Genomic DNA, 72,089 nt, shown 5'->3' on the forward strand with positions numbered 1-72,089 from the left:
GAGTACGAGGCCGGACGGCATCGCAACTCGCAGCGCGGCCGTCGGAGCTCTTCAAGCCGTCGGGATTCCATCGGCGGATCCCTCGACTCCGGGGTTTTTTTACCCCTGCTCCCTAGGGTTTCCGTCGGCGAGGGCGGCGGCAATGGCGGCAGGTGCACCGGGCTCCAGCAGGGAGATGGAGCTCCCGCCGGGGTTTGCGTCGACCCCGATGCACCCACCGATGACATGGGGCAAGCCGCGGCGGCCTGCTCCGAATGGCGTGCCGCGCTTCGCGCCGCCGCCATTCAGCCGCCCACGTGCTCGTCGGCAGCCGACAGCTACATCGGCGGCCCGCTTCCTGACCGCGGCTACGGCGACGTACCAGCCGACGTGTTCTCCTGCTCTGCCTCCGCCTCCACCTGGATTTGGGGTGTGACGTCCTCGAGGACATGCCGGCGCTAGTGCGCGGCCTCCTCCTCAGTCGGGGCCGTTGTCACACCATCCCATCGTAAGCACTTCAATCCCTCTCTTCCTGATAGATGATAATGTAGATGTGTTCAATGAAATTGTAGCAGCTCCGACTGATGTGCATGTAGATAGGATTCATGTCAGTGTGCGCTGCATGTGAAGTGATTTCATGGACATGACAATGCCAAGTCCATGATGGAGCTTGAGCTTGTCATGGAAATGCCATGCTCAAGCTCCATCATGTCCATGCAGAGCTTCACATTGGCAAGCTCCATCATGGACTTGACATTGCAAATGTGAAGCAATGTCATGGACATGACATTGGCAAGTCCACGATGGAGCATGCCAATGCCAATGTGAAGCACTGTCATGGACATGACATTGGCATGTCCATGATGGAGCATGCCAATGCCAATAACATTGTCAAGTCCATGGCAGTTCTTCACATTGGCATGGACTTCATCCCTCTCTCTGGTGCTCACAATGCAAGTATAGCTAAGTCTTTACATTATCATTGTATTTGCAGAAATGGCCTTTCTTGGATACCTTCCGGGAGGGGCCCATACTGGAAGCAAGGGACATTGCCGTCCGGGTGCAGCTTCGTGACCCAGTGGAGGGCCGAGCGATCGGCTTCATCAACGAATGGAGCGAGTTCTCCCGCAGGCTTGCCCTCCGCGTCGACGACACAATCGTTTCACCCCTATGAATGACGGCTTCAAGGTCGACGTCTTCAAGAAGGAGACTTCGTGCTCTAGCATGTTTAGCTGTAGGAGGCATCGCGAAGGCCTTTATGTTGATCCTCGCCGTTAAGGTGCTGATCCTTGATCTCGTCTCTGCTGTTGTCTCTGTTAGTACTTGTGCTAGCCTCTAACACTTGCTTTTGGCCTGTAGAGGCTGTTGAACATTGGTTTTGTACCTGGGTAGTCTGCCCCCAGGTTTAAGTAGACGTCTTACCACTCTGACGCTAGGATTAGGTACTAAGAACCATGTTCGTTGTATATAACTGTGTTCTATGCTTATGCCTATGTTTGAGCTCTTGTATGTGATTGTAAGGTCACCATATTTGAACGTGGTGAGGAGAAGCACAGTCTGGGTGCGCAAAATGGCAACCAAATATATGTAATATGGCTAAACAGAGATGGAACACCTTATCCAATCATCCAAACAACATGCATTTCTGTTCGGATCGATGCAACACAGCCTGTCAAACACTGGATCAAATGTGCTCAGCCTACCAAAGGCGCCCTTGATACTTTGGTTGCTGTTTCCTCGGCACCATAATGCCGCAAGCAACAGTCGCACGTACGCGCAGCTAGCTAGCTGAGTTAGCACGCACGCCTCCCAGCTCAGTTTGCAGCCAAGCACTAGCTAGCAGAAGCAACGCATCATCTAGCTTGCATGCGTACAAGCGCACGAGCTTGGCTGGCCGAGTGAAATTCTAGCAGCTGATGGCACCTGGAAGCACAAACCAACGACATGCCCCAAGAGTTTCAAGGTATACTGTGCCTCAATTGTCATATTTTTCATGAAATTCTAGCAGCTGATGGCACCTGGAAGCACAAAGCTTAGATTGGTTAAAGTTAAAGTTTCAAAAGGTTGTGAATGTAAAAGTTTGGGGTGGAACCGTACCCTTGATCGAGGGTCGGGCTACGTGTTATAGGAGCATCGGAAGAGCCCCGAGCGTGACTTTACAGGAGTCTTGAAACCGTACAATGTACGTACAGGGAAACGTATAGAGAGAGGATACGGAGGAGCTGTTTTATACACCAGAGCCAAGCCATGGGGAGTTTCGGTGTGCAATTGAACTATTTTAAAAGTAAGATAAAGAGTACTCTGAATCAAAGATAACTAACTTAGTTGCAAGATTTCTCAATCAAACAGATTTGACAAATTAAAGTAAACACTAGTAGTACCAAACTTGATAAAAAACAGTTAGTCCGAAACATTATAAAATGAAATAAACATTGGAGAGAAGCATAGCAAATTCCAATCATGCCTCCTCTGGAAAACCCTCGATGCTCAGTTTGGTGTGGAACTCCATCCTTCCTAGCGTCGCCCCGCAGCTTGTTGTCGCCCTCCAGAAGATCATCGCCGGCCAGCGGCCGCGTGCAGCTCGTCGCCGGCCTCCCCGCAGCACGTTGCCGCCTCACCATGATATGGAGCACCTCACAAGTCACAATTGTCCACTTGGTAGCTCCGCTAACTGACGAAGAAACTGAACTTAAACATACAACTAACAGAGTAGCAGAATTAACTGATAAATACAAAGCATGCCATTCTAGTGCACTGTGCACTATGGATTTACAGTATTATGCGGCTGGGATAGGAGTATATACAATGCAGTACTGATGCATGTTCCTAGACAGGTTTTGAACATGTGTAAATGACACCCTAAAAATGCAGTACACTCTAAAAATACATGCAAAGGTACAAAAGGATTAATGCACAGAGTTATGGTTCTAGCCTGATAGAGCAAATCACTTAAGACATGTTGACAAAGCTGAGCATGGTCTTGCACTTGACGATGTACAATCTAAGTACCACAGTGGTTACAAACAACAGGGGAGTCCCCATAGGCGGAAGCAGTACCATGTGTGATGGATTCAGATAGATTTCCTTGTCACTGGCAACCACTCTTGTTATATAGACATTATACTACAACTTTAGGAACTGTCTCATCAAGCAATTTATTTGAATCAACCAGAGAATGCATATTGGAAAGCAGGTGGTAACAACGAGGGTACTAATTCCAAATATACTTAACTTTACTTATTAAGCACAAATCACTGCATTAAGAAGCAAGCACATACCTTGGAATCGGCTTCTGTCACCAAGTAGCCATCATAAGGGCAGGCTTGCGTTGTTGCTGCTACATAAGTCAAGCAAGGTTTGCAGTAGAAATGTGTGCACCTTTGCAGAGCCTCGTTGAAGTATATGAGTGTCCGGCAAACAGGGCAAAAATATTCACTAGGAAGAGATTGTATATTCAGATTACATTCATTATCGAACCCCATTGTATGGTCGCACTAACTTCTGTCCAATAGGGGTTCTGATACTTGCACATATGCTAATTTCATAAACTCGTGCCTTCAAAATGTTTGAAGAGCTAAAACCAAGAATGTAACGAGAATACAATATGTCAATTACTCAAACTAATAAAAGGGAGCTCGGGCGGGGGTAGGAAGTACATCAGCAGGGTTGGCGCACGGGTGGCACATGCCGTGTGGGAGGGCGCCGCCAGCGCAAAGTCCGTCAAGGACAGGGCGCAGAAGCAGTCGGCCTCGTCCATGGCGAGGACGACCGGGATGCCGGCCGTGGCGCAGACAGTGGAGTCGGGGATGGGGACGGGGAGAACGAGATCCTCCACGGCGATGGTGAGGAAGGCGGCCGAGAAGGTGGGGAAGACGGCCGAGGAGTCGCTGTGCAACGTCGTGTTCCTCTCCATCTGGGACGGTGATGCCGGAGTTGGGTAATGCATAGGGCGACGGAGCCGCGGAGGCGGCGGCGGAACCTCTCGCAGCAACGCTGAGGAGGAAACGAGGAATTCCCACGCGGTGTGGACAGCAGATCGTGGGGCTGAACCAGTCTACTGAGCTGGGCCCGTCTATTGGGCCGGTCCGCCTACTTTTTCTTTACTGATGTGCGAAAATTCTCCCAGGTATATAACATACCTCTCAAGTTTTGGATTATGGTATGATACTATTTGAACCATCTGATGGACAAAAATTAAGGGTTGGCATTCATTTAAGGGTACCACAAAAGAGCCCTATTATGGAGCTACAGGACATGGTGGCGCTTTTTAAGGAGCGTCGGTGTTAGCGCTTTCTCTCACTAGTATTTAATAAAACTATTGAAAGTCATATTGGGAGCCCGGTGGAGATGCTCTACTGTAATAACTTGTGATTTAGTTGAGAATTCAGAAACGGAAGATCGTATGCGTGCTCATAATGTGGGCGTCATGGATTTTTGTGTTGGCTGCTCCTGGGCCCGGCATGGCAAACTAGAGCTCTCCGCCTATTCATCAGCTCCACTCCTTCCCCGTAAACGGCGAGAAGTATTTTCTCGTTTTCCTCGATTTTGACCCAGTTTGGTTTCCATAATAATTCTTGGATCTACGTGATGTGATTCTTCAGGGAAAGTTAAAATCCGCAATTAAACAAGAAAACACGTGTGGCTATCAAGCACATTTCACGTTCTACGCATCTTTAAATGGTGAGATATAAGAGGTTGCCTCTCAAAAGAATAAATAATAAAAGCGGTTGCGTCATTCGTTCGATAGACTATTATATATGCGAGAAAAAAAAGACTAGTTTACCTGTTAGAAAGGATATTTTTTTGGCACTACGCTAAGATTGAGGTGATCCAACAATATGGACATATAGCTGTTTCTTTTTCCTAAATGGAGTACACTTTTTTTTATGTAGACGCTCTCGAATACGTATATACACTCACTCCTATGAACGCACACACACTCCATCCTACTCCTATGAGCACCTTCGAAAGACTGAGTTCAAAAAATTTATTCGATAGGTCTTGAAATTTAACGAAGTCATTTGTGTTGGTGCCTTGGTCTCGCAACACTAAGCATCCCAACAACAATAAGCATCTACTGACTTATGTAGGCCCCTTCTCCAAAGAGATCACGGCGGATGAGCCGAGCTAGACATCGAACTGTCATCTCGCTCCTTACCTTGTTCACAATATTGGCCACGGACGAACCAGCTTTCTCGAAGACCACATCATTTTTGGTGCTTCTAAATACACCAAAGATCAAGGATGACCATCGTCCAAATATCCCTGGCAGGACATGCTCCAGTTGGTCCACCATTCAATCAAGCCCATGCACGCGCTTGGCATCCACTCCAAGATTCCCCGCTACAAGCGCTCATTTCCCCCCTCCTCGCTCTCAGTTAGCTACAGTACTTGTCCTCCTCCTTCTCTCCCACCGGGCCACTCTTTCCTCCTCTCCGCCGGAATAGTCGGCCGGAGATGGAGAGGAGAAGGCGCCGGAGTAGATAGTAGTAGTACTAGGTTTATGTTATGGTCCTTAGTGGTGTATGGCGTTCATGCCGGGAGAGAGGTGTGATGACCCACAAGTATAGGGGATCGCAACAGTCTTCGAGGGAAGTAAAACCCAATTTATTGATTCGACACAAGGGGAGACAAAGAACACTTGGAAGCCTTAACAGCGGAGTTGTCAATTCATTGCACTGGAAACGGACTTGCTCGCAAGAGTTTATCGATAATGTGAGTTTTATAACGCAAGAGTTGTAGTGAAATAACGACAGAGTAACAAAGACAGCAGTAGTGATTTTAGTAAACAGCAGGATTTAAATACTGTAGGCACGGGGACGGATGACGGGCGTTGCATGGATGAGAGAAACTCATGTAACAATCATAGCAGGGCATTTGCAGATAATAATAAAACGGTGTCCAAGTACAAAGCAATCAATAGGCATGTGTTCCATATATAGTCGTGCGTGCTCGCAATGAGAAACTTGCACAACATCTTTTGTCCTACCGGCGGTGGCGGCCAGGGCCTCAAGGGAAACTCTGGATATTAAGGTACTCCTTTTAATAGAGTACCGAGCAAAGCATTAACACTCCGTGAACACATGTGATCCTCACATCGCTACCATTCCCCTCCGGTTGTCCCGATTCTGTCACTTCGGGGCCATTGGTTGGGACGACGACATGTGTATACAACTTATAGGTAAGACCATAAACAATGAATATCATGATGAAACAATAACATGTTCAGATCTGAGATCATGGCACTCGGGCCCTAGTGACAAGCATTAAGCATAACAAGTTGCAACAATATCATCAAAGTACCAATTACGGACACTAGGCACTATGCCCTAACAATCTAATGCTATTACATGACCAATCTCATCCAATCCCTACCATCCCCTTCAGCCTACAGCGGGGGAATTACTCACACATGGATGGGGGCCACCGGGCTGGTGGATGGTGAGGCGTCGGGGGTGATGGAGGTGAGGGTCTCCTCCAATTCCCCGTCCGGCGGAGTGCCGTAACGGAGACTTCGGCTCCGCGACGGAGTTTCGCGATGTGGCGGCGTTCTGGAGGGTTTCTGGCGACTTCGACTTCTCCCCGTGCGTTTTTAGGTCGAAGCGAATAAGTAGTCCGAAGGAGGGCGTCGGAGGCCGGCCGAGGGGGCCACACCACAGGGCCGCGCCGCCCTATGGTGTGGGGCCCTCGGGCCTCCACCTCAATTGTCCTTCTGGCTCCGTTAGTTTCCTGGGAAAATAGGGCCTTCTGCATAAATTCCGAGGATTTTCCCGAAAGTTGGATTTCTGCACAAAAAACGAGACACCAGAGCAGTTCTGCTGAAAACAGCGTTAGTCCGTGTTAGTTGCATCCAAAATACACAAATTAGAGGCAAAACAATAGCAAAAGTGTTCGGGAAAGTAGATACGTTTTGGACGTATCAACTCCCCCCAAGCTTAGCTCATTGCTTGTCCTCAAGCAATTCAGTTAACAACTGAGCGATAAAAGAACTTTAACGAACACATTTGCTCATATGATGTATATATTCTCATGCTATGGCTAATACTTAAGCAATTCATAATGGGATACATGCAAATAAGATCATCTAACAGCCATGTCAATCATGGAGAGGTACCAACAATTAATAATAAGCATCATGAATCATGTATATAAGCAGGATTGCAATGTTCATAAGAGAGTATGATAAAGTGGTATCTCGCTTGCCTGTATTTGATTGGCAAAACATAAATGCTCAGGCACCTCTGAGGTTCACAGAAAGACTAGAAATAGAGATTGTCAAAGATAAAAGCATCAAAGTTATACCACAGTCAATAATATTTTGAGGCAAGCATATTATACTAAGAATGACAGTTGTGCTCTCAAGATAGTGCTCAAAGAAATAATGGAGACACAACATAAAAGTAAAAGATTGACCCTTCGCAGAGGGAAGCAGGGATAAACATGCGCTAGAGCTTTTTATTTTTAAAGCAGGAGTAAAATTATTTTGAGAGGTGTTTGTTGTTGTCAACGAATGGTAATGGGTACACTAACTACCTCGCCAACCAGACTTTCAAGAGCGGCCCCCATGAATTATTGCATATTTTATTTGGCACTCCTTCCAACCTTTCTTTCACAAACTATGGCTAACCGAATCCTCGGGTGCCTGCCAACAATCTCATACCATGAAGGAGTCCCAACCTTTGCTTACACAAGCCATGGCTAACCGAATCCTTCGGGTGCCGTCCATCAATCACAAACCATGGAGGAGTGTCTATTTAAGTTAATTAATTTGGGACTGGGAATCCCATTGCCAGCTCTTTTTGCAAAATTATTGGATAAGCGGATGTGCCACTAGTCCATATGAGAGTCCGTCAAAAGTAAATGACAAGGTTGAAAGCTAAACACCACATACTTCCTCATGAGCTATGAAACATAAACACAAATTGAGAAGCATTTTGAAGGTTTTAAAGGTAGCGCATGAGAATTTACTTGGAATGGTTTGAAATGCCATGCATAGGTATTTATGGTGGACACTTTGGAACAACTTGGTTTTCAGGTGTTTGGAAGCACGAGCAGCATTCCCGCTCAGTACAAGTGAAGGCTAGCAATAGACTGGGGAGCGACAAATCAAGAGAGCAGTAACTGTCATAATCATGCTTGCGGCAAAATAAATTAACAGAGGCATAAAAGTGATACAAGAACTCTGAAGCAATATAGATCATCGAGGCTTAATTGACTTTTTGTTCAGTCATATGCATGCGTGAGCATGTGCCAAGTCGATATGAATGAATTATTCAGAGGAGGATACCACAATGCCATACTTACTTATGAATAAAACAATGCAAGCAAACATCCATGACATGCTACTCATATTAATAAATTGGTGCTAAACATGAGAGATCATGAACTACTAGACTTTCTCAAATAACATATACCTCACATGAACCAACTAAGCATGCTCACATGGATGAGTATATGTACAAAAATGAAAACAAATAGAGTTCATACCAGCCTCTCACCACAATCCAATTGTTGTAGATCGTCATTATTGCCTTTTCACTTGTGTAGCTTGGATAATATGAAATGAAAACCACGCTCCAGCCACCGAAGACCATTGAACTCATAAAGAACTTTACAAACCAAAGAAGAACAGCAAATGTTTTTGGTGTTTTCGAATTTGAGAATAAGAACAAGAGGAAACAACAAACAAAGCAAAATCTTTTTGGGTTTTCTTATGGCAAACTAGCAATAGCGAATAAAGTGAAACAAATGCAAGAAACCAAAGCAAACAAATGGTGAAGAGAAACAACAGAAATATTTTTGATCTTTTTGTGTTTTGGGAAGGAAACAAAGCAAAAACAAGAAATAGAAAACTAAAAGAAACACATAACAGCAGGATGACAGAAATCTGCCAAAACCTGACAGCAGTACAGAAATCGATTTTTACAAAAATCTTACGTTGCTCAGATCGAAAAGTGTTCAACTAATGAAAGTTAGATAACAACCTGGGGAACCTGCACAAAAATTGGAAGCTCAAAATGACGCTCTGGCTATTTTTGAGAATTTTTACGGTAACGTTCCAGAATCTGTTTTCAGGCAGCACTTCCCCAAATATCATCTTCCTCTCATTAGAAAACCACTCAAACGAACAAGACAAGTATGTACAAGTATCCAGCAACCATAATATGCAAAGAATGAGTGATGCCGGTATACCTCCCCCCAAGCTTAGGCTTTTGGCCTAAGTGGAGATCAATCCCATCGGGGCCATGAGGTGGTATCTCCGTAGTACGACGAAGATGGATCATATTCCGGGTATGTGCTAGAGGAAGCACCCGGATACGTGACGGTGTAGTCGTAAGAGGGCTCGACGTCCTCGGAGTCATGCTGCTGGTGGAAGTCTTTTATCTTCAAATGCTCATCCACTTCCTCCTTAGTGCACGACCATGATTGCCTGTCAATACTTAACAAACCTAGTTGGGGAAGAGGAATTTCTTTCTCATCCCCGTCAGAAAACAACATTCTATACACCATATTATCTAAAGTAGAGTCAGTAGTAACAAAATGATGGCTCTTCATAGCAGTAATGTCGAGTCTCCTAGGGGCCAATGGCACATCATTAGGATCAATAGGAAGATTAAGATATGTTAAAACACGCAGTGCAATAGTTCCTCCAAAAATAGGCCCCCTGGTAGTCAGGCGGCGAGCAATAAGAGCACCAAGGTGATAGGATGTCTGACCAGTAAGTGCAATATTCAAGAAAGCAAGATGGTAACTAGAAATGTTGCTAGTGTTCTCCCTACCAAGAATGCTAGTAGCAATGTAGTAGGCAAAGTACTTAATGGCGGGGAGTTGGATGTTCCTTATCTTGCGCCGCTGAATGGTGCGACAATCATCATCGGTGATCCCTCGGTAGAGCTCCAACAAGTCCCGGGGGTTGTCATCAATCCTACTTGTTGTACCTACAGGGGCAATATCCAATGCACGACAAAAATCCTTCAATTGCATAGTAACAGTATTACCATAGATCCTGAATGCAACCGTCGGCTCATATTGCTTGTTGTTGAACTGGAAACTCTCGACGAAGATCTTGGTGAGCATATAGTATTGCTCCCTTTCATCTTCCATATAGGTGGTTAACCCTGCCCTGTTGACAAGGGTTAAGAAATCCTCCAATATCCCTGCATTCGTTAGAAAATCATAGCATGGAAAAGTAGAAGCATTAGGAGGCCCGTTGTCCTCTTCAGTCGCGAAGCTAGGCGCGAGGATGTCTTCATTGTATGATCGCCTAATCCGGGTGGCGGCCCTAGAAGGCCTCCCGGTGCTGGTTGTCCCTTTCTTGAACAACTCTCCAAAGTTGAACTTCTTCATAGCTTCTCTGAAATTTTTAACAAGTGATATAAAATTTGGTTTGATGACATATAAACAAGGGAAACTACCATATGAACTTGCTAGAGTACTAATCATGCATCAAAACTAATTTCTACCACTTAGAACAAGCATGCAAGCTCACTAAACATGTTACCTACAGCAGCAAAATATTCAAGATATACTCAACCAAACAAAATTCTACTTGGATGGGTGGAGGAGTCACATACCAAGGAGCAAATGTGCCAAATTTCAGACAGAAATCTGGGCTGAGCAAAGAGATCGAGAAATATGGAGCTCTGGAGCAAAAACGCGAGTGAGAGGAACTTGGTACGAGTTTTTTCGGGAGAGAGAAGGTGCTGGGAGAAAGAGATGACAAAGTGGGGCAAAGGGGGGCCCACACCACATGGTGGCGCGGCCACCTCCTTGGCCGCGCCGGCCTGTGGTTTGGCGCCCTCTGGTGCCCCACAGGTCATCCTCTGGTGCTCCCAGGTTCCTCGTCGAAAAATAGGACCAACGGTATAATTTTTGTGAATTTTTGAAAACTTTGAAAAATGAACATTTCTGGGTATTTAGTTTATTATTACTGGCCAGGAAATTTTTTGAAATCTTCAAATAACTAAGGAACTTTGCAAATTAAAAAGTGCTACAGCAACTAGAGTAAGTGGAGGAAGAAAAAGATGTTGTTTACCTCCTCTATGCATATAAAAGGTATTTGTTAACAAGGTTGATCAAGTCTTGCCACCAAATAAATTTTACATAGCATAAAAAGAAATAAACCTCAAATCAATCATGTTACCTTGAATTGTATTGATATGGATCCAATCACGAGAGTTTGATATTCTTCTTTAGGCTCATATATAGGACAATCAATAGTTCCCACTTTAATACTTCTCACATTAGTAATAGTATTGACTCCACATACTTTATCAATCTTCTTGGGGAAATAGACGGTATGCTCCTTATCATCAACATTAAAAGTAACCTTTCCTTTATTGCAATCAATAACAGCCCCTGCGGTGTTAAGAAAAGGTCTCCCAAGAATAATAGACATATTATCATCTTCAGGCATTTCCAACACAACAAAATCAGTTAATATCAAGCAGTTAGTAGTAACTTGAACAGGAACATTCTCACATATACCAACAGGAATAGCAGTAGATTTATCAGCCATTTGCAAAGATATATCAGTAGGTATCAACTTATCTAAGTAAAGTCTCTTATAAAGAGAAAAAGACATAACACTAACACCGGCTCCCAAGTCACATAGAGCAGTTTTAACATAATTATTCTTAATAGAACAAGGAATAGTAGGTATACCTGGGTCGCCCAACTTCTTTGGTATTTTGCCATTGAAAGAGTAATTAGCAAGCATAGTGGAAATTTCCTCATTGGGTATTTTCCTTTTGTTAGTAACAATATCTTTCATATACTTTGAATAAGGAGGCAATTTAATAGCATCAGTCAAAGGGATTTGCAAGAATAAAGGTTTCATCCAATCGCAAAATTTATTATAGTGTTCTTCTTCCTTTGATTTTAGTTTCTTAGCAGGAAAAGGCATTTGCTTTTGCACCCAAGGTTCTCTTTCATTACCATGTTTCTCAGCAATAAAATCTTCTTTAGTATACTTTTTATTTTTAGCATGCTTTTCAGGTTCTTCTTCTACCTCTTCTTTATCAGGAGTATCATTCTTATCATTATCTTTATCATGTTCATTGCCACTTTCAGTTTCAGCATCAGAAATAGAAATACTATTAGGATCATTAACAGGTTCAGAGGATTCTACAACATTTTTATGTTTCTTCTTCTTTTTCTTCCTAGAATGAGCACTAGGTTCAATGCGTTGAGAATCTTGTTCAATTCTTTTGGGATGCCCTTCAGGATATAGAGGATCCTGGGTAGAGACACCACCTCTAGTTGTTACTTCATAAGCATGTTTCTCTTTAGAATTATTCCCTAACAAGTCATTTTGCACTTTAGTGAGTTGATCAATTTGAGTTTGAATCATATGAAAATGTTTAACAAGCATCTTAACATCATTGGAGGTTCTCTCTACAATACCATGCAATTCATTAATAGCTCGAGAATTTTCCATTAAATGATTCTCTACTCTCATATTAAAATTTTCTTGCTTAACAATATAATTATCAAACTCATCTAAGCATTGTGCAGGAGGCTTCGAATACGGAATATCTTCCCTAGTAAAGCGTTGAAGGGAGTTTACCTCAATCATGGATGAAGGGGGAATTATCTCACATATATCTTCTATAGGAGGTAGATTCTTCACATCTTGATTTAATACCTTTCTCCTTGAGAGACTTCTTGGCTTCCCTCATATCTTCATCATTCAATTTAATTAAACCCCTCTTCTTCAATATTGGTGTTGGAGTTGGTTCAGGCGTAGTCCAATCATCATGATTCCGGCTTATTTTAGCCAATAATTCTTCAGCGTCATCCGGAGTTCTTTTCCTGAAAACACAACCAGCACAACTATGCAGGTATGCCCTAGACTCAATGGTTAGTCCACTATAAAATATATCAAGTAAATCATGCTTTTCCAAATCATGCTCAGGCCGAGCTCTAATAAGAGAACAAAATCTCGACCAAGCCTCAGGCAATTTCTCTTCATCTCCCTGGTCAAAATTATAGATTCTCTGCAAAGCAATATGTTGAGCACTAGCAGGAAAGTATTTGCGGAAGAAAGTATCAAGCAATTCTTTTGGACTTTTAATAGAATTAGGTGGCAAATTATTATACCAAGTTTTAGCGTCATCCTTTAATGAGAATGGAAAGATTTTAGCAACAAAGTAAGTACGCATCTTGACATCATCAGAAAATAAGCTACTAAGAGTAGATAACTAAGTCATGTGTTCAACAGCACTCTCTTTTTCGGTACCACAAAAAGGTGTTTTCTCAACAATAGCTATATGAGATAGGTCAAGAGAAAAATCATAATCTTTATCCCTAATGTTTATAGGAGATGTGGCAAATTTAGGATCAGGAGACAGTTTATATCTAACAGCATGTTCTGCAAGCAACTTTTTAATTTTTCTTGCATCAGTAGTAGCATTGCATTTTTCAATAAAATCATCATTAAGCTCCACATAATCTTCCTCAGGATCATCACTAAAATAATCAAGTTCAGGTGAACTAACAGGCGTAGTAGCATTAGGAGTTTCAGTATTTTCAATTTGTCTAGACCTAGCAATTGTAGCATCTAGAAAGGATCCCAATGAACCACTATCATCAAGCACAGCAGAAACATTATCAATATTATGAGAGTTTTCAGATTCAGCAGAAGTACCCGCATGTGAAGCATGCGGCGGTGAAACAAGTTTATCAATCACAGATGGCGAATCAAGAGCAGCAGAGGTACTCAGAATTGTACCTTTTCTTGTAGTGGATGGTAATATGGCGATCTTAGTATCGCGAGGTTTACCCATGATGAAGAATTTGCAGCGAACAATATTAATCCAAGTGAACTTCCAAATAAAGCTATGCTCCCCAAGCAACGGCGCGAGAAAATAGTCTTGATGACCCACAAGTATAGGGGATCGCAACAGTCTTCGAGGGAAGTAAAACCCAATTTATTGATTCGACACAAGGGGAGACAAAGAACACTTGGAAGCCTTAACGGCGGAGTTGTCAATTCAGCTGCACTGGAAACAGACTTGCTCGCAAGAGTTTATCGATAATAACAGTTTTATAGCAACGAGTGATAGTGAAATAATGCAGCAGAGTAACAAAGACAGCAGTAGTGATTTTAGTAAACAGCAGGATTTAAATACTGTAGGCACGGGGACGGATGACGGGCGTTGCATGGATGAGAGAAACTCATGTAACAATCATAGCAGGGCATTTGCAGATAATAATAAAACGGTGTCCAAGTACAAAGCAATCAATAGGCATGTGTTCCATATATAGTCGTGCGTGCTCGCAATGAGAAACTTGCACAACATCTTTTGTCCTACCAGCCGGTGGCAGCCGGGCCTCAAGGGAAACTCTTTGGATATTAAGGTACTCCTTTTAATAGAGTACCGGAGCAAAGCATTAACACTCCGTGAACACATGTGATCCTCACATCGCTACCATTCCCTCCGGTTGTCCCGATTTCTGTCACTTCGGGGCCATTGGTTCCGGACAGCGACATGTGTATACAACTTATAGGTAAGACCATAAACAATGAATATTATGATGAAACAATAACATGTTCAGATCTGAGATCATGGCACTCGGGCCCTAGTGACAAGCATTAAGCATAACAAGTTGCAACAATATCATCAAAGTACCAATTACGGACACTAGGCACTATGCCCTAACAATCTAATGCTATTACATGACCAATCTCATCCAATCCCTACCATCCCCTTCAGCCTACAGCGGGGGAATTACTCACACATGGATGGGGGAAACATTGCTGGTTGATGGAGAGGCGTCGGTGGTGATGGCGGTGATGATCTCCTCCAATTCCCCGTCCGGCGGAGTGCCGGAAACGGAGACTTCGGCTCCCGCGACGGAGTTTCGCGATGTGGCGGCGTTACGGAGGGTTTACGGCGACTCGACTTCTCCCCGTGCGTTTTTAGGTCGAGGCGAATAAGTAGTCCGAAGGAGGGCGTCGGAGGCCGGCCGAGGGGCCACACCACGGGGGCCGCGCGGCCCCCCCTGGGCCGCGCCGCCCTATGGTGTGGGGCCCTCGGGCCTCCACCTCAATTGTCCTTCTGGCTCCGTTAGTTTCCTGGGAAAATAGGGCCTTCTGCATAAATTCCGAGGATTTTCCCGAAAGTTGGATTTCTGCACAAAAACGAGACACCAGAGCAGTTCTGCTGAAAACAGCGTTAGTCCGTGTTAGTTGCATCCAAAATACACAAATTAGAGGCAAAACAATAGCAAAAGTGTTCGGGAAAGTAGATACATTTTGGACGTATCAAGGTGGCGGATCCCAGCGGCCGGATCTGGCAACGTATCATCTTCTCCTCTGCCTCATGGAGCTCCGGCGGTCGGAGCCAGAGGTGTGGCGAGGGAGGGAGGTGGAGATCTCCGTAAATAAGGCTGTTTCGGGTGGATTAGGTGGCCGTCGATGCAGCGGTGGCTCCCTCCTCTTCGTTCATCGTGGTGGTGCAAGAGAAGAGGTTCGGCTGCTTGATGTTCGTGGCTGGTCGCCGCGTCCACAGCAGGGGAGTATGATGGCTTCTAGTCGGAGGACTTCCACGGCGCCGCTGTCGCCGTATCTCATGGCCGAAAGGCGGCCGCTCCACCCCTGGAGGTCTACCACGGCGCCGATGTTGTCGTACTCTTTTGCCGTAGGGAGGCCCCTCCAACCTGGTGCGACGATGCTCGTTTGTCCTCAGGCCTTCTTCAACCTCCAATCAGTTTCAAAGCGAAGGCTCAACAGCTTCGTCGGAGTTAGCTCCCGCCTCCATGCCCCAAGTGGTTCTGTCCCTGGTGGCGTGGAGGTTGGCTCCGGTGAGCTCTACGGTGGTGGATCTGGAGCTAGACTTGATGGCGTTTTCTCTTTTCAGTCAAAGGTCCTTAGTGCAAAATGTATGGGTCGGTTTGTAATTTCTCCTTTCTACAGGACCCTTTATGTATTTTGCACCTCCATGGCTGATAATGGAATGAAGCTCTAGGTCCTTCGGGACCTCTCCTATTCAAAAAAAAAATCCCCGCTGCATCAAGATGAAGTGCCACACCTCTCTCACCACGACGCAGTGTAGCAGTCTCCTGCTCCTCGTCACAAAACGTGCATGCTGCCGGGTGCGGGAGACCTAGTCAGGCAAGCATGTCCGCTGCCTAGCCACAAGCCACGCAAAGAACTTTCTTGTCATCCCTCTCTCAACAATCAGAGGCACCGAACATAAATCCGCGCACGGATGCCATTGATGGGGGCGACGAGGACTGTGGCGGCGGCCTCGGGAGGTGAGGGCAGCATCGCCCCTGATAGCGCGGACGTTCGCCGGTGACGTAGGCCACCTCCCTTGATGTCACGAGGTGTCAATGGGGGTAGTGGATGGTGCTCACATCTCGGTGGTCATCCCGTCAACCTCCGGGAAAGAACTGAAGACGACGATCTATGTCTCGTGTTGTTCCCACCCCACTAGCCTTGGATCTTGGCGTCAAACTGGGGAATTCTACAAATTGTGGCCAAGTTCAAGCATGTTTCCAAAGCGCTAGCTATCACCACATGTGTATCACATTAGCAGGTACTTAAATACGGTAGCGCACAAGTGTGGGCAACAAGCTATTAGACCGTCTCAGTCTGAACTTATCTTTAGTTGTATCAATTCAGCTCATTCAAACGTGCCTTTTCCGTCAAAATTAGCTCTACAATCGTCTCACTTTCTAGGCATTGTAATACACGCTGTAATGTGTTCAGGATCTGAACAAATTTGGGCCTCTTTGTTCAAAAAAGAAAAGAAAAATTACTATACAAAATCCATAATAAAAATTATTATGCGGAGTGCTTAGAGCATCTCCACTCGTCTCCCCACAGAGCCCCCCACGGCCACTTTTTTTCATCCGGACGGCGAAAAACGGCTCAGTCAGGCCCCCGGTTCCTCGTTTTGGTCCGGATTTGAGCCTATTTTCGTCCGGACTCCCCATGCCATCCTCGGTTTCCCGGGGGTCTCCCGGGGACTCCGGATGAAGCTAAACCAACCGCCCACGCCCACGTGTCTCCTCTTTCGTCCGGATTCCCCGAGCCATCCTCTTTTTTCCCCGAGAAACGCCGCTTGGGGAGCACACGACTGGAAATATACTCCTCCCCACGCCAAATCTTCCTCCAATCCGGACGAAAATTTCGCCGGATTTGGGCGTGGGGAGCGCCAACGAGTGGGGATGCTCTTAGTAGCGTTCAGTGTCTCAGTCAAGTGAGTTTTTATAAGGTTTGATCAGCCGAGGAAAGTGCAATTGCAGTTCATACAAAAGTGCACCTTTTTAGCAGAAATGTCATAAAAGTGTAACTTAAGCAATTTTATGTGGACGGCTGAGACTTAAGAATTTATTAGAGACATAACAAATCCATATTTTTTACCAGAAATCTTCAGATGGACAAGGAGCTAGCGGGATATTACTAGCATCAAGTTCGACACCTTACCTGGTTAAAGTTAAATCGAGTTCTGATACACAAGTAGACCAATGAAAACATGCTTTATTATTTTGGTTTATGTCTATCATTGGGAAACTTCAGAAAAGAATCTAAAACTAGGAAATAAGCTCGGGAGTGGAAATATCTACCGCGCGCGGTGGGAATGGCTTTTTCACCTCGGCCCCGCACCGGGTAAATCGGCCGTTACGGCCGGTGGGGTCCAGCCCGCCACGCTGGCACTTTTTCCCTTTGTCTTCTTCCCTTCCCCTCCTCCGCCTCCCCTGCCGTGTCCAGACTTCTTTTCCCCCCACGGCCCCACCGAGCCCGACGCGCAGATTTTGCAGCTGTTCTCGGGCGAAGTCGAAATCCAGGCCGCTACAGTTACCTAGGGATTCGAGCCTTCCGTTGACCAGGCAAGGGACGTACGCATGTATAGCTCTGTATCTCGTGTATAGTACAGTTTTGCGCAGTACTGTATTGGAGCGAAAGATTCTATTTGGTGGGCCCATCCTCCTCTCCGTGTACGCCTCGCTCCCCCTCCCCCCACCCCCACACCCCTCCGAGCCCACTCCTATCTTCCCTTTCTTCTCCACACGACTGTAGCCGCGCCGACGCCATTACCGGAATCATCCAAAGTTTCAAGCGTCGCGCGTCTCCTCTGTCCAGGTATGTAGATCCCAGTTAATTCGCGAGATCTTGAATTGTCTCCAAGATCTACATCGCTATGTCGCCGTGGTCTGGATTCAAAGGAGATGAAGGCAATCCAGATTCGTCTCTGCAAATCGATGATCTCGCCGGAGATTCTGAGCTTGGATACGAGGTAATCTTCACACAGCTGCTCCATAAGTACCAGCCCGTTGCTAAAAACATTCTCGTCAGTTTAATTTATTTCATCAATTCCGTTTCCCCACCAGAGCTACGCCGACCACGACGCCTTCTTGGACCTGCCTCGATAGATCCTTGATCCGTGCTTCGCCGGGCCGGATCTCAACATTCATCAAAGGTACCGTCATGGAGAGGCCCCTCAGAGGAAGGTAGCGCTCGACATGACTGCTACAGGGAGAAGATCTCTTGGATGCCCTCGGCAGGTTAGCAAAATGTTGCCTTTACCATATAAGTAGATGGTTACTTTTTTTATCGCTAATGATGTGCGTGGAGTTCATCATTGCTAATTCGTTCTTAGCTATTAGATAATAGTGAACTGGAATTTGAGATTCCCTTCATGGGTGAAGGACACTTGATATTAACTAATAAACCTATACCATTATGGGGCTGTTAGCAGTAAAAGGGATTTTTTTGTTCGGTGTCAACATGGACCAATCAACAATGGTAGTTATCCTCCTCCTAACCTTAGGTGTCTGAAGGGGATCAGAGGACACAAAGATCTATCTAACTTTAACACCAATGCAGATGCCACACATCCGTACGTAATCACGGTTGATTCGGTGCGGTTAGGTGTTTGCGAAGCTGCTCATGTATACCATTAATTTTAATGACCCTCCGTGATGTAAAAAAAAATAACACAATAAAACAGCTTTCTTCTGAAAGTTTGCTGAAGCATTGATTTGTTTAGATGATCTATGTTTGGTATATATGTCGATATCCAATACAGCAGACGCACAAGCCGATCACCATTTCGGATGGATTGCATCAGAATTGTTTGCTTGCTTACTAACACAATATGGGTCGATGAACCTTGGAATCCTGTTTTAACTAGGTCCTTGATTCACTTGTGGAGTTTGGTTGGTTTACACTCCAGAGAGCACGTCAGGTGAATCGGAGTCTCCCATTAATTGATCAAGCATACACAGCGCTTTGGACTGAGAAAAACAACCTCCAGGTCGCATTTGAACAAATGGAGCACAAGTTGAAGACAAGAGAGTTCAAGCTTAAAGAAATGATCTGGAACAACAGCGAGAAAGCCTCTCGCAGCTTGAACATCTATGCCAACTTGTGCATATCTGCCGTCAGTGTAGCTGTTACTATGTTTGCTCTACTTGTGGTTGTGTTCCTGAAATAGGCCGTGAGATATATTGTATCCTTTAGATTTCGCAAACCCGCATGCAAGCCTGCATCCTTCCTTTACTTATTTCCCGGTGAACATGTTATCAGCTTCATAACTTAAGTGTCTGTTGGAGCTTCGGGTGTTACGCTATTTTTCCGTCTCTGTTAAACCGATACCTGTAATACACTAACTCCTGCAAAAGTTTTTTTATGCACCATGGTTCCATCTATGATCCACTGTAACCTGAATTGACTTTTGTAAACAATTATGATGTACTCATGCTTGACGGATGCAGTACTCTATGCAGCTACACTCCGGTACCACATACATTGCTGTGTCAATACTCTATGTAGCAACTTATGGGACTGTATAGAGGTTCTTTGAGATGTCGAATTTAAGAACTGGTCAGTGTCCAGAGTGATACAACAATGTGGTGGACACAGTGGTTCGCAAAATGAATCATAGAAAATGCAGCCTTTGTCTCATAGAACGGATGTGCTGTTACGGGAGAAAATAGTAATATGTGTGGTAAAATGTTCTGTTCTTTGATGTACTCATTCAGGAAGGTTGCAGTACCCTGTGTAGCAGCTTCCCGCATGATAGATGTTACTGATCTTTTTTATGTTTACAATTTTAGAGGATTTGGTTCTGACGATGTATTTTAATCTGGGTCGTATGGAGCATCGTAAGAATGTAGATCACAGTGGAAATTTCAATATAACCATAGGAAAAATACTAGCCTCTGGCCTACGGAACGCATTTCCCGCACGATGTCTGAACGTTTCATGCAAATTCATGTCTGAACGTTTCATGCAAATTCATGTCTGAACGTTTCATGCAAATTACCCTGTAGCAACTTCCCGCACTATAGATGCTACTGTTATGTTTTTTTATATAGAATTATAGAGGATACTGTTTGACGATGTATTTTAATGTGGGCCGTATGGAGCATCGTAAGAATGTGGCTCACAAGGGCAATCTCAAAATAACCATAGAAAATACTAGCCTTCTATAACCGTACCCATATCGACAGTTTGTGGCCTGTATAAAGGATGCGGTTCCTCACCAAATACTATGCGGTCCTTAACACGCCATTCACATTGTACGCTAAGGTAACCATAAAGTACTTGAGATATGGAAAAGTGCTTTTAGCATACGAGCTCCAATGCTCTCGCTCAGTTAAAAAAAATTAAAAATGTTTTAACAAGTTATAAAAAATCGTGAAAATAATTCTGTAGATTACCAATGATACATCCCACAATCATGGAAAATCCCAATCCGAAATTGTTTTTATTTTGATCTGGACAAAAATGACAAATTCTGATATCAACAATTTTGTCATTTCTGTGTAGCTTAAAATATTAAGTATTTGAAATTGATTTTTTGTCCGTTTGTGGGATACATCCTTCACTATGTGTGGATTTTTTTTCCAGAATTTTTTACAACTCAAAACTATTGTTTTTAATTTTTTAAAAAATGAGATCACTGGTGCCCATGTGCACCAAATCTCTGTCCTTGAGATATCCTTTATGGTATTTGTGGCCAAAAAAGTTCGTAATCCTGTAGGAAAATAAAACACCTACATAGAACCTTGTTGCAACTAAAAGAGGAGACAAGACACACAAAAAATTTATGAATTACACTTTCACACACATTTTAACCTCGATCATACCGATATGGGTTATCATAAAGTCCTTATGATATACTCTGACCACCGGTTTTGAGTCACGATAGCCAAGTCCAGCATGAAATTTTCCTTAATTCTCATTGTAAGAAATAGCCTTCGGGTGTGACATAGCCGTGTCCACGATTCGGGAAAATTCAGAGTGATACTACAATTAAGAGTGATACATGTGGTACACATCATACTATAATTAAGAATATCCATATGGTACACGTCATACTACAATTTGCAAAAGAAACAATGCGCTTAGGTAAGTCCAGCATGAAAGTACCCGAAGTGATACACCATGGTCGTGCCATAACCTGTGTGGTGTCCTCTCATGGCCACCGCGAAAATTAGAAAGATCATCGCCATCAAGAACAATGGAAAATGAAAGATCAAGAATTGTAGGAAATATTGTAGATTTGTTGCAAATCTTGTACACCAATGTCTATAGGGAATCTAAGAAAAAACAAATTGCCCGGAGCATGCAATCCTTGGAAAATATTCCATATGGTACATTCTTGTATCTAGTACAGTCCTCTTTATCGTAGGGGTCGTTTATAGTCACCCGTTATCGGCAATTATTTGTGTTATTTGAATGAATAGTTTACGATCAGTTACTCTAAGGTACGATGATATGCTATCTATAGTTAAGTTTGAGTTCCACGGATACCCTATTAATGACTCACACACATGTATTTGACAAATTTCCTTAACTGTTTAGATTGTTAATATGTCCACTCGAAGAGAAGCTCTAGCTGATAGGTATTTCAACATGACAAATCATGTTGAGGGTCTTAGAGCATCTCCAACAGCGCGCTATATAGGCCGCGCTGCAAAAAAAGGCCGGTATACCGCTCGCGGGAGGAAAGAAGGCGCGGTAAACGGCGCGGCGTTTTGCACAATCCAGCATCTTGATCCCCTCTGTCCGGCTGGCCGTTGCCAATTCGGGTCTGCTCTTGTGGATGATGATGCAGTCCAAGGAAGCATCCGCGACAAGTTTGATGGAGCACCGCTGGGTCGATGGCCAGAGTGGAGTGGACGACGCAACCATCACTAGCGACGCTGGAGGCTAGAGGATCTCACGGCGCCTCTGGCATACGACCCAGTGGTCGTTGCAACCCAGTTCTAGGGATCCAATTGTTCTTCCAGGCATCAATACTGTGGCCATTTCCTACTCTCCAAATAAGGCCATTTTCAGCAGATCCCTTCCGTGAAGAATGGTCTGCCATGATAACGATCCCCCACCAGGGCAGCCAACACGGAAAATGTCCGAGCACTTGAAACAACGGGCTTTGAGCACCTTTGCACACAGCGAATTTGGCACAGTAAGCAGCCTCCACGCCAGCTTCGCCAAGAGTGCATGGTTAAAAACCTCAAAGTTTCGGAAGCCCATGCCTCCCGACTTTTTAGGTTGGCACATTTTGTCCCACGAGATCCAATGAACTCGTCGAGAGCCATCGGCATCGCCCCACCAGAAATCCGAGGCTATTGAGCTTAACTTCTTGCATTGCCGTTTATTAAACTTGAAGCAACTCATTGGGTGGGTAAGGGTAGCCTGTAGTACTAGTTCACAACTATTTCCTTGCCTTTCTTTGACAGCCCCTGACCCTTCCACCAGATACCTTCGCCCCCGATCTCTCTGTAATGTATTGGAAACACCCGTCTTTTGACTTGCCCACCACTGTTGGTAGGCCTAGGTACCTTTCACTTAGGGCTTCTGCCGCGTAAGCTAGGATTGATGTAGTAACATTATCGTGCACCACTATAAGGATATGGTACCCCGTAAATGTGCAACACTCGGTCCTTAAAAAACTCTCCATGGGGTACCTTCATATCTACCATACAGAGGTTTGCGGTCGAGACATTGATATGCGGTCATTATCACGCCATTCATACCGTACGCTAGGTCAATCGTAATGTGCTTTATGGAACACGAGGAGGAGACGAGCCAACCTACAAAGAAAGTTTACGAATTACACATCCGGACATCAACATTACTTGCATTCGCTGATACTCGACCATGCCCGCAGCCGCCAACATCACCCCGGACATCATAGACGGAGGCATAATATAATGTGTAGCACAACTACCCGCTGGTATTCATGAGATACCATGCGTCTCGCTTACCGGCATGGCCTTTGTTGCAACGGCGGCTCACCACCCTTGTGACACCCTGATATCACCGGGGTTGTGTCATCGAATCATGAGGTACCTTCATGTCTACTATACAAAGGTTTAGGGTCGAGACATTGATATGCGGTCCTCGCCACGCCATTCATACCATACGCTAAGTCAATTGTAAGGTGCTTTGCGAAACACGATGAAGATACGAGCCAAACTACAAGAAAAGATACCATGCGTCTCGCTTACCGGCATGGCCTTTGTTGCAACGGTGGATCACCACCCTTGTGACACCCCTGATGTCACCGGGGTTGTGTCGTCGAATTATTATGCATGCATACTTGGGATTTTTTTTATTCCATTAAAAAAGTAAAGAAAATCGGATCCCTTGGGGCACATAGATACCTTCGCGGGGTCCATAGACCCGCCTACGATTTGAGTCCGCATATGAAACCAACTATACGGTACCTACTCATACCATATGCAGTGCTTTCTATATTAGCCGTACGGTACGTACTCATACCATATGCAAGCGGGCTCGGATAACCTGCAATTCCAAAACCATAGTTGGAATGTGTAATAAGAGGGCCGTAGCATACATTGATGAAGTTGATGAGAAGAAACAGAGCATAAACTTGCCTGGTAAGGATAAGTAAGCAGAATAGCAGATAATTTTGAACCAGCCCCAAGTGCCGCATAATCAACAGAATTCTGTTGACAATGAAGGCAAATACATATCAGATATATTAACTAACTATCTAGCTGATAGTGAATGTACTTTAAAGCAGACATATATGGACCAGAATGCTCCAAAATATCAACTGCCCTACATAAGTCCAGGTCCAATCCCTCTATAAAGTGCTAGTCATCCCTCCTCTTTCAGAATAGTTCTCAAAGCATCTGGCTTCACAGAAAACAAATAAGCAAGGTCACAGAAAATTTGAACTAAGCATAGACCAAAAGAAATCTGAGCATGGAGAAGAATGCACAAAAACAATTCGTAGCAGGATAAAATAGTTATGAATGGTTCTTTTTTACACTAACAAATGTAAATAAGCATGATTTTAGCAGCTTCAGACAGAACCAATAATAGCACAAGCCACTCATTTGCAACAGAAAACAAAGTCACAACTCTACTATGCTAGGCATTGCTATATGATGCTCAGAAGATAGAGGTATGGTACTATAATAACCATATATTACCAGAAAATCCAGAGTAAGGTGCAGTATGTCCAGGTGTCTGTAGTTGCATTCGTGTTTTCACCAGCCATATGGGATTTGTAAACAGGCAAACCTGTACAAAGAAATGAAAAATACCTTTGTCATGAATAAGCAATATTTTAGGGAAAGGCAATTGAGGTGAACAAATGACACTAACACATGTTTGTAGTCAGAAAAAAACTGCTAGGTTAGGAATGCTAGCAAAGGCCTAACTACATGTTAACAATCTTTGTTGAACTCGTCTCAGTCTGACAAAATCACAAAACGATACATGATTAGGAGTTATTGTACGAACCAAAGCACCTGCTTCTGCAGCTGAGACAAGATGGTCGAATGGACGGAGCTGAACATCCTTCCCCTGAGAGTATAATGATACATACCTCAACCGACTACCATTGGTACCCCGTAATTGTGCAACACTAGGTCCTTAAGAAAACCTCCATGAGGTACCTTCGACCAGGGCGCAAAGAAGACCACCGCCGTGCGTGTAAAGGTGGGGGAGTCGCTAAGGCCCTGCCCAAGCTGTCGGCGGCGTTCACCAAAGAAAAGGAGGCAGGGCAGTTCCAGATCGAAGCGAGGCGTCATGCAGTACAAGGGTCGCTGCGAGAAGTGCCCCGTCGCTGTCATCTGCCCGCTCAAGTTGCAGCTCATCGACCCGAACGTCGCTGCCACCGCCTTCCAATAGACTAAGTACACCATCCTCCTCTCCCAAGAAGGGAGAAGATGGGGACTAAAAATGGCTATGTGGTCCTTATCACACCAGCCATACCGAACGCTAGGTCCTTATATCAAATACATGCGGCATTAATCGATAAGATATAGTCCTCTCGACCGAGGTCATTTAAGGAAATTTAGAAGATATTGGCATGATGTCCTCAAATAAAAAAACATGCATTGTACATTGTTGTGTCTCATAAAGGAGAAAATTCATAACAAAAATTCATTAAGAATTACATAATAGCATCTATTTTATCCCTGCTAAAACTCCGGGTGTGATACCGTCGTATTATGGTGTGACCTAGTATAGGCATGCAGTTCTTAACAAAAAAAACATATCGTACACTAGGTAATATCATAAAGTCCTTATGTATCCTCTATGCATCGGCCTGTCTCCGATAATTGAGAGGATCAATTATCATGCGGCCCTCAATAAAAGAAAAAAAGAATTACGCACATGGTAAATTGTTGCATCTCATATAGGTGACAAGTAAAGACACAAACTTTTTAAGAATTGCACCGGTGAAACCCTTATAGCGCTACTCATACCTCCTGGTGTGATATTGCCATCTTGTCGATTTGATCTTGTATAGTCCATGCGGTCCTTATCAAAATCTTCATATCGTTCATAGTGTAAATATCATAGAGTCCTTGATGTGTCGTCAAATAGAAGCAACATTAATCGAGAAGATATTGGAATTGGCCCCTCAAATAAATAAAACGCTCGCATAGTACATTGTTGCGTATCATAGGGACAAGTAAAAAACAAAAACAAAAATCTTAAAAATTACATAGTTACATCTGTTATAGCCCTGCTTATACCTCTGAGTGTGATCCCATCGTATTATTAGATGATCTAGTATAGCTATGCGGTCCTCAACAAAATAGTTATAACGTACACCAGGTAATATCATATAGTCCTTGTTAAAATCTCCATAGTGTACATAGCGTAATATCATAGAGTGCTTGTCAATTTGACTTTGTATAGTCCAAGCGGTACTTATCAAAAATCTCCATATCGTTAACATACCTCCTGGATGCGATATCGTCGCCTTGTCAATTTGAGTTTGTATAGGGATTCAAGTTGATGTCGCTTAGGGATTCGAGTTGCAACTAAAAGAGGAGACAAGACACACACACACACACACAAAAACTTACGAATTACACTTTCGCACACATTTTAACCTCGATCATACCGATATGGGTTATCATAAAGTTTTTATGATATATTCTGATCATCGGTTTTGAGTCATCGATGGATTATGCTTGTATACAATTATTGCTAGCATTTTCTAATGTAGGTATATGCTAGGATATGTCAGCATGGTCTCCGTTTATGTGTCAAATTAACTCAATGCTATCTCAGAAAAGAAATGAAGTCAATTCTATTGTTATTGTTCATATGAAGTCCATGAATGGTGGCCAGGAAATGACCAGGAATAAAGGGTATTATGTAGCTGATGATGCAATTATGTGTAGCATAGAGCATCAAAACCGTACGGTACCTACTCATACCATATGCAGTGCTTTCTATATTAGCCGTACGGTACGTACTCATACCATATGCAAGCCGGCTCGGATAACCTGCAATTCCAAAACCATAGTTGGAATGTGTAATAAGAGGGCCGTAGCATACATTGATGAAGTTGATGAGAAGAAACATAGCATAAACTTGCCTGGTAAGGATAAGTAAGCAGAATAGCAGATAATTTTGAACCAGCCCCAAGTGCCGCATAATCAACAGAATTCTGTTGACAATGAAGGCAAATACATATCAGATATATTAACTAACTATCTAGCTGATAGTGAATGTACTTTAAAGCAGACATATATGGACCAGAATGCTCTAAAATATCAACTGCCCTACATAAGTCCAGGTCCAATCCCTCTATAAAGTGCTAGTCATCCCTCCTCTTTCAGAATAGTTCTCAAAGCATCTGGCTTCACAGAAAACAAATAAGCAAGGTCACAGAAAATTTGAACTAAGCATAGACCAAAAGAAATCTGAGCATGGAGAAGAATGCACAAAAACAATTCGTAGCAGGATAAATAGTTATGAATGGTTCTTTTTTACACTAACAAATGTAAATAAGCATGATTTTAGCAGCTTCAGACAGAACCAATAATAGCACAAGCCACTCATTTGCAACAGAAAACAAAGTCACAACTCTACTATGCTAGGCATTGCTATATGATGCTCAGAAGATAGAGGTATGGTACTATAATAACCATATATTACCAGAAAATCCAGAGTAAGGTGCAGTATGTCCAGGTGTCTGTAGTTGCATTCGTGTTTTCACCAGCCATATGGGATTTGTAAACAGGCAAACCTGTACAAAGAAAAGAAAAATACCTTTGTCATGAATAAGCAATATTTTAGGGAAAGGCAATTGAGGTGAACAAATGACACTAACACATGTTTGTAGTCAGAAAAAAACTGCTAGGTTAGGAATGCTAGCAAAGGCCGAACTACATGTTAACAATCTTTGTTTAACTCGTCTCAGTCTGACAAAATCACAAAACGATGCATGATTAGGAGTTATTGTACGAACCAAAGCACCTGCTTCTGCAGCTGAGTCAAGATGGTCGAATGGACGGAGCTGAACATCCTTCCCTTGAGAGTATAATGATACATACCTCAACCGACTACCATTGGTACCCCGTAATTGTGCAACACTAGGTCCTTAAGAAACCCTCCATGAGGTACCTTCGACCAGGGCGCAAAGAAGACCACCTCCGTGCGTGTAAAGGTGGGGGAGTCGCTAAGGCCCTGCCCAAGTTGTCGGCGGCGTTCACCAAAGAAAAGGAGGCAGGGCAGTTCCAGATCGAAGCGAGGCGTCATGCAGTACAAGGGTCGCTGCGAGAAGTGCCCCGTCGCTGTCATCTGCCCGCTCAAGTTGCAGCTCATCGACCTGAACGTCGCCGCCACCGCCTTCCAATAGACTAAGTACACCATCCTCCTCTCCCAAGAAGGGAGAAGATGGGGACTAAAAATGGCTATGTCGTCCTTATCACACCAGCCATACCGAACGCTAGGTCCTTATATCAAATACATGCGGCATTAATCGATAAGATATAGTCCTCTCGACCGAGGTCATTTAAGGAAATTTATAAGATATTGGCATGATGTCCTCAAATAAAAAAACATGCATTGTACATTGTTGTGTCTCATAAAGGAGACAATTCATAACAAAAATTCATTAAGAATTACATAATAGCATCTATTTTATCCCTGCTAAAACTCCGGGTGTGATGCCGTCGTATTATGGTGTGACCTAGTATAGGCATGCAGTTCTTAACAAAAAAAACATATCGTACACTAGGTAATATCATAAAGTCCTTATGTATCCTCTATGCATCGGCCTGTCTCCGATAATTGAGAGGATCAATTATCATGCGGCCCTCAATAAAAGAAAAAAAGAATTACCCACATGGTAAATTGTTGCATCTCATATAGGTGACAAGTAAAGACACAAACTTTTTAAGAATTGCACCGGTGAAACCCTTATAGCGCTACTCATACCTCCTGGTGTGATATTGCCATCTTGTCGATTTGATCTTGTATAGTCCATGCGGTCCTTATCAAAATCTTCATATCGTTCATAGTGCAAATATCATAGAGTCCTTGATGTGTCGTCAAATAGAAGCAACATTAATCGAGAAGATATTGGCATTGGCCCCTCAAATAAATAAAACGCTCGCATAGTACATTGTTGCATATCATAGGAGACAAGTAAAAAACAAAAACAAAAATCTTAAAAATTACATAGTTACATCTGTTATAGCCCTGCTTATACCTCTGAGTGTGATCCCATCGTATTATTAGATGATCTAGTACAGCTATGCGGTCCTCAACAAAATAGTTATATCGTACACCAGGTAATATCATATAGTCCTTGTTAAAATCTCCATAGTGTACATAGGGTAATATCATAGAGTGCTTGTCAATTTGACTTTGTATAGTCTAAGCGGTACTTATCAAAAATCTCCATATCGTTAACATACCTCCTGGGTGCGATATCGTCGCCTTGTCAATTTGAGTTTGTATAGGGATTCAAGTTGATGTCGCTTAGGGATTCGAGTTGCAACTAAAAGAGGAGACAAGACACACACACACAAAAACTTACGAATTACACTTTCGCACACATTTTAACCTCGATCATACCGATATGGGTTATCATAAATTTCTTATGATATATTCTGATCATCGGTTTTGAGTCATCGATGGATTATGCTTGTATACAATTATTGCTAGCATTTTCTAATGTAGGTATATGCTATGATATGTCAGCATGGTCTCCGTTTATGTGTCAAATTAACTCAATGCTATCTCAGAAAAGAAATGAAGTCAATTCTATTGTTATTGTTCATATGAAGTCCATGAATGGTGGCCAGGAAATGACCAGGAATAAAGAGAATTATGTAGCTGATGATGCAATTATGTGTAGCATAGAGCATCAACATTCTGCATACTTCTTTCTCTTTTCTATCAACTTTTTCTGCAATGTTCCATGCTATTCAAAAATTAAAAATCTGTTTGTGTGACCTATTACTCAGATGGTTGCCATTCTTACATATTTCTCAGATGATGGTTTGTGCTTGGCTTTAGACATCAGTAATTAAAGTGTGCACTTCATTCTGACATCCATTTTTAGCAATTAAATTATTTTGTATCAGTGTGCAGCAACGCTTCCAATGTTCATTTAAATCTAATAAACTTGCCAATAATTCTCATGCCAACTATTACGACAATACTACTTTGTGCATTGTTCCTCTCATCTGCAATTTTATACCAATGACATCCACATCTCCTCACAATTATCTTATATATTTTTTACTATATATCCTTACTTATGTGATCCTGATTAATTGTTGCATGATAGCTATCGGGGAACCTGGGTTAAGCTGAAAGGGTATAAATGTTCCTTGCCAGTTAATTGATGAGGATATAATGTCTTCCTTTGATAGGGACGCTAACATTATTCAGCATTCCAAGGTATTTACTCGATTAGTTGGTTTTATAATATGATGTCAGTTGGTTTTATAATATGGTGATGTTTTACTTTTGTTTGTACACACTTGAGGAGATACTTAAACTCACTCAATGCAAGTGTTGAATTGTGTGGAAGAGTGGAAGATGCTAGCCTTCTAAAGGACATAATGTTCTAACTTATTGCTCTATAACATCAACCATGTCAAGGCATTGTAATTCAAATTATTCATATTCTTAAAAATGTGTCTACTATCCAATTTTGCTTAACATTTATATCACTCATCCCTTGAGATGGACGGGCGCCGCAACGCGCGCAATCAATGGTCTAGTAGTACATTGTGGTAGCTCATACTGTAGCCTCTATGGTATGTCTATTTCTCGCATAGAGTCCTTTGCCTAGTTAGTGGAAATCGTGAAGGGCGTAGGTTTTACATGAAGCTAATTCCAAAATGAATAAAGTGATATCCATGTTTTAATTGCAACATTGTGTTGACTCGTAGTGTTCTCAATCAACTCGGAATGGTGTTCCTACCCATGAAATGAAGTTTACATCAGTTGACTATCTGCAAATTAGTCCATATGGTCCAGTTGCAGCCCAATAATTTTTTGTAGTTTTAATATGTGCACAGATCAAATTCTTATGATTGTACAAAAGGCAGAGATCCTTTTCTGCATAGTAGAAACAAAAGGGGCAGAACGAGACTGGGGTTACAAGCCCATAGCAAATATAACGAAAGCAAACTGTACATGTCAGTTGGCAACTGAACTTCTCATCTCATCTTAGAAAACAAAGTTTGCCTAAAAAGTAAGCCGCACAAGGAGCTCGTAGTAGACCAACAGGATTCCACTGGCACCTACATTGTGAAGCAAGACAACCTGTTAGTATTGAAGGGCATTATTGTAAATATATCAACTAGACAATAGGGCCATCACCATAACCACAAATACGCATTACCGCATGAGACATGGAATTTTCAGTAAGATTATCTTTGCAACGGTTGTGAAAAAAAAGGTAAGCTTATTAATAACCTTTAGAAAAAAATCCACAAAAAAACTTAAGCATCCACCAAATATGTCCTGGAACTATAACATAAGGGATTGAATCAGATGTTCCCTTATTAGCTCTGGAAATTTTTACTTAAATAGTCTTCCAGAATCACTTATTAGTTGTTTTCTGCATTACAGGATAAAGTAAACAAATTCAGACATATTGAATGGATGTAGACAAGCCACCCAGAAGTGTATTGGTCACACAGGAGGGAAAATACAGATTCATCTTTGGCATATGCTTCTGAATAATACCTTGGCCAGGTAAATAAAACATTTCCTAACGTGTACAGTGCAACCTAATCGTACTTACAGATCACAGGCTTCAAGAACACAGACTGTATTATAAGCATTTTAGCAAAAGAAGCTCATGGAGAAAGCACTTCACCTGATTGCATCGCTTCTAAAGGTACCTTGCTGTTTTGTGCATACTGCCTCTTTGCAGAACACATGAAATTACATATATCATCCTCTCAAACAGAGAACCGAAGCTTATAATAAGCTGATTCAGCAAGCCTGGATATTTAAATTCACAAAACATGCAGTAAGCCTCATGAAATTACTACAGCTGAGAAGATAAAACACCAAGACAAGATTTGAAATATAATAGGATTAATAGAGAAGGGAAAAAAAGGAGAAGCACGCAGTCCAGATAAGCTAGATAAGTACTCCAAGATAAAACACCAAGATTTGAAATATAATAGAGTAACTAGCATATGGCAGTTTAGGGTATTTTTCAGCACATGTGGCCTTTACCATCATTGGTATCTCTTTATAGAGGAGACACGTCAAGACATGAACTTCATAAGAATTACACAGTTGCGTATCTTTTAGGCCTCCTCATAACTCCGGGTGTGATGTGATCGTCGTTTGTTGATTTTACCTTGTATAGTCCATGCGGTTCTTATCAAAATATTCATAGCGTACACAACGTAATAGCATAGAGTACTTCATGTACCCTCATATACAGGTGGCATTAATTGTGAAGATTTCGGCTTCCTGCCATGTGGTACATTTCTAAATGTTATGGAGTCCTTCCCATCTAAGTTATGATGAACCTACAATTTTTTAATTCGCCAAACACAAGCAGATAAAGAACTGCAAAAATTGACAGTGATGCACGTGAACATAGCACAAAGCGTAGGAAAAAATAGGGAGAGCCGGACGCCCCATGAGCGTGGACATGGCCAGGATCTCAGGCACCGACGAGGTGCCTGGAGATGGTGACTGACGAATCTGGCTTTACTTTTGTATATGGAGCCAGATCCACTTGGATGGATGGCGCCGGTTTCATATCGGCGAGGCGGCGCCTCCAAAAGATAACCTACCTCCACGGCATCCCCCGACAAGCTGTGAGATGACAGCGAGCTGCAGATCCAATTCGCAGTCCCAAGGTGGAGGCGTCCTCAACGCAGGGCATCGGAGAGGCCCGGTGTACGCACGACTGGTCCATGGCGTTGCAGGCGACGAACTTCTCCAAGCACTCGACCTGCTGCCACGCGGGACCGCTCGTCACTCCTTGCTGCAGTTTGATCCAACTCCATCAGATCGGAGGAAATCTCATAAAATCAAATGCAAGCAAAATCGAACGATGGGATCTTACCTGATCAGCGGCTAGAGGACCACAGGGCAAGCATAAATACTACTGCATAAGTGCCTATTCTGTTCTGATCCTTATCTAAATTACAACCTCTCACACTAACTGAAAAACAACCTCTGAAACAAACTTTGCATCTCTTAGAAACCAGAGAGATTTGATTCCGGGGTTATTTTGCCCAGACCTAAAATGATTCCACGAGCGTTTTATCTTACGCCAGACTGCCTCAAAGAAACCAGACATCACATATAGTTGCTCTTGGTTTTCCCCTGAGATGTCAGTTTGTCCTCGTATTAGAACCGGGTCTAATCTCCAGACCACTAAATCACGAGATTTGTGCGCTAGCTACAGGGGCAAAATGCTACTCGCCATGTTAAATCCGATTCTGAGTAATTTGTCAGATGTTAAAATCAGTGATTACGCACCTGTCGCTCCATGACCCCGGCAATGCGGTGAATCGGAGCGACGGGTAGCGGCACCTGGAGTGCCGGCCCTGGAACTTCCGCTACCTTCTCCAAATTCGGCGCCGCCGCTGCTTCCATAGCTCGCCGAGTCGAAGCTCCGGCTTGGGCTGTAGCACCCATATTCCGTCTGGTTTGCATCTTGTCGGTGTAGTATCCATGACGAATCTAGCCCTTGAACCTCCATGCTGGAGGCAGTATCGAGATGTGGAATCAGAGAACAGGAGGCGCTCATCTCGTTTCGAATTGAGAACAGAGTTCGAGATCTGACCTGGGAAGGAGTAATTTCATGACCCTTGTGGGCGGCTATGGACCTGCATCGCCGGCGGCGTCTGGATCTAGATGTCGATTCCGCTCTCGCCTGAGGATGTGAGTCTCGTCTGAGGCAGGGAGGAGACGACTGGTCTCGGTGGCGTCCTGTACAATACCGCACGTCGCACACGGGCCCCTCAACCGTATATGATACGAGAAGGTACCATGTATCCACTGCTCACCGCTCGTATTGAAACGAAAATGCCGGTCAAACCTTGCATGTGGTGGGGCCGCAACCCAAATCTTAGAGCGACACGGACGGCTGCTGATATCAAACACGCCCGTTATCAGCTTTGCATCAGCATTTTCGCACCGAGCCGGCGAGCAAAAACCCCCACCGCCCACCGGAGAGGCGGAGACACGCCGGAGAGAGGAAGGATCCACCGCGAGCGGGTCGATGGAGAGCGAGATAATGTGGGTGCTGGCCAACTATGTTCCCCGCGCCCTCGTCGACCTGCCCACCGACGCCGCCATCAGCCTGCTCGACGGCGCCGTCTCCGAGCTCGACACGCGCGTCGAGCTGGCCAAGCGCGTCGCCCTCGGCGCCCTTTCCCGCCCCGACGCCCCGCCGCTCGACTCCTCCCCGACGCTACTCCTTCAGGAGGCGCGCAGGGAGGTGGCAAACATCTCCTCCATCCACGCCGCCGTCGGCCGCGTCTTCGTCGTCGCCCGCGCTTGCCTTGGCGCGGGCAATCACCCGGACCTCGTCGCGGCGTACGTATCCCGCCGCCACGACGCGCTCCTCTGCTCCAACCGCTGCCTCGACGTCCTCGTGTCCGCCGCGGGGCACGCCGAGGCCGCGGCCGAGGCCTTCCACCTCGCCAGGGACGGCGCATACCCGTCTCCGCTGTGGCGCGGCTGGGCGGACGACGCGGAGGGTCTGGCGCGCGCTGCCCTCAAGGACGCCTCCGCTGCCCTCGACGCGCTGCTCGGCATGCGCCACCACGTCAACGAGGAATACTTCGCCGCGCTGGCGATCGTGAAGGCCCTCGAGCGAGACGTCTGGGTCAACAAGGCGCGCGAGGTACCGCTCTCCATCTACAGGGTCGCCAGGTTCTTCCCGGCGGAGCCGGCCGACGCGACCCCCGCGGAGAAGCTCGACATTACCCGCGCCGACCTCGCCCGCGTGCTCCAGGTCCATGCCGACGCGGGGGTCAAGCTCAGGGCTTGCGCACGGCACCTCGGCCTGCCCAGCAGCGATCTCTGGGACCGCTGGATCACCCGCCACGGCGAGGTCGCCACCGCCGGCCAGGAGGCGCTCGGCTTCCTCACGGCCTCCTGCGACACCATCAGCCATTTCCTGCTCGCGCGCCAGGGCGGGAATCCGCCGAACCACCTCATCCTCAGCGCGAGAAAGGAGATCCGTTCGGCGCGCCGCGGCCTCAAGCAGCTCAGAGACGTCGCCACCCTCGAGTTCTTCGCTTGTTCATGGTACACGCTAAAGAACCTCTCCAACTGATTCCTGGAGTTGCAATCCTGCATCCGATTCTAGATCGTTCCCTAACTAGAGGCTACTGAAACTATGATCCTTACTGTGATGACTTGTTGCGGTTATCTGGAACTGCCATCGTGCAGCTAGTAATTCCTTGATTTGGAATTTTGGATGTCTGTTGATTGGTCCTAGATACCAGCAGCTTATTTCCTGTCGACAGAATGCTTCCAATGAATGGATGATTTGTAGCTGCGATTTCGTCTCTTTATCTTGTTTCTTTGACACGAAGTTGTATCTTCTGCTTGGTTTATCTCCGACATACTAGAGTTACTTGTGCTAACTTGCACTAACTTGATTTGGGTGCTAAGTACTCCTACCATGATACGTTGTTGAATCCTGTAGTCAAAATGCAATTTGCAGTTTTATTTGCGATCAGGGTCGGTACAATCGTGAATTAGTGCCATGTCCATGGGTTTAACCACACATTTGTTTCTGATTAGCGCTACCAATTCTGTTGTTTCTGTACCGTTAATTGTAGCTAGCAGCGATTCGTTTCTGTAACTAGTTTCCTGACGGGAAGTTTCCCTAACTCTGTTGTCGGTTTATCTGACATCCCAGAGTTCATTGTTCTAACGTTCGGTAGCACCTTTACTATTTTGGTTTCATCTAGATTAACAATTTTGAACGATCATCGATCAGAGGGAGATACAATTGTGTTCACGCACACATCTGTTGCTGATGGTACATTTTCCATCTATAGAACGCCACTATCTTTTTCTCAGAAGAATTATTTAAATTTCTCTCTTGTACAATGGTGCTTATTAATGCTACTGAAACTATGATCCTTATCCTCTAATGACTTATTGCGGTTATCTGGAACTAGAATCACATACGGTGTAGCTAGTAATTCCTTGATTTGGATGTTTGTTGATTGGTCCTAATTAGCAGCAGTGATTAAGTTGTTTTACATGAAATTTCTAGATCTTGTTGGTTTATCTGACATCCTAGTTTGATGTCTTCTTTGGAAGGACATTTCTCCGAGATTATACTCGATAAATATGTTACTTTAACTGTCTTCTATGAATTTACTTCATCAAATATGTTACTTGAACTGTCTCCTATGAATTTACTTCGTTGATGAAAGTTAACACAACAGATAGAATATAAGGGAACTGTACAATCGGAGCAGAAGATCACGATTACACCGATTCTGGAGTAGCATTGCCTTGCTGTAACTTGCAAGCTCATATTGCTGAAAGCTAAATTTCTCACTCTTAACTTAAAGTAAATCATATTACCATTCTTGCTGAACGGGAAGCATTAGAATAAATTGGAGAAGGAGAGAAACTCTACCAGGGCTGTATTGCCGAAGTTTGAAATGCGAAAACTGAGTACTGACACTAGGAAGCTTTTTTTAAAGGTACATTGAAAATATGGGAATGTATACATCATTAAATTGTGGCAGTATATACTAGACAAAATAACAAAACTAAGGTACATTGAAACTAGTGCACATTTGCTGTGGTTCCAAGTCTCAAACATACGAAATACGGTTTCAACTGTGTCAATTTCTGCTCTGGCGTGTGGGCACTGATTTTAGTGAACCCTACTCTATCATAGCGTGAAGGATTCGCCAGCTTTTGTTGGATCTTATTTCATGCCTATTTAGTTTAGTTATATTGGATTGGATGAAGATCTATAGCCATTATGTTTGTTTGTCTGACAGTCAAACAAACAAACGTAAAACTGGTAATGCTGATTCGAGTAGGCTGTTTGCAATGTAGAGCAATATGATGGATTGATTCGAGTGTCCAACCTGCATCAGTCCACCATTTCTTGTTCAGTATATTGTTCTTTGTATTTAATCTTCCCTAGTAAGCCAACCAGAAGAAGATTTTATGCCTATGTGGAATGACAGGTTGCCCAAACCTGACCACTGTCACTGAATAGTTTTTACCAGTCTAATGATAGCTTTTTTCCCTCTTTTCACCATGAGCCTAGTGTCTCCCAGTTCGTTCATCAGAATTTGCATCTAAGCTTCAGCAGTTTGCGAAAGAGGGTCTAACAGAGCCACTTCTCAGGTTCTGTCTGTGTGAGCTTGATTGGGAAACCAAGAATTGAGGCCACCTCGTTTTCCTCTTGAGGAACAAACGTGAACACCGCAAAGGCATCACGCATTTGTTTGACAAAGATGGCTTGTTGTGCTGAACCATGAAGGGGTAGAAGCGTTACAACCGTGTAATGAACACGGGCAGTGGTGCACCCTGCTGAATTGGGGGCTTTAGGAACCCACACTCTTATGTCTTTTTAAACATCTCTTGTAGAATGTCAGCAACCAAAATGAACAAGTACGGTTATAATTGATCGCTCTGGCGTACACCTCACTAAATTTTGAATTTGTTACCATTTTGACCGTTTATAAACACTTTTGCTTGCGAAGTTTCCTAAATCTCCTTGACCCAGCTAATCCATTTCTCAGGAAAACTCTCTGGCAGCTAAGGTGTGACTAATGGCTTCCCAGTGTACGGATGCCAAAAGCTTTCTGGATGTCTAGCTTCAGAACAATCACTGACTTTTTCAGTTTGTTTGCACATTGCACCATCTCGATTGTAGTAGCAAAATTCTCCACTATAGACCTCTCTTTGATAAAACCCGGCTGCATTTGATCGACAAAACCCTTGATCTTTTGTTGTACTCTATTGTCCAGCACCTTGCTTATTAATTTGGTTATTTAGTGTTGCACTGACACCTGCCTGGCTGTAATCCTTAATAAGTCTCACCTTTCGGGAGCAAGTAAATGTATGCGAGATTCACCCCTGCGATATCAATGGACTGACTGTGTGTGTATGTCCAGAAAATGTCTCATGCATCATCTTTGAGTTCGTCCAGATAGAATTTCTATAATTCATTTGTCCATCTGGCCCTGGGCTCCTGTTAGATGGTGCTTTTTGAATCACTCCTTTTACAGTTTACTTCATCACACGTTGAAACACTCATCCAGACTCTGTAATACTAATTGTGGTACAGCTGAGATAGATCCAGGTTACACGGCCTCCTCTCTACGAACAAATAACTGAATTTTTTATAGAGTAGCAACTTTTATCTCGTCAGCATCTCGAAAATATTCTTCTTCGCCATGCCTACGGAATTTTATTTTTTCATGTATCTGTAGGTTGCCATCGTGTACAAAAGTTTGGAGTTCTCGTCACCCAGTTGACACCACTTCACTTTTTCCCTTCTTTTCCATTTTTGAGCGTCGACACCGCAAATCTGCTTAATCTTTTCGATGAGCTTTTTTTCTGAAGTCGAATTCACCATCAATTAGGGGCCTCCATTTTTTTGACATAAAGATATATTAACCATCAACGATCACAGTACAATATCACAAAGCTCAGTGAAGAGCATGAGCATGTAGTACTAAGCTGCACATAACAGATTCTAGATGACCATGGTACGCATAGAAGATACCAAAGACTACAACTAGAGTCAAACATTGGTCATTTGTTCGACGACAATTCGGGCTCGAACTTGCTGTAGTTGCAATCTTCAAGGCTCTCTTTTGTGCTACATACCAGTTGATTCCCTACGGTTGACTCTCCCAACGGTCTATCTGGCGTATGCACCTGAGGTTTGTGAGCCCCGAGTTGTAGTTGAACAGGCTTCACCGAGCTCAAACTCAAAGGGTCCACGCTGTCAAATCTAAGAATCAACAATCAGCAAGAGGACGGTATCTTCAACATTTTTTCGATAAAGGGAATATATTAATATCAAAAGATATCAATTACACCCAGCTTCTACAACAACGCACCACCCTAATGGCAGTACGGATGCACACAGCCAAAAAAGAGAAAAAAACTAAGAAATAAAAGTCCCACCACAGTATCTCAGGCCTAGCAACAATGGTACAACCACCACCAATACAACACCTGAAATACAAACTCTCCAAAAGCGACGCCTCCAAGAAAGAAACATTGCACCAGCACCGTCGTCGCCCAATCAAATATCTTGGGTTTTCACCCTCAAGATAGTCCCCGCTCTCAAAACAATGCCTCCAACAAGGTCATTGCCAGGCACAAGTAGTTAAGGCCAGACCTTGGGTTTTCACCCAGAAAGGTAGGACTCTGAAATTCACCTGTGTTGTCGCCCCCACTTTCATACCACAACTGCGAATCCAGGAACACCAAGCAAGCTCCTCAACATCGCGAAGACTTGAACCTTCTTTAGCTAATCCCCCAATCCCGCCTTCATGATATTCTCTGCATCTGACTTCACCATGGACCAAAAGTCTCTTGATGTCAATACAGAACAGAGCTTCACGCCGCTCCCTCCTGAACCAAACGGTCGTATAAAAGCATGAGTGCGCGTGACCGAATACCACCCGATCATGTGAACTCCAGGCAAAAGATGCATTGTTACATTCGCTGTCGGAGCCTTCCGGAACTCATCACTCCGCCTAGATGAAGAAAGATCAGCATCCGGAACGTCTTCATCTTCGCGAAAGAAGAACCCTGGGACCACCACCATGAACGCCCACGCCGCTGCCATGGCTGAGAACCACGGTCCATCTTCCTCCTCCAACCCGGCCGGTGGAGGCCGACAGCCGTCGAGATAGCAGGTACGCACGCCCGCCAAGAAAGCCTGGCCGAGCCTCAATGTCGCCGCCTCGCGACCATGTACCTTGCCACCGCTGCCCGATCCCACTGCCGCCCTTCCTCCCCGCCATGATCCGCCACATCACCGCCTACCCTGCCATGATCCAGGTGATGTAGCCGAAGGCCACCACCACCAGACCTGCCCGTCCACCATCGCCGCCCCCTGAAGGACCCTGCCTCCGCGTGAAGTTGAGTCCATGGGCGCGCCACCATCGCCCCTGCCTTTGGCAGCTAGATGCGGCCGCCACCGCTGACCCCGACGGCGGCAGCGGCCAAGAGGAGGGAGATCGGCCGGCCTCTGGCTAGGGTTTGGGTCATCGCCCAGAGCCGCCTCGCGCGAGATGACCCAGAGCGAAGATCGGGTGGGGAGGGAGGAGATGCTGGAGATATGCCCAAGAGGCAATAATAAATTGGTTATTATAATATCTTTGTGTTTTGATAAATGTTTGCGTCCCATGCTATAATTGTATTAACCGGAAATATTAATACTTGTGTGTTATGTAAACAGAAAAGAGTCCCTAGTAAGCCTCTTGTTAAACTAGCTTGTTGATTAATAGATGATCATGGTTTCCTGATCATAAACATTGGATGTTGTTAATAACAAGGTTATGTCATTGGGTGAATGATATAATGGGCACACACGCATAATGAGTGTAGCATAAGATCAAGTCATTAAGTTCATCTTGCTATAAGCTTTCGATACATAGTAACCTAGTCCTTCGACCATGAGATCATGTAAATCACTTATACCGGATGGGTACTTTGATTACATAAAACACCACTTCGTAAATGGGTGGTTATAAAGATGGTATTAAGTGTTCGTAAAGTATGAGTTGAGGCATATAGATCAAGAGTGAGATTTGTCCATCCTGATGATGGATATATATGCTCTGGGCCCTCTCGGTGGAATGTCGTCTAATTAGCTTGCAAACATGTGACAAGGTCACAAGAGATGACATACCACGGTACGAGTAAAGAGTACTTGTCGGTAACGAGGTTGAATTAGGTATGGAGATACCGATGATCAAACCTCGGACGCGTGACAAAGGGAATCAGTATCGTATGTAAATGGTTCAGTCGATCACTAAGTTATCACTGAATGTGTGGGAGCCATTAGGGATCTCCAGGTCCCGCTATTGGTTATTGATCGGAGAGGATTCTCGATCATGTCCGCATAGTTCACGAACCGTAGGGTGACGCACTTAAGGTTCGATGTCTTATAGTAGCTTCGGAATATGAGATGGATACCAAATGGTTTTCAGAGTCTCGGATGGGATCCAGGACATCACGAGGAGGTCCGGAATGGTCCGGAGAATAGGATTCATATACGGGAAGTTGATTTATGGGGTTCGGAAAAGTTCGGCCCAACCGGCCACCCCTTAGGGTTTCCCCAAAAACCCTAGGGGGGAAGACTTGGGGGGAAGAAATCTCCCCCCCCCCTCTTTTGGCCACCGGCCCTAGATGGGGTTTGGGGCGTGGCGGGCCACCCCAACCGACCATCCCCCTATACAAAGAGGGGAGGGGCAGGGGGCACAACACCCCTTCAACCCTAAACCTTGGCCGCCCCTCTCTCCTCCACCATACCTCCTGCTCCGGCTTAGGCGAAGCCCTGCATTGTTTCTCCTCCACCACCACCACACCGTCGTGTTGCTGGGATTCCGAGGCGATCTACCACACCTTCACTGCCCGCTGGAACGGGGAGAGGAAGGACTTCATAGACACCGTGCATGCGACCGAGTACGGAAGTGCTACCAGATTGCAGCACCGAAACGATCGTCTACATCAACCACAAGATCTGATCTCGTTTAGACTTTGGATCTACGAGGGTTAGTCTCTCTTATTTCTCGGTTCTTCGATCTTCATAGATTAGATCTTGGCTTTTCCTAGATTGGATCTTGGTTTTGTTCTTATTCACGTTATAAATATTTTGTTTTCCATGCAACGAACCCATTAGGAGAGGGGGTGGGAGGGTCGGTGGTGGAGGGTGGGCGGCGGTATCGGGAGAAAGGGTGGGCGGCGGCTAGGGTGGAGGGGCGGCTAGGGTGGAGAGGCAGCGCCAAATGAGTCAGGAATGCTTGGCTGCTTGTATTCATTGAAACTTAGGTGCAGTGTTCCATTGCTTTGCCAAGTTGAACCAGGATACCATTGACTAGTTATTTATCTTCATTTTACCGGAAAAAGTTACTTATGTTCATATATATTTGATGTCTACAACAGATTAAAGTGCTATAATCCTAAACTGATTGTGTTCGTGTTCTATACCGTGCTTCAGCGCCGCTCTGGCTGAAACGGTCCTTCGGCACCACCAAGTCCATCAAGGCATTCAGCTCATGGCTGGGAACGGCTTTCATATTAGTTACCCCGCCAATCCCTCTTGTCATGCTCAATGATTCCAAATTTCAGTTATCTAGGAAGGTCATTCACGCTTCAAGCTCTTTGTTGGACCTCTGACATGTAATACGATATGAGCTAAAGATCTCACTTCCTGAAAAGGAGGTTGCATACTCATCCAAATCTATTTTAGATCACCCGAACCTAGCTAAAGTTGTAAAACGGTACATCTAAAGCAGCGCATTGGGCATTCCCTTAATTAACTAAATCAGATCGTTGCACAGGGAGCAATACTCCTCCCCGCGCAAGAATTTTGTAACAACTGTGGGAACAAAGTTGTCCGGGAGAATTGGTTTATGATCTGAAGTTGCGCAAGAATTGGTTTTGCATTCTGAAGAGTTGTTAGCATAAAACCACCACATTTCCATCTAAATATCGATTTTGGTATCACTTTGTTTTTTGGGAGCAAAAAACTACCACATTTTGCAAAGATTTTTTTTAAAAAAAACACTAAACTAGTATTGAGACAGCCATTCTGACTTGGGAGACCCATTGATAAGCCAACTCATATTTAAAATATAATTTCTCATTTAAACAAAAGAAACAGATGGGTCTTCTCCTTCCTCTGCACCGCACGTCCAAGCCGCCGCCGGCGCGGCAGGAGACCGCCCATACTCGTCCAGGCCGCCGCCGGAGAACCCCACACACTTCCAGGCCCGGCCATCCACCTCCCCTGCAGCGCCGCCGCTCAATCCTGCACGACCGCCGCCGATTCGACGATGTGAAGGACGCCGACGACGGGCAGAGTAACCGCTCCTTCGCCTCCGTCACGCCCCCGAGCTCACTGGCGGCGCCCTTGGTAACGGCCTGCAGAGAGAAGGAAAGAGAGAGAGTACAGGCTCCTCGCCGGAGCAAGGCGGGGGCGGGGCCGGAGCATGGCGATGGGGGCCTGTCTGGCCGGAGCACGGCGGGGGCGGGGATCGAAGCCTGGCGGCGGCTGGCTGCCTGGCCGGAGCACAGCGGGGGAGGGGGCCGGAACATGGCAGCGGCAGGCCTTCCTGGCCGGAGCAACGCAGGGGCGGGGCGGAGCATGGAGGCGGCGGCCTGCCTGGCCAGAGCACGCGCGGGGGCGAGGGCCGGAGCATGCCAGCGGTGGCCTGCCTGGCCGGAGCACGGCAGGGGAGGGGGGCAGAGCATGGCGGCGGTGGCCTTCTTGGCCGGATAACGGCGGGGACCGGAGCATGGCGGCGGCGGCCTTCCTGGCGGGGGCATGGCGGCGCTGGGGGTGTTGTGCAGGCAGGCACGGGGTGGGGGATTTCTTGTTTTCTTGTTTTCTTTTTTTCTTTTTTCCCTTTTCTGTATGTATTTTTATTTTCTTAATGTGAGCAGATAAGTCCACATCTGCGAAACAACACTGATAGGTGGGGCTCACCTGTCAGTTTTCGTGTCAATTCGTGCTTAATTAAGGATTAGTGTTTTTTTTCGAAAATCTCGGCAAATTGTGGTAGATTTTTACTTCCAAAACATAAAGTGGTACCAAAATCAATATTTAGCTAGAAATGTGGTGGTCTCGTGCTAACAACTCCAACTCCATTCTGAATGTTTGTATTTTTTTTAGCCCCAAAGCATGTTAATTAATACTCCACCCAGGCGACTGAAGTTGGGTCTCTCCTTTTGTTGACCTCCAGCTGATTGACCTAGTGGTTGAAGTTGTCCATTTATGTACAGCAAATATCGCCATTGTTAATGTTTCGTGTGCCAAATCAATTTATCGAGAACAAACAAATATTTAGTAACTTGGTTCAGCAACTCGGTTCAACGATCAACGGCTACATGTGCAGAACATAATTTACAGATGTTTCTGCCTAGTATTGTCACTGCCTTTCATATATTTAGAATAAGGAGGAATATGAAATTCTTAATAGCATAAACTAAAGGAATTTGCAAATATTTTTTTATCAATTCAATAAAAAATTTAAACCTTGCATCATCTAAAGTTTTTATTACCTCTTGAGGATATGGTATGGGTCTTTGCACCCATGGATCCCTTTCCTTACTTTTTGGTTGAGGTGGATGCTTCTTCTTTTTTACTTTCGTCCCTTGAAGATTGAGGGTCTTCCCTTGTAGTAGGCTCAGATCTTCATTATTCTCATCTTCCTGTGGCTCTTCATTTGGCTGAGACATTTCCATATCATCTTCTTCATTATTATTATCTTCTATTTCAGCATCAGAAATAAATACATCATTTTCTTGTTCTTCATAATTTTTATTAGCTTCACTTTCGTTGGAAGATTCTCCTGCAAAAGATTTATTCTTAAGAGCCTCTTGCTCTTTTCTATTTGGATGTCCCTCGGGATAATCAGGATCCTGAGTGTCGGAGCCTCCCCTAGTGTTAACTCCACAAACTTGCCTCTTCTCAGCAAGAAGCTTATCGTATAGTTTATGTTTTGAAGAGATATATCATTTGCTCCACTTGAGTATTCATCATTTTGCAATGCTTAACAGTCATCCTAATAGAATCTACACAAGAACTTACCCTTTCATGAAGGACTTTGATTTTTTAGAGTTCTCTATTATATCCCTTTCAATATCATGGTCAAAAGCTTTTCGAGAATAAAGTCATCTAAATGATCAACATAGGGTATTTCCGTAGGAGGTGACATGGGCATACCCTTCGGGTAACCATTATTGTTATATCTGGCTCGGCCCAGTATGGAGAAGACCAAATATGGAGAAGGCCCAACAAGGCAACCTGAAGAAGTAGTCGACTAGGACTCTTGTAAAACCCTAGGCTGGTTGCATATATAAAGCTAGCCAGGGCTCCCGAAATAGAGAGGCCAACAGATAGACAGAATATAGACAACATATCTCCGCCTACGGCGGCACCCTGTAAACACATCTATGATCATATACTGGATTGCTAGCAGCACGTAGGGATCCTCCACCGAGGGGACCCGAAGCTGGGTACGTCGTGTGCCTAATCTCGTCCCCGGAATCTCCATCGTCGCTCTCTCCCGAAACCCTAGTCTACAATACGTAGGCATTGCCAAGGTGTTCCCTTGTCAATTGGCGCCGTCTGTGGGAACCGCGACGACTGGATTTTGTTATCGGGGCGGGATCCTTTGAAATCATCATCAACATCATGAGGGGAGAAGATGAGAAAAAACAAGCAGATCAGATTGTTATCATGAAGTGGTCCGTGTTGAGAAGAGCGACGATCGAAATCGGCAAGAGTTTCGTCGACACAAATCGTGCCCGGATTAGCTTCGTCGACAAGCTGTTTTCCATCATCAAGGAGCCGAACTGCGCGGCCACGGAATTTCGTCAGCATGATTCGTGAGAAAAAAAAAGAGAGGAAGGAGACAGCAGCAACATCAGCCTGTCACGTCCGACCGTATGCATGCCGACCGGTGGACTCACGCAAGATTAAAAGGCTGGCTGGGAAACTGAGCCAGGGAGACCATACGCACATGTGGTTACAAACTTGCCAATACCGACAGATTCAAGAACCGAACGCTGTATTCTCTCCGGAAAGCAAAAGCTAAGTACTCCCATTAATGTTTCTTACGCTCGTACTTCTGATTGGTAGTATTTGATCTTTGATTGGGTAACTATTCATCTAAAAAAGGCAAATAACACACGATCTTATATTCAGCAAGAAAAATTCACTGTATAGAAAATATAGATAAATATTTGCTTTGAAATTTTTTGTGACAAATTTTAGATTTATTTGCAAACAACGGCTCCCCCGAACTTATCCGTCGTAGATTTGCCAGCATGAACCTGCTAGTGCGTACTTCGCCACCCAATATATAGATTATCAGGTGCTATATTTTCAATTACGCGAAATTTATTTTGCCAAGTATTTTCTTCGATTTGTACTATTATTTGCGCACAGTTTTTTGCGCCGTAATATAACTACAGATTAGAACAAGTTTCGACGACTTCGCCGCGTACAGTCGCATGCTCGGGTGCTCGCCCACCGCGAACTCGACGATTCTCTCCTCCATGCTGACTACTTCCACCGTATCAAATATTTTCGGCTAAACGCCGCACGGCTCCGCTACATCAAGTACATCCGCTTCGTCGACTCCATCTTCCGGACGACCTACTTCCACCTCAACCTCGCCGCATCCAACAATAAAGCTAAGTGTTCATCTTCCAATAGTCAATTATTATTTACTTTCGCCATACCCAAATACTCGGGGGCTTTGCCATTACAATATTATAGCAAATACACTTAACACTGGGGGCTTTGCCATTACTTTGTTACCACAAATACACTCGATTACTTGGTGAAATTATTTTCTTCGTCTCTGGATATATCTACTTCGGCTAAGTGGATTTATTTTCGGCTTAGTGAAATTACCTTCTTCGGATCAGTGGATTCATCTTCTTCGGCTTATTGGATTTTTCTTCATCGGATTCATCTTATAAGATTCATCTATATGGATATTACTGGCTTACTCTTATACAACATTACCCGAGACGTTTTGGGTCACTGGATTTATCATCAAGGATTATTACTAGATTTATTTTCTTCGGCGGATTCATCTTCTATATTACTGGATTCTTCGGTTCAATGGATTAATCTCCTATGATTGTTACTGGAACTATTTTCTTCGGATCAATGGATTCATCCTCTCTGATATCAGCGAATTCATCTTCTATGGTTATTACTGGATTCTTCGGGTCAATGGATTCATCCTCTATGATATCTACGGATTTATCTTCAATATATACTCTATATTTAATGGCGTAATCTTCAATATGGACTCATCTCAAATACTTCATATAGGATTCATCTTCGTATATTATTGTCTATGGCTACATCCTAAATGGCTTCACCGTATATGACGCCGCGACTCCGTCAACTTCATTCGACATCATAGCTAAACACTCGGGGGCTCGACCATGATTTCGCCTCGGTCGCAACTGCGACACATCATCTAAGGAATAATCATCATATCACCCCAGCAGCGCTCGGGGGCTCGGCTATTTCTTCATCAACAGTATGGCGGCATTTACTTTCGGTATTTGGTGGTTCTTTACTTCAGCTCGACTTCTTCTCGGCACTCGAAGATTTCATCGCATCGACTCCGTCGTGTCCAATAAGCTCAGTGTTCTTTTGTTTCACATAAAGTTGATTATCAATTACTTTTGCCGCACCCGGCACTCAGGGGCTGCGCGGCATATATTCACTTTACATATCATGGAATCTGAGCATCTGACACCGCATGCGAAAAAGAGAGTCAAGGAAAAGATAGAAAAAGTTTGTTTATTTGTGAAGGAGAAAGCAAAATTCAAAGTATATAAGAGAGAACCCGACGAAATTGTCTACAGGGAGAACTCGACGAAATTGTCTTCAAAAAAAGAGAAGGTCCGGAAGAATTGTCCTCAAGGAGGTCCCGAAGAATTGTCCTCAAGGAGGACCCGAAGAAATTTTCTTCAAGAAAGAACTCGACGAAATTTTCATCAAGGAGGAACCAGAAAAAAAAAGGGTGGACAAATCTTCGGGTCCATTGACTCGTCATATTGTTCCGAGCAAGAGCATCGGTGATGTACCCAACAATATAGAAGAACCAATATATTCGGCTGTCTCATCAAGCCCGAGAGAAAAATAGAAGAGCCCGCAAAATGGGTCATTGCAACAAGACACTTGACAAAATATTCTCAGAGCGCCAAAGTCGCGAACAATCTCTGAATGCCGCAAAACTCTGCGAAGGTAAGACCCCAGATCCGTTCTGAGCGGCGTGGCACCGTCTCTGACGTCGGTTTGCTACTTTTATCCGTATCAACAGATACGAAGAAAAATCCTAACGGACGCGTTAGGTACCCGATAAAATATGACTGGGACTCGACAGATGGTAAGACCTTAAGCGGCACCTGTCGAGTTAACACCAGTATCCCGGGATCATGTCCAGGGACGTGATCTTAAAGTAGGTTTTTGCGGATTGCCACTAGAGCAGTTAACTAGTACCTGATCCGTCAGATGAACTAGCCCCAACTACCATTATCTCTGTACAACATAGATATCATTGTCAAATAAAAATAGCAACGGCCTGAATTCGATAAAAAGAGGGGCTGCGCCAAGTTCTTTATCGAGTAGTACAACTTGAGCCTATTCCTAGGTGCAAGCACCTGCCCATAGGCTCGGGGACTACTCTTATCGAGAGCATTGTTCACTCTCCCGACAAGATACAAGAGGAAAAATTATGGGGTCGATTAAAAGCAAGTTGAGCCTACACCCAAGTGCAAACACTTGGCTGTAGCCTCGGGGGCTACTCCCATCGGGAGCGCTGGTCGCGCACCCGATAGAAAATAACTTCGACAACATCTATGACAATCAAGGTTTGCAGACTCAACTCGATTCTACGACTCGAGTGGAGCCTACTCCCATCGGGAGCACATGGATTTCATCGAGTTCTCCAGAAATATAGTTAAAGTTCTTCATTGAGTAGTGCAACTTGATTCTATGCCCAAGTGCAAGCACTTGCCCATAGACTCGGGGGCTACTCCCATCGGGAGCACTGGTCGCGCACCCGATAGAAAAATAACTTCGAAGATTGTCGACATCATCTACGCTACACATGATCTACGACATGGACCTCGCCTTGTATTTTCTTAGACTTCGGAGATGGTTATGCTTGGAGTTTCTACGCAAGTCTTCGACTTCCCTATAAACTCGGGGGCTACTGACATGGGCATACCCTTCGGGTAACCATTATTAGTATACCTGGCTCGGCCCAATATGGAGAAGACCAAATATGGAGAAGGCCCAACAAGGCAACCCGAAGAAGTAGTCGACTAGGACTCTTGTAAAACCCTAGGCTGGTTGCATATATAAAGCTAGCCAGGGCACCCGAAATAGAGAGGCCAACAGATAGACAGAATATAGACAACATAGCTCCGCCTACGGCGGCACCCTATAAACACATCTATGATCATATACTGGATTGCTAGCAGCACGTAGGGATCCTCCACCGAGGGGACCCGAAGCTGGGTACGTCGTGTGCCTAATCTCGTCCCCGGAATCTCCATCGTCGCTCTCTCCCGAAACCCTAGTCTACAATACGTAGGCATTGCCAAGGTGTTCCCTTGTCAGGAGGTGATATCTTTCCATCACCTTCATTAAAACATATAGCATGGACTTGGATAGGAAAACACAGTTCATCAATAGGGAACTTGACACCCATTTCAGAAAGTTTCTTCAATTGAGAAGTTTTAATACCCCTTTCTTTGATAGACCTTGAAGCTTCTTTCATGTATTCATTAGATAATTTATAAATACCTCTCTTGTCATGGATCATTTCAATTTTCTCTCCCTCTTCAATAAGCCAATCATGATGATTATGAGTAATATTGTTCAATAAAACTTTAGCTTCATCAGTAGTTATGTGCCTGAAAATATTACCTACAACACTATTTAGATAATATATAGATCTTTCAGGTAGTCCATTGTAAAATATATCAAGAAACTCATAATCTTTAAAACCATGAGCAGGGCATCTCCTCTCAAAGGCACAATATATCCCCCAAGCTTGAGGAAAACTCACCTCCTTACTTTGTAGGAAAAGTCTTAGCGGTAAAAAACTACTAGTGGCGCACCAAATAGTGGTGCTCCATTGGTAGGCAACTTAGAAGTGGCGTACCTGATGAGAAGTGTGCCACCACTAAGTTTAACCATGGATTTGACCCACCCATATACACAGAAACGGTGCACCATGTAGATGTGTGCCACTGCTATTTGAGGTAGCAGTTTCGCACCTCTACACGGTGCGCCATTGCTATATATTGGGGGATGATGGAAACATTTGGGCATCACTTAGCAGTGGTGCACCATGCTTGGTGCGCCACTGCTATGTGGTGCCCAAACATTTCCACCCCCTCTCCTCCGGAACGCCTTTTTCAGTTTTGAAAAAAAATGATAGAAATTTCAAAAAATTAAATCTTTCAAGGTGCACGTGTGTTATGCCATCAAGATTTATTGAAAATTGAAAAACATGAATTTTGATATATTATGCAAAATGGCGTCATGTTTCGATAAAATTGGATTTCTGGTTGTATATGACCTCTGATGAAAATCTTTTTTATATAAAAATGTATCTATGCGAATTTTCCTATCTAAATTCAACCACCTATGGTCGTTTAGACAAAAAATGGATTCGGAAAATTCAAAATAGAAACATGAATTTTTTTAGGTTTTAGATTTCAGGCATAAATTTCAAAAAAAAGGAAAAATAGCAGTGGCGCACCCATGCATTGGTGCGCCACTGGTAAGTTCCCGCCTCCAAAGTTTGAAATGGCTGAGTGCACTTTACCTTCATCCCCACCCTCCTCCTCCTCCACTCTGGCCTCCTCCTCCATTTCCTCTTCCTCTACTCCTACTCCAACTTCTTCCTCCTCCAATCCGGCCTCCTCCCCCATTTCCTCTTCCTCTACTCCTACTCCAACTTCTTCCTCCTCCTCTACTCCGGCCAACTCCTCCACTCCGACCTCCTCCACCTTCTCTAACTCCGGCCATCTCCTCCTCCTCCTCACCTCCATCTTCTCATCCACTCCTCCTCCTCCTTCTCCTCCTCCTCCTCCTCAACCTTCTCCAACTCCGGCCACCTCCTCCACTCCTCCTCCTCACCTCCTTCTTCTCCTCCACTCCTCCACCTCCTCCTCAACCTCAACCTCAACCTCCATCCTCACCGACGGCTAGGCTATGAACATGAACAGGAAAAATAATTTGAACAACAAGAACGATAAAAAATAACGAGCAAAAAAACAAAAAAATGTGCCAGATCCATATCCAGATCTCGATCCAGATTTCAAATTTTCGCAGTGACGCACCTATTTTTTGTCTAGTGGTGCACCTCTCAGTTTTAGCAGTGGCGCACCCCGGTGCGCTACTGATAGCCAAAAGTGGCGCATCAGTAATTAGCCTTTTTCTAGTAGGGTGTGCAAAGTTACTAATTTCTACAATCATGGTATGTATTTTACTGGAAGGGAAATATCTATTATAGAACAAGTATATACACGCCTCTTTTCTAGTGATTGACTTTGGAGCTAATGAGTTATACCATGCTTTTGTTTTTCCTCCTAAAGAGAAAGGATACAATTTCAAGAAGTAATAGCGTTGTTGGATTTTAGTTTTCTCAAATAGGCAACATAGATCATTAAGATTTGTTAAGTGTTCATAGGTAATGATTCTTCTTTACCATAGAACTTAGATGCTTCAAACCTTTTATTATTTCAGAGTCAGGGAATAACTCTCCTAAACAAGTATTCAGACTAGTATAATATTTATCCAAATCATCTAAATCAAAGTTCATGATAGCTTCAGTAAAATCAATATCTTCTTCAGAAGGTGTTGATTTAGAGCTAGTTGCAATATCATTTTCGTTATAAATTTCATCTTCATCATATTCAGATTATATATCATCATTGGACAAAGACAAGATAGATCAGGTGTCCCCTCTTTATGGTTGCCATCATCTAACAAATCTTTTTAAGTACTAGTAGACATCCTAGACAATGGTGAATTTGTTAGGACAGTAGTTTTATTTTTAGTAGCAGGAGTAGTTGCAGCATTAGGTGAAAAGTGTGACATAGAAGGCAAATCCATACATCTCCTTGTAGTGGAAGGTACAATAACCTTCTTAATAGAATCCTTACCCTTTCCCAGGGTGAGAAACAAACAAGTGCACCAAGTAAATGATGACAAGTGGTCCTACCAATAAAACTAGGGTCCCAGCAACGGCGCCATAAAATGTTTAGATGCCCAAAAGTATATGTGTCGTCGTGGTGAACAAATAGATGCCATAGGTAGGCTTAAGTTGGGGCCAATGTGCCCCGAGGGATCCGGAGGAGGGGAGATGGAAGAACACACACACACGGCACAAGGTTTACCCAGGTTCAGGGCCCTCGTGAGGAGGTAAAACCTCTACTCCTGCCTGTCTGCGATGTATAGAGCAGTATCTGAGAGCTAAAATGGTGCTCCTCAAGCTTTTTTGCGAGAGGTTGAAGATAAAGTGCTATCGCCAGGGGGAGAGACCGAGGAAAACTAGAGAACTATCGGATCGTCCCGTGCAAGGGAATCCTGCCTCTCCTTATATAGGGGGGATACGTGTATTTTGCATCATCATTATTGTTACATATATGATTAGTTTTCATTGTTATTTACCATCATAAATTATTATCTATGTATTTTAGTCAATTTCTGGGACTTTCCTACAAAGTCTCCTTCATTGGTATTTAATTACTGGGAGGCAGAAAACCTCTTTTTCGTATTTTATTTGTTTCAGGACTTTCTGGATCACTAAAAATCGTGGGAAAAATACCTAATCAATTTTTCACCCGTAGAAGCATAGTGGGCGAAAGAATCACGCGAGGGGAGCCACGAGGGTCGAACGGACCCAGGTGTCATGTCCAAACATACAGGGCGCGCCACCCGAGGTCGTTCCCACCTCGGCCATCGTTTCGGCCCACTTTTATACTAGAAGCTTTGTTTCGCCTAAAAACCTAAGCCATATTTTTCCCGAGATTTATTGAGGAGGAGGTGAAAGTGCTCTCCTACTCCGTGAGAGGGCATATTGTGGTGACCAGCATACCACTGCATGGTGTAGTATGCAAGTCGTTGATATAACACCAATGAAACACCGTTCCACTAGTATTACATCCCTCAGAGTGGTACAACAGAAACATATGCGGGTCTAAGGCATATCTATAGAATTACAACAACGACTCTTTACAGAAGATCAACATAGCCTCCTACTTTACAATGAGGTAAGACTGCAAATAAATTCCAGAAGAACGATTCGTAGTCTAATCTTATCACGAACTCTACCTATAGAGGATTTGACTAGATATAGAGGCTATGAATGGATTCTAGCTAAATAGGAGCTAGGTTTAGGATGCTAGTTCCCTTCTAATGCTAATCCAGGTTTTCTCCTTGGTGGATGTGGTGTTTGACTCTTCTGACAGGGTCCTGTCTCTTGAAGTAGTTGTTGACTCCTCGGCCTTCGAGTTGCACTGTAGATCCTCCTATGATGCCTTCATATCTAAGCAGGGGATTTAAGGTGGGATGAGTACGAGCGTACTCAACAAGTTCATTATAGGAAAGAGGTGTTTAATGCACTAGCTACAGCTATGGACCAGAAAGTCCAAGACGATGCAGGTTTTTGTAATCATTTCTTCAAAAGGTTGCTTTTATTCTGAAGAACTATGTCCGTCAGCCTTCACCGGTTGACTAGAACTTCATGGAGTTCCTTTCGGTAGCGTTCACAGTTCCATAAACCAGAATAGGGAGTGACAGGTCACGATTCATTACACTCTGCAGAGGTGTGTTGCTTTACCCATAAGAGATCTTAACCTTGGTGCCAACCGGGCGCGCAACCCGTCCACACTTCCGTGGTGTGAGGCCCGGTATAAGGTCCTAGTCAATAGTGCATTCCTCCGTGACCTCGCACACCCACCCTTTGTTGCAATTCCGACCTTGGGTCCTCGCCAGTCTGTATCACTTGGATACCTTCCGACCTCGACAACTATCAGGTCGCAATCTTGATACCTTCGCCGGACGTTGCAACCCATCATAGACCGCATTACCGTGTGGAATTAGAATGGGATCTCCACCCACCGGTTGTTCTCTCGAGATACAACTGCTACGGTAAGCGCATCCGTTGATGTACGAGAGGAAGGAACACACTTGACTACTCCGTCCCACTCCAGATCCTATGGTTAACACGGGTATTACGGCGCAAGAATCACTGGACGACATTTGTTGTTAATCCTAGATGGATACAAACCCATTGCAATGGAACCTCCACCATAATCATACCATGGTTCCATTGCCCACCACATAGTCATATTCATAGTTATTCAAGTAGCATTTTTGCTTTTCATGCAAGAGTGATAAGTATAGTACTTTGCAAGTAATTTGGTAAAAATACTCAAAGTGACATGAGCAAGCAATGAACTTGCCTTTCTTGACTACAAGATTATGTAGGCAAGGTCTTCGATACGCAATAAATCCAAATTCTTAAATAGCATCATCGTTCGGTAAGGACGATGTTTAAAATATTGGCAAGGATGCAATAATGCATAAGTATGAGATGCAATCACTCTAAGCGTGACCTAATGATACGTCTCCAACGTATCCATAATTTCTGATGTTCCATGCTTGTTTTATGACAATACTTACATGTTTTGCTTGCACTTTATGATGATTTCATGCATTTTCCGGAACTAACCTATTAACAAGATGCCACAGTGCCAGTTCCTGTTTTCTGCTGTTTTTGGTTCCAGAAAGGCTGTTCGGGCAATATTCTCGGAATTCGACGAAACGAAGAACAAACATCATAATTCACCGAGACGGACCAGGACACCGAAGGGGAGTCAGAGGGGAGGCCTGGGGCCCCCACACCATAGGGCCGCGCGGGCCAGCCCCTGGCTGCGCCGGCCTATGGGGAGGGCACCCTGTTGCCCCTCCTGCGCCGCCTCTTCGCCTATATAAGCCCTTTCGACCTAAAAACTCGATACCTTTTGACGAAACTCCAGAAAGACTCTAGGAGCGCCGCCGCCATCGCGAAACTCCAATTCGGGGGACAAAAGTCTCTGTTCCGGCACCCTGCCGGGACGGGGAAGTGCCCCCGGAAGCCATCTCCATCGATGCCACCGCCTCCATCATGCTCCGTGAGTAGTTCCCCCATGGACTACGGGTTCTAGCAGTAGCTAGTTGGTATTCTCTCCTCCATGTACTTTAAGACAATGATCTCATGAGCTGCCTTACATGATTGAGATCCATCTGATGTAATCGGTGTTGTGTTTGTTGGGATCCGATGGATGATACATTATGATTAGTCTATCTATAAAGTTTGTGAAGTTATTGTTGCTGCAATCTTGTTATGCTTAATGCTTGTCACTAGGGCCCGAGTGGCATGATCTTAGATTTAAGCTCTATATTATTGCTTAGATTGTATCTACAAGTTGTTTGCACATATTGCTGTCCGGAACCCGAGGCCCCAAAGTGACATAAATTGGGACAACCGGAGGGGAAGGCTGTGATATGAGGATCACATGTTTTCACCAAGTGTTAATGCTTTGCTCCGGTGCTCTATTAAAAGGAGTACCTTAATAGCCAGTAGATTCCCTTGAGGCCCGGTGATACGTTTCCGACGTATCGATAATTTCTTATGTTCCATGCCACATTATTGATGATATCTACATGTTTTATGCATACTTTATGTCATATTTATGCATTTTCTGGAACTAACCTATTAACGAGATGCCGAAGAGCCGATTCTTGTTTTTCTGCTGTTTTTGGTTTCAGAAATCCTAGTAAGGAAATATTCTCGGAATTGGACGAAATCAACGCCTAGGGGCCTATTTTCACACGAAGCTTCCAGAAGACCGAAGAGTCAACGAAGTGGGGCCACGAGGTGGCCAGGTGATAGGGCGGCGCGGCCTAGCCCTTGGCCGCGCCGACCTATCATGTGGGCCCCTCGTGACGCCCCTTGACCTGCCCTTCCGCCTACAAATAGCCTTCGTCGCGAAACCCCCAGTACCGAGAGCCACGATACGGAAAACCTTCCAGAGACGCCGCCGCCGCCAATCCCATCTCGGGGGATTCAGGAGATCGCCTCCGGCACCCTGCCGGAGAGGGGATTCATCTCCCGGAGGACTCTACGCCGCCATGGTCGCCTCCGGAGTGATGAGTGAGTAGTCTACCCCTGGACTATGGGTCCATAGCAGTAGCTAGATGGTTGTCTTCTCCTCATTGTGCTTAATTGTCGGGTCTTGTGAGCTGCTGAACATGATCAAGATCATCTATCTGTAATGCTATATGTTGTGTTTGTTGGGATCCGATGAATAGAGAATACCATGTTATGTTGATTATCAATTTATATCTATGTGTTGTTTATGATCTTGCATGCTCTCCGTTATTAGTAGATGCTCTGGCCAAGTTGATGCTAGTAACTCCAAGAGGGAGTATTTATGCTCGATAGTGGGTTCATGCCTCCGTGAATCTGGGGGAGTGACAAGAACCCCTAAGGTTATGGATGTGCTGTTGCCACTAGGGATAAAACATTGATGCTATGTCCGAGGATGTAGTTATTGATTACATTACGCGCAATACTTAATGCAATTGTCTGTTGTTAGCAACTTAATACTGGAAGGGGTTCGGATGATAACCTAAAGGTGGACTTTTTAGGCATAGATGCATGCTGGATAGCGGTCTATGTACTTTGTCGTAATGCCCAATTAAATCTCACTATACTCATCATAATATGTATGTGCATGGTCATGCCCTCTCTATTTGTCAATTGCCCAACTGTAATTTGTTCACCCAACATGCTATTTATCTTATGGGAGAGACACCACTAGTGAACTGCGGACCCCGGTCCATTCTTAACATCTGAAATACAATCTACTGCAATTGTTCTACTGTTCTCTGCAAACAATCATCATACACACTATACATCTAATCCTTTGTTACAGCAAGCCGGTGAGATTGACAACCTCACTGTTTCGTTGGGGCAAAGTACTTGGTTTGTGTTGTGCAGGTTCCACGTTGGCGCCGGAATCCCTAGTGTTGCGCCGCACTACATCTCGCCGCCATCAACCTTCAACGTGCTTCTTGACTCCTACTGGTTCGATAAACCTTGGTTTCTAACTGAGGGAAACTTACTGCTGTACGCATCACACCTTCCACTTGGGGTTCCCAACGGTCGCGTGCTGTACGTGTGTCAAGCTAAATTTCTAGCGCCGTTGCCGGGGAGATCAAGACACGCTGCAAGGGGAGTCTCCACATCCCAATCTCTTTACTTTGTTTTTGTCTTGCTTTACTTTATTTACTACTTTGTTTGCTGCACTAAATAAAAATACAAAAAAATTAGTTGCTAGTTTTACTTTATTTGCTATCTTGTTTGCTATATCAAAAACACAAAAAAATTAGTTACTTGCATTTACTTTATCTAGTTTGCTTTATTTACTGTTGCTAAAATGGGTACTCCTGAAAATACTAAGTTGTGTGACTTCACAACCACAAATAATAATGATTTCTTGTGCACACCTATTGCTCCACCTGCTACTACAGCGGAATTCTTTGAAATTAAACCTGCTTTACTAAATCTTGTTATGCGAGAGCAATTTTCTGGTGTTAGTTCTGATGATGCTGCTGCCCATCTCAATAATTTTGTTGAACTTTGTGAAATGCAAAAGTATAAAGATGTAGATGGTGACATTATAAAATTAAAATTGTTCCCTTTCTCATTAAGAGGAAGAGCTAAAGATTGGTTGCTATCTCTGCCTAAAAATAGTATTGATTCATGGACTAAATGCAAGGATGCTTTTATTGGTAGATATTATCCCCCTGCTAAAATTATATCTTTGAGGAGTAGCATAATGAATTTTAAACAATTGGATAATTAGCATGTTGCACAAGCATGGGAAAGAATGAAATCTTTGGTTAAAAATTGCCCAACCCATGGACTGACTACTTGGATGATCATCCAAACCTTTTATGCAGGACTGAATTTTTCTTCGCGGAACCTATTGGATTCAGCTGCTGGAGGTACCTTTATGTCCATCACTCTTGGTGAAGCAACAAAGCTTCTTGATAATATGATGATTAATTACTCTGAATGGCACACGGAAAGAGCTCCACAAGGTAAGAAGGTAAATTCTGTCGAAGAAACCTCTTCCTTGAGTGATAAGATTGATGCTATTATGTCTATGCTTGTGAATGATAGGACTAATGTTGATCCTAATAATGTTCCGTTAGCTTCATTGGTTGCTCAAGAAGAACATGTTGATGTAAACTTCATTAAAAATAATAATTTCAACAACAATGCTTACCGGAACAATTCTAGTAACAACTATAGGCCATATCCTTATAATAATGGCAACGGCTATGGTAATTCTTATGGGAATTCTTACAACAATAATAGGAACACACCCCCTGGACTTGAAGCTATGCTTAAAGAATATATTAGTACACAAACTGCTTTTAACAAATCTGTTGAAGAAAAGCTTGGGAAAATTGATATACTTGCTTCTAAAGTCGATAGTCTTGCTGCTGATGTTGATCTTTTGAAATCGAAAGTTATGCCTCATGAAAATCATAATAATAAAATTGCTACTACAGCAAATGCCATCCAAGTTAGAATTAATGAGAATATAAGATTGATGGCCGAATTGCGTGCTAGGTGGAAAAGAGAAGAAAATGAAAAAGAAGATAATATAGCTAAAGTTTGGACTATTACCACCACTAGTAATGCTAATGCTACACAAGTTGCTGCACCTCCTACTAATAATGGTAAAATAATTGGTGTTAGCAATGTTTCCACTTCTAATGCAAAGCGCGAGAAACTGCCCGAAACTGCTAAAACTGCTGAAACTGCCTGCGATAAAACTGCTGAATTTTTTTCCAACATTGGGGATGATGGTCCCATTGCTTTAGATTATAATAGTTTAAATTTTGATGATTGCCACATCTCTGAAGTTATAAAGTTCTTACAAAAACTTGCTAAAAGTCCTAATGCTAGTGCTATAAATTTGGCTTTCACGAAACATATTACAAATGCTCTCATAAAAGCTAGAGAAGAGAAACTAGAACGCGAAGCTTCTATTCCTAGGAAGCTAGAGGATGGTTGGGAGCCATCACTAAGATGAAGGTCAATGACTTTGATTGTAATGCTTTATGTGATCTTGGTGCAAGTATTTCTGTTATGCCTAAGAAAATCTATAATATGCTTGACTTGCCACCATTGAAAAATTGTTATTTGGATGTTAATCTTGCTGATCATTCTACAAAGAAACCTTTGGGGAAAGTTGATAATGTTCGCATTACCGTTAACAATAACCTTGTCCCCATTGATTTTGTTGTCTTGGATATTGAATGCAATGCATCTTGTCCCATTATATTGGGAAGACCTTTTTCTTCGAACTGTTGGTGCTATCATTGATATGAAGGAAGGTAATATTAAATATCAATTTCCTCTCAAGAAAGGTATGGAACACTTCCCTAGAAAGAGAATTAAGTTACCTTTTGATTCTATCATTAGAACAAATTATGATGTTGATACTTCGTCTCTTGATAATACTTGATACACACTTTCTGCGCCTAGCTGAAAGGCGCTAAAGAAAAGCGCTTATGGGAGACAACCCATGTTTTTACTACAGTACTTTGTTTTATATTTGAGTCTTGGAAGTTGTTTACTACTGTAGCAACCTCGCCTTATCTTAGTTTTGTGTTTTGTTGTACCAAGTAAAGTCGTTGATAGTAAGGTTCATACTAGATTTGGATTACTGCGCAGAAACAGATTTCTTTTCTGTAACGAATCTGGGCCTAATTCTCTGTAGGTAACTCAGAAAATTATGCCAATTTACGTGAGTGATCCTCAGATATGTATGCAACTTTCATTCAATTTGAGCATTTTCATTTGAGCAAGTTTGGTGTCTCAATAAAATTCGTCTTTACGAACTGTTCTGTTTTGATAGATTCTGCCTTTTATTTCGCATTGCCTATTTTGCTTTGTTCGATGGATATTTCGATTCCATTGACTTTCAGTAGCTTTGTGCAATGTCCAGAAGTGTTAAGAATGATTATGTCACCTCTGAACATGTATATTTTGATTGTGCACTAACCCTCTAATGAGTTGTTTTGAGTTTGGTGTGGAGGAAGTTTTCAAGGATCAAGAGAGGGAGATGATACAACATGATCAAGGAGAGTGAAAGCTCTAAGCTTGGGGATGCCCCGGTGGTTCACCCCTGCATATATCAAGATGACTCAAGCGTCTAAGCTTGGGGATGCCCAAGGCATCCCCTTCTTCATCGACAACATTATCAGGTTCCTCCCCTGAAACTATATTTTTATTCCGTCACATCTTGTGTGCTTTGCTTGGAGCGTCGGTTTGTTTTTGTTTTTTGTTTTGTTTAAATAAAATGGATCCTAGCATTCTTTGTGTGAGAGAGAGACACGCTCCGCTGTAGCATATGGACAAATATGTCCTTAGGCTTTACTCATAATATTCATGGCGAAGTTTCTTCTTCGTTAAATTGTTATATGGTTGGAATTGGAAAATGATACATGTAGTAATTTGCTAAAATGTCTTGGATAATGTGATACTTGGCAATTGTTGTGCTCATGTTTAAGCTCTTGCATCATATACTTTGCACCTATTAATGAAGAAATACATAGAGCATGCTAAAATTTGGTTTGCATATTTGGTCTCTCTAAAGTCTAGATAATTTCTAGTATTGAGTTTGAACAACAAGGAAGACGGTGTAGAGTCTTATAATGTTTACAATATGTCTTTTATGTGTGTTTTGCTGCACCGCTTCATCCTTGTGTTTGTTTCAAATAACCTTGCTAGCCTAAACCTTGTATCGAGAGGGAATACTTCTCATGCATCCAAAATCCTTGAGCCAACCACTATGCCATTTGTGTCCACCATACCTACCTACTACATGGTATTTCTCCGCCATTCCAAAGTAAATTGCTTGAGTGCTACCTTTAAATTTCTATTCCTCTACCTTTGCAATATATAGCTCATGGGACAAATAGCCTAAAAACTATTGTGGTATTGAATATGTACTTATGCACTTTATCTCTTATTAAGTTGCTTGTTGTGCGATAACCATGTTCCTGGGGACGCCATCAACTACTCTTTGTTGAATATCATGTGAGTTGCTATGCATGTTCGTCTTGTCTGAAGTAAGGGAGATTTACCACCTAATGGTTAGAGCATGCATATTGTTAGAGAAGAACATTGGGCCGCTAACTAAAGCCATGATCCATGGTGGAAGTTTCAGTTTTGGACATATATCCTCAATCTCATATGAGAAAATTAATTGTTGCTACATGCTTATGCATTAAAGAGGAGTCCATTATCTGTTGTCTATGTTGTCCCGGTATGGATGTCTAAGTTGAGAATAATCAATAGCGAGAAATCCAATGCGAGCTTTCTCCTTAGACCTTTGTACAGGCGGCATAGAGGTACCCCTTTGTGACACTTGGTTAAAACATGTGCATTGCGATAATCCCGGTAATCCAAGCTAATTAGGACAAGGTGCGGGCACTATTAGTATACTATGCATGAGGCTTGCAACTTGTAAGATATAATTTACATAACACATATGCTTTATTGCTACCGTTGACAAAATTGTTTCTTGTTTTCAAAACCAAAGCTCTAGCACAAATATAGCAATCGATGCTTTCCTCTTTGAAGGACCTTTCTTTTACTTTTATGTTGAGTCAGTTCACCTATTTCTCTCCACCTCAAGAAGCAAACACTTGTGTGAACTATGCATTGATTCCTACATACTTGCATATTGCACTTGTTATATTACTTTGCATTGACAATATCCATGAGATATACATGTTATAAGTTGAAAGCAACTGCTGAAACTTCATCTTCCTTTGTGTTGCTTCAATGTCTTTACTTTGAATTATTGCTTTATGAGTTAACGCTTATGCAAGACTTATTGATGCTTGTCTTGAAGTACTATTCATGAAAAGTCTTTGCTATATGATTCAGTTGTTTACTCATGTCATTTATATTGTTTTGATCGCTGCATTCATTACATATGCTTACAATAGTATGATCAAGGTTATGATGGCATGTCACTCCAGAAATTATCTTTGTTATCGTTTACCTGCTCGGGACGAGCAGAAACTAAGCTTGGAGATGCTGATACGTCTCCGACGTATCGATAATTTCTTATGTTCCATGCCACATTATTGATGATATCTACATGTTTTATGCATACTTTATGTCATATTTATGCATTTTCTGGAACTAACCTATTAACGAGATGCCGAAGAGCCAGTTGCTGTTTTCTGCTGTTTTTGGTTTCAGAAATCCTAGTAAGGAAATATTCTCGGAATTGGACGAAATCAACGCCTAGGGGCCTATTTTCACACGAAGCTTCCAGAAGACCGAAGAGTCAACGAAGTGGGGCCACGAGGTGGCCAGGTGATAGGGCGGCGCGGCCCAGCCCTTGGCCGCGCCGACCTATCATGTGGGCCCCTCGTGACGCCCCTTGACCTGCCCTTCCGCCTACAAATAGCCTTCGTCGCGAAACCCCCAGTACCGAGAGCCACGATACGGAAAACCTTCCAGAGACGCCGCCGCCTCCAATCCCATCTCGGGGGATTCAGGAGATCGCCTCCGGCACCCTGCCGGAGAGGGGATTCATCTCCCGGAGGACTCTACGCCGCCATGGTCGCCTCCGGAGTGATGAGTGAGTAGTCTACCCCTGGACTATGGGTCCATAGCAGTAGCTAGATGGTTGTCTTCTCCTCATTGTGCTTAATTGTCGGGTCTTGTGAGCTGCCGAACATGATCAAGATCATCTATCTGTAATGCTATATGTTGTGTTTGTTGGGATCCGATGAATAGAGAATACCATGTTATGTTGATTATCAATTTATATCTATGTGTTGTTTATGATCTTGCATGCTCTCCGTTATTAGTAGATGCTCTGGCCAAGTTGATGCTAGTAACTCCAAGAGGGAGTATTTATGCTCGATAGTGGGTTCATGTCTCCGTGAATCTGGGGGAGTGACAAGAACCCCTAAGATTATGGATGTGCTGTTGCCACTAGGGATAAAACATTGATCCTATGTCCGAGGATGTAGTTATTGATTACATTACGCGCAATACTTAATGCAATTGTCTGTTGTTAGCAACTTAATACTGGAAGGGGTTCGGATGATAACCTGAAGGTGGACTTTTTAGGCATAGATGCATGCTGGATAGCGGTCTATGTACTTTGTCGTAATGCCCAATTAAATCTCACTATACTCATCATAATATGTATGTGCATGGTCATGCCCTCTCTATTTGTCAATTGCCCAACTGTAATTTGTTCACCCAACATGCTATTTATCTTATGGGAGATACACCACTAGTGAACTGTGGACCCCGGTCCATTCTTAACATCTGAAATACAATCTACTGCAATTGTTCTACTGTTCTCTGCAAACAATCATCATCCACACTATACATCTAATCCTTTGTTACAGCAAGCCGGTGAGATTGACAACCTCACTGTTTCGTTGGGGCAAAGTACTTGGTTTGTGTTGTGCAGGTTCCACGTTGGCGCCGGAATCCCTAGTGTTGCGCCGCACTACATCTCGCCGCCATCAACCTTCAACGTGCTTCTTGACTCCTACTGGTTCGATAAACCTTGGTTTCTAACTGAGGGAAACTTACTGCTGTACGCATCACACCTTCCACTTGGGGTTCCCAACGGTCGCGTGCTGTACGCGTGTCACCCGGCTGCCACCGGCTGGTAGGACAAAAGATGTTGTGCAAGTTTCTCATTGCGAGCACGTATGACTATATATGGAAAACATGCCTACATGATTAATAATCTTGATGTTCTGTCTTAATGCTATTTCAATCCTATCAATTGCCCAACTGTAATTTGTTCACCCAATACTTGTCACTTGTTATTGGAGAGTTACCACTAGTGTAGATCGCTGGGAACCCCGGTCCATCTCTCATCATCATATACTCGTTCTATATGTCATTGGAAGTACTATCAACTATTTTCTGGTGCCATCGCCTCTGTGTTATTGCTACTGCTGTTGTGTTACTGTTACTATTGCTCTCATATTACTGCTGCTTTCACATCACCCCTGTTACTAGTGCTTTTCCAGGTGCAGCTGAATTGATAACTCAGTTGTTAAGGCTTATAAGTAATCTTTACCTCCCCTTGTGTCCAATCAATAAATTTGGGTTTTACTTCCCTCGAAGACTGCCGCGATCCCCTATACTTGTGGGTTATCAAGACTGTTTTCTGGCGCCGTTGCCGGGGAGGCATAGCTCTACTCATAAGTTCACCTGGGGAGTACACTCTACCTCTCTCTCTGTTTTTATTTTGTTTTATTTTGTTTTGCTTAGTTTACTTTTTTCTAGTTTATTTGTGCTTAGTTTATTTCTGTCTAGTATTACTTTGCTTAGTTTCTTTTTGTCTTGTTTTATTTTATACGCAAAAATCCATAAAAATTTGAAAAACCTAAAAATTAAAAACTGCTGTTATGGGAGAACCCATAACCTACTTGGAGCTTATAGAATATTATAATAATTATAGAGAATCAAGAACTGGTAAAGTAATGAGTGCTATGATAGAAAAATTGAATACAATTGCTAAAATTTTGCTTAAACGCCATGATATAAATTATTGCTCTAAAGAGGATACTAAACATCTGAAATTTCAATGTGGCTTTAGTGAAGAAGTTTTAATTAAGAACTATAATTGGAATAACTATATTCATCTTGGGTTCGAAGAGGTAGAACAATTTGTCTTATTTATGGGAGCCTCCGAGATAGAATCCTTCATGGTTAAGAATTATGAAACTTGTGTTGTTTGTAAGGACCTTAAAGATTATGTCTCTTCTATCCTTAATTTTTGCATTGAAAGTTACAGTGATAATCCTTATATCATTGATTATAAAGAGAGACTCATTAATGCACAAGAATGCACTCACAATTTGCAGGAACCTGTGGAAGAAGAAATTGATGAACCTGAAAGCTCATTGGATGAAAAAGAGGAGGAAACTGATGAACCTGAAAGCTCATTGGATGAAAAATAAGAGGAGAGTGATGAACAAAAGGAGGAAGAATGGATTAGCTACCCATGCCAACCTTCTAATGAGAGTAACTCTTTATCTCTTACACTATTTGATTGTCCTCCATGCTTACCGAAACAGGTTGAATGTTATGTTCCTGTGGATTCTCTTGAAATATTCCCTATGAGTAAAACTTGTGAGAATAATTATGGTACTGTTATCTATGATAATCCATGCTACTTTGATAAATCTTATGATAATGCTTTGTTTGTGCCTGATGTCGAAATGCATGGTACTAAAGAGTTTTGCGTAGCAAATGTTTATGATAAAGCTCTAGATGATGGTCCTATGTTACTTGATAATATTAATTGTACTACTAATGAAAATGGGATTGGAGAAGTCTTGACTTTATCTAGGAGTCCCATATCTCTTGAGATTGATCAATCATTATGTTATATTATTGATAAAAGTGAGTTTGAAAGTTTTAATCCCACTATTCTTGAACTTGATAAAAATTATGTGTTCATGGATCATGAAAAGCATGCTTTATGTGATAGTTATATTGTTGAATTTGTTCATGAAGCTACTGAAAATTATTATGAGAGAGGAAAATATGGTTGTAGAAATTTGCATGGTACTAAAACACCTCTCTATATGCTTAAAATTTTGAAGTTACTCTTGTTTTATCTTCTTATGCTTGTCACTTTGTTCTTCATGAATTTATTTGTGTACAAGATTCCTATGCATAGGAAGTGGGTTAGACTTAAATGTGTTTTGAATCTGCTTTTTGATGCTCTCTTTTGCTTCAACTCTTATTTCTTGCGAGTGCATCATTAAAACTGCTTAGCCCATCTTAATGGCTATAAAGAAAGAACTTCTTGGGACATAACCCATGAGTTTATTTTGCTACTGTTTTGTTGTGTTTTGGAAGTTGTTACTACTGTAGCAAACTCTCCTTATCTTTATTTTATTGCATTGTTGTGCCAAGTGAAGCCTCTAATCGAAGGTTGATACTAGATTTGGATTTCTGCGCAGAAACAGATTTCTATCTGTCACGAATTTGGGCTGTGTTCTCTGTAGCTAACTCAGAAAAATCTTCCAATTTACGTGCGTGTTCCTCAGATATGTACGCAACTTTCATTAGTTTTGAGTTTTCTGATTTGAGCAACGAAAGTACCTCTTTAAAATTCGTCTTTACTGGCTGTTCTGTTTTGGCAGATTCTGTCTCTGTTTTTTGCATTGTCTCTTGTGGACTTTAAGCAAGGCTTTCTAGACGTGGAGAGCTGTAGCTAATGTTTTATTGAGTTCTTGCAATGTGTCACTACAGGACTAAAAGTGGATTCAAGTTTTTTGAGTACTAACCCCTCTAATGAAGTTTATGAGAAGTTTGGTGTGAAGGAAGTTTTCAAGGGTCAAGAGAGGAGGATGATATATGATCAAGAAGAGTGAAAAGTCTAAGCTTGGGGATGCCCCCGTGGTTCATCCCTGCATATTTCAAGAAGACTCAAGCGTCTAAGCTTGGGGATGCCCAAGGCATCCCCTTCTTCATCAACTTATCAGGTTTCTTCTATTGAAACTATATTTTTATTCGGTCACATCATATGTGCTTTACTTGGAGTGTCTGTGTGTTTATTTTCATTTTGTTTGTGTTTGAATAAATTCGGATCCTAGCAATCCTTGTTTGGGAGAGAGACACGCTCCGCTTTTTCATATGAACACTTTTTCTTCGTTTTACTTTTAATGTTTTTTTTGAACTTAACTACTGTAGGGGAGCCCCCCACAGCCTTTTATTGCTCATTATCAAAAGAAAATATGTACAAAAGACTAAGAAAAAATATGTACAACAACTACCTACCTACTGATTACAACAAGTTGTCAATCCATGATGAAAAAAGACCTATAGAGCTCTCCTTTACCCTATGCTTAAGAAGGGTAACATCTGTAATGAAGCCAGTTTTCCAACTCCTGAACGTTGGCTGCATGCCTTTAAAGATCTTATTATTCCTTTGTTTCCAAATATTCCAGCATGCAAGAATTATAACATCTGTAAAACAGGGGCCTTTGAATCTTCTCTTAGTCTCTTTTAACATCTTTGGCCCAGAACCATGTACCCAATTAACTTGTAGATATATCCAAATTCTCACACTGAACATACACTCAAAAAATAAGTGTGACCAATCCTCCAATGCGTGGGTACTGCATAACACACAACTGTGGTCTGATGTGACATTCCAATGTCTTCTTCTAAGCATATCCTTTGTATTGATACGATCATGCACAATGAGACAAGCAAAAAATTTATGCTTTGATGTACACTTACTCTTCCAGATCCATTGAGATGGAAAATGAGAGGGAATATGTTGGTAGGTTAATCTGTAGACTTGACTTGGAACAAAATCTCCATTTTTGTTACATGAAATAAGCCATTGATCTTGATTCTCCGATGTGACAACACCTCTCAAAATGATCTGTAACATTCTGAACTCATCTGAAGCTTCATTTGATAGAGGGAGATGAAAAGCTTGTGCAGGATCAGAAATCTGTAATGCCTCATTTACCGAGATAAGTTTATCCTTGACAAATGAAAACAATCTTGGGAACCTTTCATCAAAGAACATATTTTTCCAATTATCCGTCCAAAATAGAATTGTCTCTCCATTCCCCAAATTGCAATGTGTGTCATTTTCCTATAGATATCAATTAGCTTCATAATGTTCCTCCACCAAAAGGAACCACAGATAGTAACTGCATGTGGGACTTCCTTATAATAATATGAGTTTCGAATTAACTTGACCCAGGGGAGATCCACATTGTTGTAGAATTTATGCAATTGCTTCAACATAAGACATTTATTCTGAATTTTCAGATTAATGATACCCAAGCCACCCTTGTTTTTTGGTTTACAAATCATCTCCCAAGAGGCCAGGGAGTGTGCTTTATCATCATCTTTTTTCTTTCTCCACAAACAATTCCTTCTAGCTCTATCAATTACCTCAATTGCTCCATCTGGTATATCTAGTGTACTAAGATAATGAATGGGCATTGATGACAATATAGAATTGACCAGAATTAACCTGTCACCATATAATAAGAAAGAGGCTGAAGCAGTGAGCCTTCTTTCAATTCTATCAGTTAGGGGAGATAAATCTCTTATTGTTGGCTTAGTAGTGCCCATAGGAATGCCAAGATATGGGAAGGGCATTGATGCAATAGAACATTGTATTTGTGTTGATAGAGCCTCAGCTTCAGCTTGAGATATGTTGATAGGAATAAGTGATGATTTGTGGTAATTGACTTTGAGCCCAGTAAAATCAGAATATTCCTCCAGTAGTTCTTTCAATACTTGTAACTGATCTCCCTCAGCTGGCAACATGATAATAGTATCATCTGCATATTGTACAATAGGGTAATCATTACTGCCTCTATTGGGAATTGGAGCCTTTAATCTTCCTTCTCTGAAAGCATAATTCATATAACTTTGCAACAGGTCACCACCAAGAACATACAACAAAGGAGAGAGAGGATCACCCTGCCTGACCCCTCTTCTGCACAAGAAAGGTTTCCCAGGAACACCATTTAACAGGATAGCAGAAGAACCAGAAGTCAGAATTTCTTTAACCCACTGAATGAAAGTTGAATCAAAACCTTTAATTTCCATTATCTTGATGATAGCCTTATGCTCAATTGTATCAAAAGCCTTTTCAAAGTCTAATTTAAGTAGAATCACTTTTCTCTTGGATTTATGACATTGATGCAAATATTCAAAAGTCCAAGCCAGACAGTCTTGAATTGTTCTCCCTCTTATAAATCCATATTGATTTTCATGAATGCAACTTTTGATTTGTAACTGTAACCTGTTGGCAGCCAACTTTGTCAAAAAATTTAGACATGTATTTGTTAAAGAAATTGGCCTAAAATCATTCACTATCTCTGGGGACAAATTCTTTGGAATCAAGGTTATGTATGAACTATTAATACTTTCCAGGGGGGCTTGTCCTTTGTGAAAATCCCTACACAGATTAATGAAGTCATCCTTGATTATATTCCAGCATTTCTTGACAAACATTCCATTAAATCCATCAGGTCCAGGAGCTCTATCAGTTTCCAAATGCTTCAATACTCCCTCAATTTCCTCTATGGTAAATTCCTTAGACAGGATATCCAAACCTTCCACTGGAGTAATCAGATGTGATATATTGGCTTGTGTTGCATTATCATTGGTAACTCCCATTCTATTTCTGTAACAAGCCCACAATGCATTAGCTTTCTGGTTATGTTCCACCAAAGGGTTTCCTTGCTCATCCTTTATTACTGATATAACATTATGCCTATACCTTTCAGTGGCCTTTGCATGGAAAAATTTGGTGTTTTCTCCTCCTAATTTAATCCATCTAATTGTACATCTATTCCTCCAATAGTTTGATTGTATACTCAAAAGTTTCTTCAGATGTGTCTTGACAATATTCCTAAAATTGAATTCAGCTCTATTCAAGTCTCTGGAGTCTTCCAAATTGTCCAAAAATAGGATAACTTTATTGCATTGTTCAATAAGTATCTTCAAATGTGATAGACCTTTCCCCCACTTCTTCAAAGCATATCTAAGATTTTTGAATTTTGCAGTTAGTACTGAAGCCACATTCTTCTTATTTACTGGCAAATTCCAAGCATTTGTAACCACTTCCATGAATCCTGGCTGCTCTAACCAAATATTCTCAAATCGAAAAACCTTTGCCTTTGGTATAGAGGTAGAGATAGATACCACACAGGGAGTATGATCAGATGTGGATTTTGCAAGTGGAAAAACCATTGTATTAGGAAATCTCAATGTCCACTCACAAGATGTAAAAAACCAGTCTATTTTCTCCAAGAGTGGAGTAGCTTGCATATTCGACCAAGTGAATCTTCTCCCCTTTAGAGGCAGCTCCAATAAACCCAGATGACTTATAATATTATTAAAGAGAAAAATGTCTGCCATATCAGCCCCAGGTTTATTCCTATTATCCACTGATCTCATGAAATTAAAGTCTCCAAGAAGTAACCAATTATCATGCACAGGGATATCCAAATCAAATAACCATTGGAAAAATTCATCCCTCATAACCCCTCTACAAGGTCCATAAACAGTAATCATAGTCCAAATTTCAGCAGTGTGAGCAGAAGCAAATTGCATTCTAATAGCCGAATGAGTTTTTTCTATTAAAGTGCCATAAAAACCTTACTGTTCCAAAGAACTATAATACCTCCAGAAGCACCAATGGAAGGCACAAACACAAATCTATCAAAGCGTTTAGGGCAAAAAGTCCTGATGAATGAGTGCTCAAAATTTTCACATTTGGTTTCTTGCAAGCATATAATGGCACAATTACTCTCATCAATCTTGTTGTATACAGCTAGTCTCTTATCTTTATCATTTAAGCCTCTAACATTCCAACAGAGCACATTCCAGTCAACCTTCAAATTTGAGGAACTATTCATTGAAAACCAAACTGGTAGTAGCCAAAGTGATCCATACATAGCAGGTCATAGAAAGAGAATTCATTACCACATGAGTACTTAATAATGTCATTACAGATAGTGATTAGAATAACAAGGTGTGCATTCTCAAAAGCCTCCTCATGAACTGGCACAAAAGCTACACTGATTGCATTACAGATTCCTTCAATCATCATTACTGGTTGATGTGGTGCCCTTGGAGTCATCAGAAGTATCCATAAGCCTCTCCTCTGTCAATTCTTCTTCTGGTATCTGCAGCTGTCTACCAATGTGTTGCAGAGTTGGTACTGGTATGAAAGGAACCACCTCTTCCTCTGCTTCATCAGGCTTGGATGCTTGTGCCTTCTTCCTTGTTGTGCTTTTGTCCTTCATGAATTCAAACTTGTACCCACCAGTCTTAGCCATGTGCCTTGTACACCTCCTGACTGAACTCTCAGTCCAGTCTGAGCTATCCACTGGATCAGTGAACAAAGAGACACCAGCAGAAGATCTCCTATCCTTATTCCTCCAAGTATGCTTCTGAATGCTCATCTGAGCTTTAAGAGCACTCCTTGTGACCCTAGAACTTGGTGGGATGACTTTCTTGCCTTTCCTGGTTGCCCCTTTCCTAGCAAGAGGTTCCATATCAGCAGGAGTCATAAAGCAATTATTCTGCAGCCTGAAGTTGTCATTAGAACACTTAAGCCAAGCAAGCTTATTGACTGTAACTGCAGCAGGAATTGTGTGCATAAACATGCTAGGAATTAGTTCCTTAGAGATTTTATCCAACAATATACCCTTTGGCAAGATAGGGCCAACAATCAGACCATCCATGCAGTTTTTATAGCTGGGAAATTGTCTGTCCAGAAAAGAGATAAGGTCTTTGTCCAGAACAGAAAATTGAAGCTCAATTGTGTTGACAATCATCTGCTGGGGCCCCTGCATCATGTTAACTGAACCCTCTGAACTTGATGAATCAATAACAGCTGACTCATTGAACTGCTGAATTTCATGCTCCACCTGCTGCTCTAGAACATTGTCAGGTTGCTGCACTTCCCCCTGCACTTCCATCACCTGATCTTGATCATTGCCTTGGTCTTGATCCAAAGGAATCTGTGGATGCTGAAAGCCCTATTCTGGAGGTTGCACTTGTTCAGGAATATTCATAGGCATAGGGTCATTCCAACCAATTTCAGGATATTGTGGGAGCACAAAGTTGTTCAAGTTTGGCAAGAGCTGTCCAGGCAATGGATATGGGTTACCATTGACAGGCATCTGATCCTCGTCATTGGGCAGAGCATCAGCAAATTCAGCAGTTAAAATATAACAAACAGCAGTCCATGATTCCTTGATCCCACCAACAAAAGCAAATTTGGTAAACACTACATCCCTGGGAACAGTTGCTTCAGAAGAAAAAGCCTCATAACAAATCGTCCTCTCAAGCAGAGCATCATCTTGATGCCAATGCAGTAACTTCCCAAAAGAACTGATGGCATTAGCTAAGTCATAGTCTGTCCTAAAATCCAAAGGGATGCTGAGGAACATAAGCCAACCATTACGAAATCCCTGAACAGCTCTATGATTATCCCTATCATCATGTTTCAGGAATCGAACAAAAACCCCCTGCTGTATCTGATAAGGTACATGATTCACCAGAGCAGCTGTAGCGGCAGGGCTTCGCAGACGATAAAAGGCTAGCCCCAATAAGCAAGGTTGGACTTCCTCCACAGTGCGTTGCAGGTGATCTTCGATGCAAATCCGTACCTGCTGCCTCCAATGCGGGATCAAAGGAGCTGGCGGCGGAGGTAAAAGCTCAGCGACGCAGATGTTGTCATGGCGCCGAGGTGGATCGACCGAAGGACTATAGAAAGTCCTGGGTAGACGGGTGGGGCCGCCATCGATGATTTGATGTCCATGCGGCAGCCAAGGCGTAGGATCAACCTCATAGTTGGCCATGGCCGGAGCACTCGACGGCGGTGGCAGCGGAGAAGACGAGGGCGGACAAACAGGGGAAGAAGACTCTACAGGACGTACTTGTGTACATTTAGCAATATGAATAGAATCTGAACCAGCGCTCCTCCCTCG

General features: G+C 43.1%; 4 long non-coding RNA genes across 7 annotated transcripts; 1 reads left to right on the forward strand and 3 right to left on the reverse strand.

The window, feature by feature from the left end:
• Positions 1-17,948: 17,948 nt before the first annotated feature.
• LOC127341305 (uncharacterized) lies at positions 17,949-19,739 on the forward strand. Of its 2 annotated transcripts, XR_007875417.2 has the most exons (3): positions 17,949-18,227; positions 18,322-18,495; positions 19,125-19,739. It is a non-coding gene; the product is annotated as an uncharacterized lncRNA (long non-coding RNA). The 2 variants fall into 2 exon arrangements; XR_007875416.2 differs by having other exon boundaries at positions 18,322-19,739.
• Positions 19,740-24,024: 4,285 nt separating this feature from the next.
• Positions 24,025-24,882, reverse strand: LOC127338172 (uncharacterized). 2 transcript variants are annotated; one of them, XR_007874222.2, is made up of 3 exons: positions 24,719-24,882; positions 24,406-24,496; positions 24,025-24,106 (listed from the first exon to the last, which is right to left on the reverse strand). It is a non-coding gene; the product is annotated as an uncharacterized lncRNA (long non-coding RNA). The 2 variants fall into 2 exon arrangements; XR_007874221.2 differs by having other exon boundaries at positions 24,025-24,102; positions 24,719-24,867.
• A 2,117-nt stretch (positions 24,883-26,999) lies between these two features.
• Positions 27,000-27,765, reverse strand: LOC127338173 (uncharacterized). The gene is made up of 3 exons (XR_007874223.2): positions 27,693-27,765; positions 27,380-27,470; positions 27,000-27,077 (listed from the first exon to the last, which is right to left on the reverse strand). It is a non-coding gene; the product is annotated as an uncharacterized lncRNA (long non-coding RNA).
• A 3,062-nt stretch (positions 27,766-30,827) lies between these two features.
• On the reverse strand, positions 30,828-33,514 carry LOC127341304 (uncharacterized). 2 transcript variants are annotated; one of them, XR_007875415.1, is made up of 4 exons: positions 32,784-33,514; positions 32,509-32,702; positions 31,569-31,696; positions 30,828-30,987 (listed from the first exon to the last, which is right to left on the reverse strand). It is a non-coding gene; the product is annotated as an uncharacterized lncRNA (long non-coding RNA). The 2 variants fall into 2 exon arrangements; XR_007875414.1 differs by having other exon boundaries at positions 32,509-33,514.
• Positions 33,515-72,089: the final 38,575 nt, after the last annotated feature.

This window comes from Lolium perenne, chromosome 3, assembly GCF_019359855.2.
Source record: "Lolium perenne isolate Kyuss_39 chromosome 3, Kyuss_2.0, whole genome shotgun sequence".
In the NCBI taxonomy this organism is placed as follows: Eukaryota; Viridiplantae; Streptophyta; class Magnoliopsida; order Poales; family Poaceae; genus Lolium; species Lolium perenne.